General features: G+C 40.5%; 1 pseudogene; it reads left to right on the top strand.

The window, feature by feature from the left end:
• Positions 1–5,433: 5,433 nt before the first annotated feature.
• On the top strand, positions 5,434–38,677 carry LOC121321023 (annotated as a pseudogene).
• Positions 38,678–57,978: the final 19,301 nt, after the last annotated feature.

Below are 57,978 nucleotides of genomic sequence, written 5' to 3'. Positions count from 1 at the left end.
TAGGCGCTCCCCATCCTGAGGTTTTGGCGCCAAAGAGCGATGGGCACATTCAGTTTCCAATGCCTTTCTTTTTCCAAAACGTCTAGACCAAGCAATTCACATAAAAGAGGTTTAAAATATTCTGAACAATTATTCCCTTCAAGTCCTTCGGTCACACCAATAATCCTGATGTTGTTGCGTCTGGGATGGTTCTCCAAATCCTGCATTTTCTTGTTTTTTGTTGCCTCAGAACCTAATTCCTTCACTTAGTTTTCAAGACAAAACACATTATCTTCCAATTAACCCGGTAACCCTTTTCTCAATCCCTGTTATATTTTCTTAAGTTTCTGTTGTGACTGTATCAAGCTTTGTAACATTTGTTTAATGTCACTAAATTCATGCATCATCACTGACAGAATGCTAGCACCCACGTCGCCATCTTGGCTTATTGTCAGCGAATCTAACTTTACTAATTTCTTTGCAGAGGTTGGAATTTTTGACTGGTTGAATTTCAATCTGTTAGTAGTATCCATTATACAACTGTTAAATGTACTTTAGTACACTGTATAGCAGTTTGTTAGGATTAAATGTATAAAAATTAAAAGTCTAGGAGGGAGCTTTTCTGACTTACGTCCTCCCCTTAGCAAGCATCACGTGACTCCTCCATGAAATTCCATTTTTGATAATTGTTCATATTATTTATATTAAATATTTCATTTTGATAATTGTTCTTGTTAAAATAAAACAAAATGATTTATTTAGCACATTATTGTGCTAAAAGTTAGTTAAAATGCTTTAAGAATTATTTTTAATTACATAACTTGTAGACACAAGTTTAATAGTTATTGTATGTAAGTTTCCCAATAAACCTGAAGGGTTTATTGTGTTTTAAATGAATATTATAAACTAATAAATATGTTTTTAATATTATCCTTTAATTGTGTTATGATGTGTTTTATATGCTTGTAATCGTAATTTTGTATAGAGAGAGAAAGTAAAATGTGTATGCTTCTCTAATGAAAGTAACGTTAGGTTATTACCATAACCCTGGTTCCCTGAAAGAGAATGACAACCATTACCAAATGGGAAGAGTCCTCTCTGACCACCAGTCACCAAGCATATATAAAAAAGCTGCCCTATCAGGGCCCTGCTAAAGAGGGACGTCCTCACTGTAGCATATCGCCATTTTCTTTCGAAATCAGAGGTCAGCTGGGGACACAACCTTGAAGGGTAATGGTTGTCATTCTCTTTCAGGGAACCAGGGTTATGGTAATAACCTAACTTTCCCTTTCAATGGAATGACAACCATTACAGAATGGGAAGCTGTACCAAAGTTGTCCTGGCTCCAGATACCGACAGTACAGCCTCACAGCAATAGCCTCAGAGCCCATATGACGCCTAAGGGCATGCCGCCTACAACATCCTAGAGCCCAGAGAGGGTTTCGCTTGGTTTGCAACATCAAGATGGTAAAAACTAACAAATGTCTGACTACCTGTCCATGTAGCAGCATTTCATAGCTCATCTAAGCCTGAACCTGTGCTCTCTCCACCCTGGTCCTATTAATGGTAGCAAGTATTAATGGTAGCAGAGTGAACGCATACAAGAGCCCCTGTGTCCAGGGTTGAGCTAGCGCGTAGAGGTCGAATCGTGCAGGTCGAAACCTCTCCCAAATCTGTTTCACTACTTGAGGATGCAGTCTCCATTCTAAGCTGTCTGGAGCTCTTCTGGACAGGTCTGCTGCCTTGTTTTCCACACCGGGGAGGTGAACCGCCCTGATGGAACGTAAGTTTCTGTGCGTCCAGGACTGGAGTCTGTGCGTTGCGTGGTGAAGGCCTGGCAAACGCAGGCTGCCTTGGTGGTTTATGTAGGCTACCACTGTAGTATTGTCCATCCGGACCAGCACGTTTGTGCACTAACTGCTGGCAAAAATGAGATAACGGCAGGTTCACTGCTTGCAGCTCTTCGGCATGAACCTCTTACACCGCCTATGTCCCGCGGGAGGGGCATGGTAGTGCAATTACACATTATATTTCAAAAATAATCTGTAATATTATTACAAAAGCAAAACAGCAAAACAAATTTTTCGAATTCGCCATTTCACCGCTGAGATATTCCCTTCGAAATGTGTCTAGTACCTTACGGTTCAAAAACAACTCCGATCGACTAGCTGTGCGTTTCGCTGCTCTGGCCTTACATGTATCTGTTGATGGTGAAATCTCGGTGATCACATTGTAGGGGAGGTCACAAGCTATCCAATCATACCTTGAATTTGTTTGTAGCCTAATCCATTGAAGAGTAATCGATGTGCGTTTGTAAACCAGACACATATTTGCAAGGGAGAGCGCAGTATTATGCACTTAGGACCAAGGTTTCTTACCGTTTTCTGATCATTTTTCAATTTGTAAAATGTATAAAATCAAACGAAATGACGAGCAGTGTTCAAAAGCATCCCAAAAGAAGTCGATTGTTTTTTAAGTTTTGGAAGAGATGGATAATAGTGAAAGTTATGGGGAAAATTACTTTCTGGGTTGGAGAGTGCTGATTCAGCATTTGTGAAGCAGCATTTGAAGATGGACTGGAGCCTCTTCAGGAATTGTAAGTATAATGGATCCACGCTACATTTATTATTTATTATTATTATTATTATTATTATTACTATTATTATTATTATTATTATTATTATTATTATTATTATTATTATTATTATTATTATTATTATGTGTAATTTTCAATATGCATTTTTACTGTAAATGTTATTAGAAAATGCAACCATTTGACTCTCAAATAACATTTTTTTAAATAATTTTTATTGCATAGTAAAGAGCAACACCATGTCTTATCTGTGCTGTGCTGCTGTATACAGTCCCTGATCTTTACGATGCAATAAAAGTTGCAAGAAGTAATTGTTTGTTTGACTGTTTTTGTTTAATAAAGAACTTTATTTTGCCTTTACTCTGTCTCTGAGCCTCAATCCACTCGCCAGCCTGTCACACCTGGTCACAAAAGCAAAGTTTGTGGGGAATAATAGCCATTTTCTATACTTTTGAGGCATAAGCAATTAAGAAATAACATTTACTACCTGGGAACAAAAAAAAAAAAAAAAAAAAAAAATTGTTACACAGTATTATTATTATTATTATTATTATTATTATTATTATTATTATTATTATTATTATTATTTTATTGTAGACATTTAGCAGATGCCTTTATCCAATAATTAACATATGTTCACCTGTCAGCAGTGCTTGAATGAGTGTAACCACTTTATTTTGAAAAAAAAAAAAAATCTCATTATTTTGCTTCTTCACATTTACATACTTTCAAGTAAGTGAGTAATAAAAATACAGTCAGGTACTGAAAATTCAGAGCTACAAAAAAATCTCAGTAGCAACATTCTCCTGCACAAACACAGTTATGTGAGAGCAATGTGCCTGACAGTTGTGGCATATGAACCAAGAGTATTTGTCATGCATACTCATCATGGATACATTTCGGGCACCCCAAAGCTCTCCAAAAAGGCCACCTTTTGAATGAAACATTGGACAAATAAGTAAAAATGAGGATTACAATATCTAATTCATGTGGCAGTGTATAGTATGTGAGGTGCCAGAAGGTAATCTCCCTTTTAGATCTTGCTCAAGAAACTAGTGTATGACTGGCCATGCAGATTTACAGAATATACATTTTTTAGAGGTTGAAGAGGTTTGGGGACCCTTGGGCCTAGCTTTGTAAAAACTTGTGTAGAATTTGATCCCTTTATTCAATCAGTTTCAACTTTTATCCAGTGTAGTAGACATGTTGGGGAAGCACTGGAAAATAATCTGGCTCTTTTCATGTGCTACAAGGTGAAAAATGACGACAGAATATAAACAAATGAAAAGTGTTTCTTGTTTTTTATGTTTTGTTTTTAATGTTTCTGGATATCTCCTTCTAGTGTGGTACTGAGCAAGACTTATATCAAATTTTAGTCCTAATGGCCAGGGGGTTCCCTTGAATTCAAGCCCTGAACCATGCCTGTGCTATCTATACTTTGGAAGATAATGTGATTTATTTAAGATCATAGCCCTCCAGGCGGAAATTGCCTGTGGGAGGCTGGGGGTTTAACAGGTTAATGTGCACTTGCTGCCAATGTCCCTTCCAATGACCTCTTATTCCTCTCCCATTCCAGACTGCTTCCCAGCCCAGGCTGGAGGCATCTGTAGTGACCACTTCCCTTCTGTGAGAGGATCCGAGATGCAGATTTCCGGGACGGAGCCATCACTCTAGTGTCTTCTGGCATTGTCTGGACACTCGCACCAGCTGGTACCGATCTTGGACCGGGTGCACCTTGAGCGTATTTACCCAGGCTTGAAGAGGGACCATTCTCAGCCTTTTATATATTTTGACCTCTAGGAGAGCATCCTCTCTCAATAGGGAGAGTGGGGCTTCCAATGACTGAATCCTGTCTTCCGACAGTGAGGCAAGCATGCTCACAGAGTTCAGTTTGATCCCCAGGAACACTGTAGACTGAGATGGTACGAAGTTGCTCTTCTGTTGATGTATGGACAGCCATAGCTTTGTCACATGATCTATGACCTGCTTTGTATGCGCATCGGCACATGCTTTGGAACGCACGCAAACTAGCCAATCGTCCAGATAGTTCAGGATCCGAATACCCTGCAGCCTGAGTTGAGCACCATGCACTTTGAAAATGTGCAAGTACCTGCGAGAGGCAAAATGGCAGCACGCAGAATTCATATGCGTTGCCTTGAAAAGTGAAGCGCGAATACTTTCTGTGCGTGGGACGGATCGGGACATGGAAGTAGGTGTCTTGCAGGTCGATCAATGTGAACCAGTCACCCGGTTGGATGGACTGGAGGATACGCTGTGCTGTCAACATGTTGAACTTCCTCTGTTTGAGGAACAAGTTAAGGACCCTGAGGTCCAGAATAGGTCTGAAACCACCGTCCTTGGGCAGCAGGAAGTACCTGGAGTAAAAGCCGCTGAGGGAATTGCTTGGGTTTACCAAGCGCACAGCGTTCTTCTGGTGAAGATTGGCGATCTCCTTTTGAAGGAGTATCACATTTGCTGGTTCGACGGTGGTGAGGAGCACACCCTTGAAGGGTGGTGGGCCTAAGCAGAATTGTAAAGAGTGTCATTGTCGATAGCATCCAGGAGTCCTGGGTGCAGCCTTGCTATGGTTCATTTCCTTGGGTCAGTCCAGTTGTTAGAGGGGTTGGTGGCAGCCGGGGCCCCTCAGGGGTGGTCTCCCTTGGGCTTGGGAAGGGGCGGGTCTTTCTGAGGCCACTCTAGTTGACAGTGCCATGGACGCATATGCCTTTTTTAGCATCCTGTGTTGTTCTGCAAGGCATGGAAGAGCAGGTAGGGTCTTTGTGATGTGGCGGGTTCAGACACGTCCAACCTTGGGGCTGTGAAAGACAACTCACCTGGGCTTGGAGGTCTGTGTGCCAGAGATGGAGATCGAGACTGGGGTGGTTGGGGCTGCCCGCTGGTATGGGACAATCTGCCCTAAGATTTTAACAGGGTCTCCAGTATTGTCTCCTGGAAACGGCGCTCAGCCGAGCCATGGCGTTTCTGTGGTGACCCCGACAGAGAGCGCCTGCGCATCCGTGGGGAAGGAGAGTGGTACCTTCTGGGGAACGTCCCCTTGAGCGGTATCGTCTGGATGGCGACCATCTCGCCTCTATGGACAGATATCTGCGCCTTTGCACCAGTGGCGGAGAGGGTGACGGTGTTCCAGGAGTGTCCCTGGTCACCATGGCAGGCAGGGTACATTGGGAACCTTTGGGTGTGTCCCTGAACCACCGATCTCATTCTCCCTTTCTCTGGGGAGACTCTGCTGGGGAGAGGGCTGCTAGCGTCCTGGTCGCATGGTCTGGCCCTGTGCATCTGGAGCAGGTTGAATGCTCATCCTGCTTGGGGAGCTTTGCTGTGCACTGGTCGCACTGGTGGAAGCCAGTGGAGGATCCAGTGGAGCGCACTGACATGGTGCAGACTGTGCCGAGTGACACGTCTGTGCCGAAAATAATAAACTGGCGCCGATTAATAGGCGTCTGTGTCGGCATCGAGGAAGCCCCAATCGGTGTCTGTGCCCAGAGAGCGCGGATGGAGTCGGGCTGATAATAAGCGCCAAGTATATTAGTTTCGGCATCGAGAACACGCAGTCAGTGCTGAATCAATCATTGCCGAGTCTATCGGTGCAGAGATCGGTGCAAAGTCAATTGGTGCTTAGTCAATCGGTGCCGAGGTCGGTGTTCTGACCGGAGTTCAATTGGTGTCACAAGTGGCACCGAAGATGTTTTCCACCGGTGCCGAGCAATCTGTGTCGGGGTCGGCGTCGAGGCTGTTGTCCAAGCCGGTGGCGAGTTAATTCAGTGTCGGCGCAGAGGAGAGCGCGGTCGATACCGTGCTGATGTAGCTGAGTCAATCGCCTTCGGCGTCGACAATAAGCGCTTAGGAAGTAAGAGTAAATCGGCATAGGGAACGACGCAGCGAGCCCGCTGGGTCACCCTACAGTACAACAACAGCTCAAAACAGGGTTGAAAAACTACACAAGGTAGTGGAACAGAGAGTAATGGTCACCTGCCAATCTCAAATGAGGGGTCGAAACCAGCTCTAGTCAGTAAATTGATGCAAGAATAAGGCAGGAGCACTCTCAATTAACTTTTGAAAGTGTAATATTACCATGTACAAAAATTATTTGAAGGTTTAAAACCAACAAATCAGCCAAATTCGGACAAAGAAAGCACGAGGCAATCTGTGACCTGTCTCAGTAAAGTGAGAGAGAAAATGGCAATATACTACTGTGAGGATGTCCCTCTTCAGCAGGAGGCGGGAGGGACTTCCCCCTCACAGCAGGGCCCTGATAGGACAGCTTTTTTATATATGCTCAGTGATTGGCGGTCAGAGAGGGCTCTTCCCATTCAGTAATAGTTGTCACTCCATTAAAAGGGAACTAAAGCTATATCGAATAGTTTAAATGATAAATGTAAAATCCTTTGATAACGAAATAGGAGGATACATTATGTTTCTAAAACACTCTTTTTGTGTGACTTGCAACTGTCTATCAAATACTGTGAACCAATGGAAGGACCGACAAGGACTTGTTTACAGTACAAGGGAATGCCTATTCATTGTGTTATTTAAACTTAAAGCAAGGATTTTCACTCTCTCTGGATGCTCTGGATTCGCGCTCTTTGGATTCGCTTGCAAGATTCACTCTTTCTTCAAAACATCTCATCGCTTTCAACCCATCAAACTCTGAAGTTCTTCAATGAAGATGCAATGATTTCATCTTCAAATCTGTCCCAGAAAAGATGGGCTCCCTCCAGAATGACGAAAGCTTTTGCCTACAGCCTTCACGGAGATACTGTACTGCGCTGCTGCACAATTAACTTCCATAGAGAGGACAACCGTGTTTTAAATTACTTTGTTTTAAACATTGCACCAACAGAATAAGTATCAAACTTATATTGTGTGTTTACAAGTAACTGAACTGAAGCCATGCTATTGAAATCGTCGCAATAATACAATGCATTACTTTTCCTTGAATGTTTTATTTTGTTTCGTTTTTATACATGTGACTGTCACCGACCGCTTTAGAATAATGTACACACTTTCCGACTGCAGTTCAAAAAAATAATACTTCTATTACAAATAAACACAAAATAAAAGGGCACAAGGGCCAAAACAAAGGTATTTAAGCACAAATAGAAAGACACAGAACAAGACTTACAAAAATAAAGGTTTCCAGGCTGGGCGATGCCTTCACTGGATCAGAAAAATTAAAAAAAAAAAAAAAAAAAAGAACACACACAAAACAGCAAACCAAAAACCAGCAAGCACAAACACCAGCTTGCTTCCTCAGCTCCCTCCTCTCCCTAATGGGAAGCTGAGGCCTCCTTTTATGTCAGGTGGCTGGGTGCTGATTGATCGTTAATTACTCTAATCAACCCCAGCCACCTGAACACAATAAACCCAGGCAGGTAGGGGAATTTAACCCCATCCCTGCCAATTTATAAAGGGCAGAGCTCTGCTCTGCCACAACATGTTTTTAACTTGAAGCCTAACCTTTTTTCTTCTTCCTTTGAGAATATGAATAATGTAATAATAATTTGGATTGTTAGGTTTCTTTTTTTCTTATAACAAATACACATTTATGATTGATTTGAAATACTTAAACATACATAATATTAATTGTTAATCTCTTTTCTTCATGAATCTAAGGATAAATGAGCCAGAATCGCTTGTTCTTATTGAGGTATTGTGTTTATTATGGTTAATAATTACATTATGAGCTACAATTGGTATTTTCCTTAATGGTAATTGGAGAGGACACAGTTGTGACATAAATCCTAGATATACAATGTAAATATGCACTACAAGAAATTGTATTTTGTTTATTTTTGTGTATTTATGATATCACTAGAGACTCTTGAATGTACTCAGTTGTGAAGGTTGCATATATGTTTATTTTAGAACATAAAAGTACATTAGTTTAAATGACAACAATTTTATTTTCCTTAAGAGGGGCATCTTACCCCACCCTACCCTACTTCTCTGATTGTGATGAAATTTGGTTCTTTATTAAGAGTATCAGAATATGGGTGTGTGTGGAGTGTCTGTCTTTACCTACTCTTATGAATACCAGAAATACACGTTCAAACTGTATCTAAAGAACTACTTAAACTGTAAAAAATTAAGAATTAAACATAAAATGAAATGCCTACAGCCAACAGATAATAAACAAGTCTTGATGTTTATTTTTCTAAAAACAAATTAAAATATACAGTGATTATAATTTAACATGTTGAAGTATTGAAAAGATAAAAACTTTATGTGAATAGATAAAAAAAAAAAAAAAAAACTGATCATGTGTATTATATAAACCTGTGTCAGTGTTTAGTCAAGTTTACAAATATAGCCAGTTTTACTTTTAGTGCTGTATATTAGGATATACAGGCTTTCTAGCTAGAAATATATTCTCAAAAAGGAAGGAAATTCATTAATATTATTCATTCCTAAAAACAGAGATCCAGCAGATCATTGGTGTTGTCAGTGCACCACCTTCTTCCTCAGCTATTCATCTATAATATTGTGCAGAAGCTAACACCCCTCTGGAAATTTGGGGAAAAGTAGGCAAAAGAGGGCCTTAAGCCTGTGCAATCCTTTATCAACCTTCCATATACCTACCATACATTAACCACCACAATAAATCTGTGGCTTTGCGACAATGACTACTGTCGTCTGTTAAATGGAAAGACATTAATCTTTTTTCACAACCTCTTTTCTTGTTTTTAGTTTGGTAGACCAAGAATATTCTTTAGTTTGACTTAGTTATTAGACTATTTGCCTTGACACTTGATTGAGTGTTTAAAGTTCTGAATGAATTCTTTTTAAATAAGCATATTTGCTACGGAGTTTGACATCTGATGAAGATATATTTTCGTACCCATTTTTCTTAGTTTGGATAACTGTATGGCAGTGTTTGATGGCATTAGATTGGATATTATGCTCAAGGACATCTGTCATCACATGTACTAATCATAGCAACAGGTGATCTATAAATGGTTGATTTGCATTAACTTTGCCCCTGTCTTTGATAGGACTGACGGCTACTGTTTTAAAATGATTGAAGAAGACGAATCTGAATATCCCCTGGAGCACAGTAAAGTCCATTATTAAGAAATGGAGAGAATATGGCACAACTGTGAATCTATCTAGAACAAATCGTCCTCAAAAACTGAGTATCCGGGTGAGAAAGTCACTAGTCAGGGAGGCCACCAAGAGGCCTATGGCAACTCTAAAGGAGTTACAGTCTTCCACGGCTGAGCTGGGAGACACTGTGCATATGGCAACAATAGCCCAGGTGCTTCACAAAACTGGCCATTGATGAAAAAAGCTCAGATCAAATCTTGGCTAGAGTTTGCCAGTAGGCATGTGGGAGACTCTGAGACCAGGTGGAAGAAGATTCTATGGTCTGATGAGACCAAAATAGAGCTTTTTGACCTCAACGTTAAGTGCTATGTTTCGTGCAAGCCTAACACCGCACATCATCCTGAGAACACCATCCCTACCTTGAAGCATGGTGGTGGCCAGCATCATGCTATGGGAATGCTTCTCTGCTTCAGGGCCTGGAAAGCTTGTGAAGATAGAGGGCAAAGTGGATGCAGCAAAGTACAGAGAAATCCTGGAGGAAAACCTGCAGAAGTCTGCAAGAGACCTGGGACTAGGCTTAAAAACAAAAAGGTCAATGTCCTGGAGTGGCCCAGTCAAAGCTCGGACCTCAATCCAATTGAGAATATGTGGACAGAGTTGAAAATTGCTGTTCACCAAAGGTCCCCATCCAACTTGACTGAGCTTGAGCAATTTTGCAAAAAAAAAAAATGGGCAAAAACTGCAGTGTCCAGATGTGCAAAGCTGGTAGAGACTTATTCAAATAGACTCATGGCTATAATTGCTGCCAAAGGTTCCTCTACCAAATATTGACTCAAGGATTGAATACTATTATTATTACTAATTATTTTCTGTTTTGTATTTGTAAATAATTTAGAACAATTTGTAGATTTTATTTTTCACTTTGACATTATGGACTTTTTTTGTGTTGATCAGTGGTAAAAACTCCTAATTAAATCCATGTTGTTTCCATGTTGTAACACAATAAAATGTGGAAAAGTCCAAGGGGGGGTGAATACTTTTGAGAGCCACTGTAGTAATCTAACTAATCCGGGTACAGTAATTTTCTGTTAACAACTAAGCTATGATAATTGAAAGTAGTGCATTTGATCTGAATTACTTTCTGACAAGGCTTTTTCTCCATTGTCCATGTAACTAATGTAATTCTACGATTTATATGTTGAATTGAAGTTACATAGCTAACTACTCCACACAACTCACCAGCTACTCCACACCACATAACCAACTACTCCACACTCCACACTACATAACCAACTACTCCACACTACATAGCCAACTACTCCATGCAACTCACCAACTAATCCACACTACATAACCAACTACTCCATGCAACTCACCAGCTACTCCACACCACATAACCAAACTCCACACTACATCACCACTACTCCACACAACATAACCAACTACTCCACACTACATAACCAACTACATGCTACTCCACACCACATAACCAACTACTCCACACTACATAACCAACTACTCCACACAACTCTACTCCACACAACATAACCAACTACTCCACACTACATAACCAACTACTCCACACAACTCACCAGCTACTCCACACTACATAACCAACTACTCCACACTACATAACCAACTACTCCACACAACTCACCAGCTATTCCACACCACATAACCAACTACTCCACACTACATAGCTAGCTACTCCACACAACTCACCAACTATTCCACACTACATAACCAACTACTCCACACAACTACTCCACACTACATAACCAACTACTCCATGCAACTCACCAGCTACTCCACACTACATAACCAACTACTCCACACAACTCACCAGCTATTCCACACCACATAACCAACTACTCCACACTACATAGCTAGCTACTCCACACAACTCACCAACTAATCCACACTACATAACCAACTACTCCACTCCACACTACATAACCAACTACTCCATGCAACTCACCAACTACTCCACACTACATAACCAACTACTCCACACTACATAACCAACTACTCCACACAACTACTCCACACTACATAACCAACTACTCCACACTACATAGCTAGCTACTCCACACAACTCACCAACTACTCCACACTACATAACCAACTACTCCATGCAACTCACCAACTACTCCACACTACATAACCAACTACTCCACTCACCAGCTACTCCACACTACATAACCAACTACTCCACACTACATAACCAACTACTCCACACAACTCACCAGCTATTCCACACCACATAACCAACTACTCCACACTACATAGCTAGCTACTCCACACAACTCACCAACTAATCCACACTACATAACCAACTACTCCATGCAACTCACCAACTACTCCACACTACATAACCAACTACTCCATGCAACTCACCAGCTACTCCACACTACATAACCAACTACTCCACACTACATAACCAACTACTCCACACAACTCACCAGCTATTCCACACCACATAACCAACTACTCCACACTACATAGCTAGCTACTCCACACAACTCACCAACTATTCCACACTACATAACCAACTACTCCATGCAACTCACCAACTACTCCACACTACATAACCAACTACTCCATGCAACTCACCAGCTACTCCACACTACATAACCAACTACTCCACACAACTCACCAACTATTCCACACTACATAACCAACTACTCCATGCAACTCACCAACTACTCCACACTACATAGCCAACTACTCCATGCAACTCACCAACTACTCTGCACAACTCACCAACTACTCAACACTATATAACCGACAACTGCAACTCCCTCCTGGCAGACTTGTGTAAAAACACAAAGTTTGTTTATCATAATGTGTCCATTTCTTTTTGAACTTGGAAGTAATTCCTTGAACGATTTCATCATTCTAGATATCAATGTGCCTTGTTTTCGGCATCTGAGCATGTCACTCCATGATTTACCCTTTTATAACAAGCCTCAGAAATTGTATGCTGTACATCAGTATTGACAGTCACTCTCAACTCCTTCAGGCACCTGTTCTGTACTGTATTTGTTTGTCCACACACCAAAACATATCAAAGCATTTGGGGATATTGTAGAATACACAAACAAATATAGTTCGGTATTACAGCATCCACAATTCTGTCAAACCGCACTGCCTGATGGGATCTATTTTAGAACCGGACTCAAGACTACCCCTGGTGTTGAGTCCGGTTCTTGAGTACAGTATTAAATGCTGTGTACTATAGATGCAAACCATGTTTAGCACTTTTTAAGCCTGTTTAAAGGCAACTAATTATATTTAAAGGTATAGTGTTGACAGGGCCAAAGGCACTCCCATTACAGTTCAAACTTCAGAACCTAACATCCTCTGGCTGATTGTTTTTGTATTTCTGATGTAACCTTTGGTCCTCACTAAATTTGGCTGTATCTGCATATTTTATTTTTCCCAAAAAATAAATGGTCTTCATCGTTTTCACCAACGTGTTTGAGCAAAAAAGGAACATGTCTGGATCATTACCAAAACCCCCCTGCAAATAGCAACATCCAATTTTGCTTTGGAACTTCTTCTTGGTCATGACTATGACCCACCTGAAAGAAATCCTCCTTAAAGAACAGGCATGGGGAATAGACAACTTCCTGTTTCTGCAACATCTTCCTTTATTGAGGCTGACAAAAATGTTTATTGACAACAGAACAAATGTAAATCCTAAGGTATTCAGAAGAGCAACCGATAAGTAATGAAAATAAACATGACCACAGAAATTACATTCAAGAAGCTAATAGTACTCATATGATTTGACATGTAAAGGGTATAATGAATCCCTTTGAAACAGATCTAACAATGGAGGGGTACACCAAATTGGGTTTTGCATCCTTGCAGTGTATTCTTTGTATGCTGCTCCTATGCACATCACTGAAGTTAGCATGCCATACCATTATGACATGCAAGGGTTATATATCTGGTGATATGGGGATAGATTAATTTTCTCTACATACACGCACAAAGTCAATCAGAAAAAAACAGATGTATATTTTTTACACTAGAAGAAATTATAACCTCTTCATACGGCAGTGGCTACATTACTGGTATGAAGTCATACACTAGAAAAAGTTAAATATTGCTTCAATAGAAATCAGACAGAAATGGAAATACTTTGTATAGTAGGCCTTGTGAAACATCTATGAAGAATTTTAATTAAAAAAAAGAGGAGGAAAAGAGTGAAAGCTAGAGCAAAAGCAGCTTGAGCTGCTGATTTAACATCCTGTTAAACAGCAGAAATGGTGCCACTCTGTCTGGCTCCCTGGGTATAGGCCTAGTGATGAATGAGTGCCCGGTTAATGGGGAGAAGGCTATGGGAGGACAGGCATGTCCCAGCCTCAGATTTAAGCATTCACTTTCCTTTGTGAATCCAAAAATATTCCTAAAGTTTTGCTGATACCAGTATATACTGACAGTATTGTGGAAGCGATTGAAAAGGGTAGATTTCCAATATGATATATGTTGTCATTGGTATAGTATGGAACTGCAGTTTATAAAGAATGAGAAGGCTGATGTGCACCACTAATAGAGTGGTGCCCCAAGAGTCTGTCCTTAAATATAAAAATGTGCTAAAAGTGTAACTCTTGAATTTCAGCAGGAAAGGCAAAGCAGTATAACGTGGACACCCAAATTATGATGCCATTAGTGGCTTTATTTCATTAATTATTTTAGTAATGACCAGAAGTGCTTTTTTGTGTGATGGATATAACTTTAAAACATATGGGGGTCTATTTAATTGATCTAAATAGTAGATAATTACAATACTTCTTTTGTTTAAATAATTCAGATAGGACCCTGGTGAGACATACACTACAAAGACTGGCATGCACCTTTTAGATGATTTTTAGAACTGGTGTAATCTTAAATCAGTGGAGGTATTTAGATCCACCTGTGTTCAGATCAACTGAATTGACCAAAGGGTTGCTAGGAGTAAGCCTACACATTCTTAAAAAAAAAAAAAAAGAAAGCTCGAACCTATTGTAGACTAAGGACATTTTTGGAGTGAAATAGTGAAGGCCATGCTCAAACCCAATTACACAGTTGTTTAAACAACTTTGTCCATAACAATAAGTCTGAGGTAATCTAGTGGAAAGGCTTAATGAAGTTAGGATATGAACATACATTTTCAGAAAGTAGCAATTACTGGTTAAAACTGCAATACCCAATATTGGGTCAAAGGAGGGTTTAGTCCTGGTAAGTAAGGAGAGGAATCTTTAATTAGGAACTTTTCTTTTTTAATATATTACCGTGAAGCAGCTTTCCCACTCTAATGCCTGGTTTGTACATTTCTTTGTTCTAAGAAGCACTTTTCCTCTTTCAGACTGATAGGTAATGACATTTTAAACTGTTACAAACCACACATTTCACAATGAAATGAGTGGCTGTGACAGGGTGAAGAGCCCTATACAGGATTGTGTTATTATTTATTTATTTTGTAACGGGGTACCCTTCCGTCTCTTTGTATTTATTATATGATTATTGTATTTATATAAATGATGTGTGTGTTCTGGCAGAGGCGAGTTTTGGCAGCTCGTCCTCTGTCAGTAATTTAAAAAGCGTATGCAAATCTAAGGTTCGTGAAGGTGATTGCCCAGCCTGACTTAGAACTATCGACAAATGTTTTAGCATTCTGAATTATTTTGTTTAAACCTTTTATTTGCTTGTTAAGCCAAGTGTTTAATTTGTTTTAAATATTTTCTATTTTTGTTATTTAAAATAAAACAGCGCAAGTGCCATTTACACCCTACCTGCAGTATCTGTTTTAGTTCCTGCTTCTGGCCTGACGTCACCACACACGTCAACTGTCACAGTCCCTTACAGAAAAAGTTAAACTGTTAATAAACCATGAAACAGAGCCTTAAGCCTGGCTTGTTAACCCTCTCTATCTTAAAAAGACACTTTCACCCTGTGACTTCTACAGTTACAACCCATGCATACACAGTGATGGCACTGATATCCATTTACCTGTCACTCACAAAACGATAGGCAGAACCCTGTTTTTGCTCTACACACCACATCAATATTGATTTTTAAGACTATAGTCACTTATTTTGGTGTTTATATTACCAATGGCTGGGGAGTATTAAATCAGAACCAGTGTGACTTGTTTTATGAAGCGATACGCAATGTTGTGGTGATGTTGGTAGTGGTGATGGGGAGGGGGAGGGGGGGTGTCATCTGTCTATTGCAGGAGTGCATGATAGTAAGAGAAGATTACCTCACAAACCTGCAGCTCTCAATTGGGCTTTGTAACCACTACCATCTATCTCAGGAATTGTTACCTTGCAGCCGACACCTCTAGTTTGTCATCTTGTTTCAAAGGCTTTATTCATGAGCATAATCATATCTATATATATTTATATAATTTCACATCCATAAGACTACAAAATAGGGCTGAGCCTGAAACCAATTTTCCATTCAGATTTGTCTGATTTGGGAAAAATGTAATATATTTAACACATAATGTTGGTCCTTTCTCCATATATATATATATATATATATATATATATATATATATATATATATATATATATATATATATATATATAGTGCCTTGCAAAAGTATTCAGACCCCTGACCAATTCTCTCATATTACTGAATTACAAATGGTACATTGAAATTTCATTCTGTTCAATATTTTATTTTAAAACACTTAAACTAAAAATCAATTATTGTAAGGTGACATTGGTTTTATGTTGGGAAATATTTTTAAGAAAAATAAAAAACTGAAATATCTTGCTTGCATAAGTATTCAACCCCCACACATTAATATTTGGTAGAGCCACCTTTCACTGCAATAACAGCTTTAAGTCTTTTGGGGTAAGTATGTACCAGCTTTGCACACAGTGTCGGAGTGATTTTGGCCCATTCTTCTTGTCAGATTTGCTCCAGGTTGTTCAGGTTGGTTGGACGACGCTTGTGGACCGCAATTTTCAAATAGTGCCACAGATTCTCAATGGGATTGAGATCACGACTTTGACTGAGCCACTGTGAGACATTCACCTTTTTGTTCTTGAGCCACTCCAATGTTGCTTTGGCCTTGTGCTTGGGGTCAATGTCCTGCTGAAAGGAAAATTCCTCCCAATCTTCATTTTTTTAGCGGACTGAAGCAGATTCTCTTGCAGTATTTTCCTATATTTTGCTCCATCCATTCTTCCTTAAATTGTAACAAGATGCCCAGTCCCTGCTGTTGAGAAGCATCCCCACAGCATGATGCTGCCACCACCATACTTCACTGTAGGGATGGTTGTGTCTTGAGGCATGGGCAGTGTTAGGTTTGCGCCACACATAGCGCTTTGAGTTTTGGCCAAAAAGCTCTATCTTGGTCTCATCTGACCACAAAACCTTTTCCCACATCGCAGCTGGGTCACTCTCATGCTTTCTAGCAAACTCCAGACATGCTTTCAGATGGTACTTTCTGAGTAACGGCTTCTTTCTTGCCACCCTCCCATACAGACCAGTGTTATGCAAAGCTCTTGATATGGTTGACTGGTGCACCATTACTCCACTCCCAGCCACTGAACTCTGCAGCTTCTTCAAAGTGATTGTTGGCCTCTCTGTGACTTCTCTCACAAGTCTCCTTCTTGTTTGAGTGCTGAGTTTTGAGGGATGGCCTTTTCTTGGCAGTACCTGGGTGGTGTGATGCAGCTTCCACTTCCTGATTATTGATCCAACTGTGCTCACTGGGATATCCAGACACTTGGATATTATTTTGTACCCTTTCCCTAATCTATGCATTTGTATTACTTTATCTCTAACTTCTATAGAATACTCTTTGGTCTTCATTTTCCTTCAGATTCACAGCCTTACCAATGATCCTTCAACAGTGGGGTTTTTATCCGGAAAATGTGACAGCAACTTTAATGGTTCATAGGTGGAGGCCAATGATAAGGTAATTGTGTCCTCGTTAGGGCAATTTCTTTCATCGGTGCAAACTGGGAGCTTCCACAGCACAGGGGTTGAATACTTATGCAAGCAAGATATTTCAGTTTTTTATTTTTCTTAAAAATATTTCCCAATATAAAACCAATATCACCTTACAATAATTGATTCTGAGTTTCAGTGTTTAAAAATAAAATATCAAACAGAACAAAATTTCAATGTACAATTTGTAATGCAGTAATATGAGAGAATCAGTCAGGGGTCTTTCAGAATATTTCCTAGCATGAAGCAACAGATGGGATTATTCCCAGGTAATCACTCCTGTCTAAGTGTTCCTAAACATATTTGTCTTTTTTTCACAGATAATGTTAATAGAAATATTCACCATATGGCCCTGCTGATCTCAGTGACTGTATGCAGTATAATACTGGGTCTGATCATCATATTCTGTTACTTCTGGTCAGTACAGTAGTCTCCGGCTAAGAGAACAACCCTCTAGAGGCAAGCTAAATGTTTTCTTAGCCGAAGTGTTCTTTAAGACAGAGTTGACCACGAGCCATAATATAAATCTATTTGTATTACTTGTCATGATGTACGTGCATCAACATATGAAATGAACAGAGTAAGAGAAAAGAAATAGGCAAGTGTATATTAATATGCTATAATAATTAAGTAACAGACAAACTAATGCTAATAAACTAACTGCAAACTAAATTAACACAGCACCCCTACACATGTTAAAAGATGCAGCAGCAGCTCTAGATTAATTGTGAATACCTGTACAGGAGCAATATTCAAGACATGTACAAAATTATTTAACAGAATGGTGAAGCAACTCACGAAAATTGAAAACACCAAATTGCTTGGTGACTTGTGTCTGATTCAAGTTTTTTTCAGGAGCTCGAACAATTTCCACATTTTTGTAGCAAGAGTTTTGTTGTTGTTTACATGCCATTTTGTAATGATGAGGTACACTTGTGGAAATCAGAATCCAAAATGACGGTGGTTCAGGAAAGATTGAATAAACCAATCAGTGTTCCTCACGATGACAAGTCACATTTGAAAAGATTGAATAAACCACTTAAATTTAAGTTTGAGTTATCAGGTTACAAAACAGTACTGTATCAGTTGTGAATGAATTGCTAGCTGTACCAAAAAGGTGTTCCTTTAGCAAGGTTCCTGTTCCTTTAGACAGAGCATTTTCAATGGGGAAAATCAATTTTACCACAAATGTGTTCTCTTAGGCGAAGTGTTCTCAGGAGGTGTTCCTATACACAACTACAGACTACTGTATAAAGCTCCAACAGTCCTTAAAGTTACAAACACACATGTTTAAACATGGAAAATATTTTGTATGTTTGCCACAAAAAAAGCACATTCCAGCCCTAACTAAAAGGCCCACTGTTAGAGTATTACTTATACAGTGGCTCTCAAAAATATCCCCCCCCCGAAATCATGTGAAACACCTTAATTGCACAGAAGTCGACTCCATTTAACTAATTATGTGACCTCTAAAGACAATTGGTTGCACCAGATGTGTCATAGCAAAGGGGGTGAATACTTGTGCAATCAATTATTTTCTGTTTTATATTTGTAATTAATTTAGAACAATTTGTAGATTTTATTTTTCACTTTGACATTACAGACTTTTTTGTGTTGATCAGTGGCAAAAACTCTTAATTAAATCCATTTTGATTCCATGTTGTAACATAATAAAATGTGGAAAAGTCTAAGGGGGGTGAATACTTTTGAGAGCCACTGTATAAGCCTACTGTGTCTTGGCTCAGCTCTCAACTATATTTAATCCTTGTAAAGACCACTTTCTATACAACAGGCCCCCCACTGTTAATCACTTAAATTATTTACACCTGTGTGTCTTAAAAGTAAGAAATGTTTGTTTTTTTAACCCTCTGTTAACTGATAGACTGATAAACCTATATGCTGCATCTCTGACAGCTCTAGAGAGCAGACAGTAAAGACAGAATCATTTTAGACATCTTTTTTTTTTATTTTTTACTTCATCCATTGAATTATAATCTTATTGGTTATTTACCAGTATGTTTGTGCCAGTTAACGTGGAAGTTGATGGGTAGAGACAATCAATTTAGTTTTAAAACATGCTATACTGGACCAACAATTTGAAATTTGATAGCATCAACCTCTATTACCTATATTCACCACTTCAGTACAAATTTTAATTTTCATATTGTTGTTGACATATACTGGCAATACAAACCTGTGCCACCCTCTTTGTGTTATATTACTTGATCATGCAACAGCTGTTATTTTGAGGAGGCACTGTATGTTTCTAGAGATGACACTATGGCTAGATTCACAAAGCTATTCTACTGCAAATCATCATTAGCTTGACTTTGTCAGTTCAAGAAAAATGCACCCAAACCAGAAATAGACCGATCAGACATTTAATATATGTGTAATAGTTTAAAAATCATCAAAAAAAATCCTTTCAGTTACAAAATGTGCCTGGATTGATTTTGAGCAGGTAATTAGACATTTTTCAATAGGCTCTGCTTGGACTTTTCTTTAACCCATTCAGAACTGGGGTCACCATGTCAATATACTTTTTCAATGGATGTAATGTTGTTTCTTATTCAGGTATAAGAGGCAGGAGTCTAGGCCTCATTACATCATTGGACTTGTGCAAGAGGAGACGTATATCCCTCCAGGGGAATCTCTGAAAGACCTCATTGAACTGTCTCAGAGCTCAGGCAGTGGATCCGGTCTCCCTCTACTGGTAAAACCTAGTCACTTTCATTCATTGTTTACTTTTAGCATTGTTACCTCTATACTGTATGTGCCCTCTCTGTTAGGCTTAGTGTTATCGTCTTGTTTAACAAATGTTTTTGTCATTTAAAAAAAACTAAAAACAAACCAGAAACAGTGTTTATTAAGAATGCAAACAGTTACAATTGATGTGCATGCTGCAAATATCAGTAAAAATAAATAGATTTGCATATTTCTTGCATGAAAGTAAAACATAATGTAGACTTCAGAAAATATTATTTCTAGATTTTTCAAATGTTGAGATTTGCAAGCTATTAATAATTCTAAGTATACTGTTGACAAGAGTATAACCTATCATATGGTAATCAGTTAGCACATGCAATTCAATACACACAGACCGTACAGTAACATTTTACTAACACACAGTATCAAAGTGTTAATACACTAGGAGAAAACACTCTTGTGCAGTGGTAGCATATATATTTGGATGGAAGATCAGAAATATATAGCAACTGGGTAGTTGATGGCTGCATTGTTTTTGGTTTCGGAAACTATAAGGATGTTAATAAGGATGTAAGGGTAGCTGTCTGCCATGCGGATGTGTAATCACTGCTGAGAGATCGAGACAGAGGTTGTAGTTGATATACCCCACCAGCAAACAGGTTTTAATTGACATCAACACAGACAGGACACTACCAGCAATGATAGCACACAGAGCACATACAACACACGAAAAGCTAAATAAAACTCAAAAGTCTGCACACCGCACACAGGGTTAGGGTTAAAGAAAATTAAAGAAAACACTGGAGAAATGTAACTTGTTTTTTCTCGTGCTACAAACAAAGATTCTCGAAAGTGTGAATGTTGTGTCAAAACTGCTACAGTCTAAAGACACAGATCTTTACAAATTTGCAGGAGGAAAATGAAATGCCATTTTGACGAGTTTTGTGAAGATGAAAGACTTGCCGACTTGCCAAAAGTTTTTTCAGAGTCAGTGTGTACTATAGGTGCCTAGATATAATAACTGCACAGCTTTCCAATCGATTCAAAGTTTACAGGATGTTGCAGATAGATTCAGAGTAATCCATCCAAGTACGCTTGTTTGTATCTGGAAGTGAAGATGATCTGCATGACAGAGCTGGAAAACTTGCCAATCATTTCAGTAGACATTTCTCCTGCCTTTCCTGGACAGCTGCTTTCATTCAGATCATGTTTACTCTGAAATCTCAAAGCAATCGTCAGTGAAAGATTTGGCAAAAATACTAATTGTTGACAACAGTCTGTTAGCATCTAGTTTTCCAGAAGTTTGTACTTCTGCTGTTTCTCACCATTCCAGTAACAGGCAAATGCTGAACTTTCATTTTCAAAACTCAGACTAATTAATAATTTCCTAAGGAGCACAATGGGACAACAGCCTTTTTGGATTGGAAATGTTATCCATTGAAAATTAACAAACCACAAAACCTACAACAGATAGTTGCCGACTTTGCAGAATGAAAGTCGCGCAAAATGCGATTCAAATAGGCGAATATAAGACTTTCATATGTTATACTGTATGTTGTCATAATATGTTATTTCACAGATGCTAGTATTTAGATGATTAAATGTTATGAAGTTTTGAACAATTGAACTGGCATACTTAATGTGTATAAATAAGTGTTATTGATTCAATTTTGAGGGAGGGGGGCCCAAAATAAAAACCTGCACTGGGGCCAATGTTTCTGTTCCTCCGCCACTGGTCTTGTTTGCGTTAAAGTGCTGCTCCTCTTTCATTTTATTTGTTCAGACTCCAGACAGGTAACTTTTGCAGTTTGTTCTTGGCTTTTGGTTTGAATTCAGCGGTCTCCACTGTGTTGTCCAACAGATGACAGCCAACTAATCCTACACCCTGTGTTTTTAAACAAGGGTGCTACGTAAGCACTAAACCCTTAAATGCACAGGCAGCCCTTAGGTCTGCCACAGCATGTATGTGCATCCAGGCGGTTCTGTTTGCACGGTAAACTCCTCTAAAACAGCGTAGGGTTTAAAATTTGTCAATCACATGTTTCACTGCACTCCATATTACAGCAAAGCAGGACTTAAATGCTTTCCTTTTCTCTTTCCAGCCATGCTTGCTTGCTGTTGCAGTCAGTGCTGTTTTTTTAAACTGTAAACCAGACACTGCGTACAGGGATTAAATAGTCAAGGTACAGTACACGGGTAATGAGGTGCAAACAGCTGATTGATCGATCTGTCAAGCTTTTACTACAGTAAAGTGCTGCCTTTTGTATTGAAATCTATGTGAATGGCAAGGTAACAAGGTGAAAACAGCTGATTGGTGGATTAGTAAGAGCGATTCCAACAGTAATATCACATAACAAGAGCCAAACAGCTGAGTTTGTCCGAAATATGAAATATACAGCCTGCTTAACGCTGTTTAAACGATGCCTTTGTTATTGAAATCATTGGGAAATGGCAAATGCTATTCGTCCTATAAACGGCTGCCCGAAAAAACACTGTACGGCGTAAGTGGTGGATACTGTATATATGTACTCTTTCGTTTTATTAACGCTAAAATGGATGGAGTGATCACAGATCTACTTCGAATCCCAGCTCACAGACAATCTAGGCACGTTATAACGGTTGTTATAAGTGGGGTGCCAGGTAGACAATTTTAAAACTACAAAAAAATCTAAATAAATTAGGTGCAACTCATTACTAGGACTTTGCAACATTAACAGGCAAAACCATACATAAGGCAATTCCAGACCAGGTAAATGGAGAAAAAAAATACAGAACCTCTGTGCTTTTATTATTTTACTCAAGCAGCAGCAAAATGAAAGATAATTTTCATAATAGAAAACAGTGTAGATGTTTCAATCTTAATCAGGCAGGCGTTCTGTTTCTCAAATGATCAGAAACAGCAAAAAACTAAACAAAAACAAAAACATATATATTTCAAAAGACAAAAAAAACCCCAAAACACACACATTTTATAAAGGGGCGCTCAACACCCACAGCCTCCAATAATCAAGCAGTTATTAATAACCTTTAAGTTAAATCTAAAAGCTGATTTAAGAAAGGGTGTTTTAAAGTAATAAATAAATAAAATTAAAAAAAATAATAAAATGAGAAGTTTCTCACTATGTGAAGACTCCCTTTCATCAACATAAATTAACTTAAGATTGCCTTAATTAATATTTTAGCCAAACCAGTTTCTTCAGCCTGTGCAACATAACACGTCACCATCTTGTTTCCAGGTCTCCTGTTATCCATTCCTTCCCAGCACACAGGTCAGATGTGGAAAAATCATGTTCCTTTGCTCCCCTCTCTCACCATCCCTAAGAGCCAGCCTTTCAAAGATGTTTGATTTTTTTTTTTTTTTTTTTTTACTTTAACCCTTTCAGGACAAAGCATTTTGCAGTGGGGTGCTCCCCCAGACATCTTGGAAATGGTGTCCTTTTTTTTAGAACACTGAGGGAACGTTATAAAGTATTTCGAAACCATACAAACTTTTTCTTAAACACAATATTTATGTATTTATTTGGTTATTTTTTAATGTAAAGTGTTGCTTTATTATGTATTCTGCTTAGAGATACATGTACAACAATGTGTTATTCTATGACCCAAGGGACCTTACAATACTTCCTGAAAGTTTTGTTGAAAAATATTGGTGTTTGGGTAAGTTACAAGACATGGTTTAACCTGAGTGATTGCAATGGCATAATACACGTTTATTCCCAGGGTCTTATATTAGCAAAATTGACACTATTCTTGATTATTTTCTCAAAAGAAATAATTTTTAAGAGCGACCCAAATCTTTAAAAAAAAAAAAGAAAAAAGCTGAAAGTTTAAGATATTTTTTAAATCTATTTATTTTCAGAATGGGATAAGGAAAGCTGTAGTTCACGGAGACAGAGCAGAGATCGATCAGAATGTCAAGTTTTTAATTTATTTGAATACTTTTGCTTTTTTTCACTACTTTAATTAATCATTGGTGTCTGATTCAGACTCATTCAATATGTTATGTACACTTCGGTTTCTTAAAAGGTCAACATTTATATAAATGTCATCAGTCATGTTTATTTTGCGATAAATTCCAATATGTCTGCCATTTTTTTCAAAATTCTTGTGGCGTATGGTTATCTAACAGTGACTTGCCCCTTTTAGAAAAGTACTGACCCATGGTGATGTGCTGCAATATCACCACCCCCATGTGACCTGTTTTGACCAATCAGGATAGAGTATTTAAAATACCCATTTTATAATAATATATATTCTTGTACTATGGAGATCATCTCACTTGACAAAATAAAGACTATAAAGCAAAGGGCCCATGAATCGGAACACCTGTTAAGTCAGTGAGTTCTGCCTTGGTTGTTAAAATATATTTTTCTGGTATCACAAGAATCCTTGTGCTCCCTTAGGATAAGAGTAAAAAGCGAGAAGCTCTCCTGTTCTAAGTTACAACTGCTGATAAGAAATTCAGCTATGTGCACATTTCAAGAGGCCCCATCATGATTATTAAATTAGGTCAGTGTTTTATAATTTCACAGAGTCTCTCATTTCAGCTAACACAGATTTCAGCAATAATATTTCTGCTTATAGCTGTGTCAGCACAATGGTCTTTTGAACACAGTATCCAGTTTATGTCCAACCTCTCAGAGGTTTCTTAAAAGTGATCACAAGGTCCGGGATCCATCGCTGATCATTGCAATTGTGTGTCACAGTTTTGAGTACTTGATATCTGCATGAGATCTGACCTCTGGTAGCAGGTCTCCCATCTTTGCAGTCTAGTTTTCCCAGAAGAGTCCACATTACTTGCGAGCTCCATATATTCAATTCTCCTTACATTGTCTAAAATGATAACCCAGGAGCATCAGGCACTTGTTAATTAATTGAAGTAAATGCACATTATTTACAATATACATGTACACAATGATGTTTTCTTTTCTTAAGTAGATTGCTCTGAAATAATCCTATATCTGTATTATAAACTTTCCTCCATTCAACTTGGTTGCTTTGATACTTTCCAAGATTTTAACTTCCCAATAAGATTGAAACGGGACCCCATGTGGCCACTAGAGGCAGTGTTTATATTTTAAACAGACCACACTTCTGTTTTTGTAGGTGGCACACTGTTATAACCTTTATGTTTAACACAACATTTTTCAGGAAAAGACCTAATTGCAGTAAAATGACAAGACCTCTTGCCAAAGACACTGAAAAGATTGTTTTCAGCTTATATGAACAAAGCTGCATGTGTCTACAAAACAGAAACTGACTCCTTGAGTTATTTTTCACTGTTATTTTATTTTTTATTTTTTTATGTAACCTCATATCAAATTCAGCATTCTTAAATTAAATGTGTACATTCTATTTATACAAGTATGGGAACCTCTATAAAACATGCAGTCCAAGGTTTTATTGTGTCTCTGCAGTAAAATAAACTTGTGTTGAGACACTGACAAAGTAGTACGTAACCCATTATAAAACATTATAAATTAATCTAAGTTGTAGGCATGCCTGCCCAGTGTCAATTTAAGTACCCTGGCTTTGGATTAGTTGACAGGCAAGACATGGGTTGCAAAAATAAAATAATGTGTCTATTTCATGTGGTACAATGTTGTATTAAACTAAAATGTACATTTAACCATTCACCCCCTATTAGGTTCAAAGGACAATCACGAAGCAGATTCAGATGGTGAAGCAGATTGGTAAAGGTCGCTATGGAGAGGTGTGGATGGGGAAGTGGAGGGGGGAGAAGGTGGCTGTCAAAGTGTTCTTCACCACCGAGGAGGCCAGCTGGTTCCGAGAGACTGAGATCTATCAGACTGTACTCATGAGGCATGAAAACATTTTAGGTGAGACCAAAAAAAGGAAAGTGACTACGTATTTCTATTACATTCATGATGGTATTCAGCCTGACCTGAATTAACTGGTAACAAAAAGGAAGATGTTGTTCACCTGAATCCAGAATCTTTTTGTGTTAAAGCTTAATTAATATTAATATTTTACTTTACTGGTATGACACACTGCTGTAGGATATATATGGTATACATAGTGTTTCTGGTTTATTCCAAATCTTACCGAAAAATTACAATTTTTTTTTTTTTTAACTGGATGTCAGTTTTTACTGATTTTTATTCTTTTTTATTTTCTCTAGTCAATATTTTCCCGGTACTATTTTCTAGGAACGGTGTTACAATAAATTTTTTTAAACAATAAACTGATTTTGACTATTCATTGTAATAAGAGGGCCTGCTAAGCCATTATACCTGCCGATTCGGTAATGGACCGTAATTTGTTTATTTGGTGTGTCCAATTCGTCTTGAATGTTATATACTTACGAGTCCTTGTGCTTGCTTCTACTGGAGCACGAGGGAAGATAGTCGTCGGGGTTCATCCGACCTACGACTGATAAATATGGGACGGTGTCCTACCAGCAATTAACCGTTACTGCGGGTGATACTATATATATATTATAGTATATATACTGTCGTGTTATATATAAATATATATATATGATATTATATTATATTATATAATTGCAGTTGAGTAGGCAGTTTAATGTTAAAACCCATTTTCTGTACATGAATAACTGTTCAGTGGATTTGCACGAACGTTTGGATGTGTGGTACCTTTGGTTAGATCTCTTGATGTTCTATTTTGTTCTGCTCGGATATGCAGAGTCCGAGATCCAGATAGTGAAAATATATAAAAAAACAAAAACCTGTCAGCCTCCAGCTCCCAGATGGTTTGGGAACCTAAAATTGTCAAACAAAAAATTGAATTTTTATTTAACAATTGTAGGGTACATTGGCCCAGGATAGTGCCTTTTTCTGGTTTGGTGCCCAGAGCATTAGTGCCCTTTTTCTGGTTTGGTGAAAAAATATTAATCTTTTAAATGAAAGTGCACAAGGGCAAAATAACAGATACTCAAACACAAATAAAGCAAAAACAAAACTCACAAAAATAAAGTTTCCAGGCTGGGCAATGCCTTCACTGGATTTAGAAAATTAACCTGCTTCCTCAGCTCCCTCTCTCCAAATGAGAAGCAGAGGCCTCCTTTTATATCAGGTGGCTGGGCGCTGATTGATCGTTAATCAACCTAATCAACTAATCAACCCCAGCCACCTGAACATAATAAACCCAGGCAGGTAGGGGAAGTTAACCCCATCCCTGCCAATTTCTAAAGAGCAGAGCTTTGCTCTGCCACACTGCCGTTTTTACGTATTAAAAAATCCTAAATATGCAATACATTAATAAATGCAGAAAAATGTGCATAGCAATTTGGCTACACTGTTTGTCTGCCTCCCCTAAAACTTCCACTAGCAACTACAATGCACCCTTGCTATAACGCGGGTCTCGGGGGACACACAACATGAGCGTTGTAACCGAAGAGCGTTATAAACAAGGAAGGGGGTGAGGTGCACCGTGTGGACACATAACAACATACATCTGACTAAAATACAAAATAAAATAACTCCCTCTCTATAATGCACATACAGTGAAGCCAAAATGTAACTTTTAGTGAATTAATCATGCATGTAATCAATGCTATATTTTTTACACAAACAAAGTAACATTCCCACTCCTGGATCATAGCCTGGCTAAACAACAGTCGGGAGTTCAGTTCGAAGCGACAGACAACCAAGTGCAAGAAGGAGAGCGAGTCGGGAGAGGGGAAGGTTCAGCTGCCGGAGCAGGGCTGAAGCGAACTGAAGCGTCTTCGCTCCCAGAGAAAGCCGCATATCCTCTTGTAGCAAAAAAAGTAAATACATTAGGAAAGAAGCATGTAATAAGCTTAATATTTATTAAGTTATAAATAGAATGCTGAATAAGATGTGTCTGTGTTATAAAGTGCCAACACAGCTTTTTTCAGTTCAGAATCAGATACTGTATCAAACGGGAGAGACAGAAACAGAAGTTAGACTGAGAAGTTGTTTATAGTCTGAACAACACCGGCACTGTATTTACTGGAGACATATTGCATGAATCACTAGTATAGGGAATTGGGGGGGACCTGCTGTAGGAGTGTTATATCTGAGGTACGTTATACCCGAGAGCCATATTGTGGGAGAGCACTGTACATCTCCAGGAATACAATGTTTCCTTTCAATTCGAATGACAATCATTACAGAATGGGAAGAGCCTCTCTGACCGTCAATCTCTGAGCAAATATACAAAAGCTGCCCTATCAGGGCCCTGCTGTGAGGGGGAAGTCCCACCCACCTCCTGTTGAAGAGGGACGTCCTCACAATAGCACATCACCATTTTTTCTCTCATCTCTCTGACAGGTCGTACATTACTTTTGCTTTTTACATACCGAATTTGGCTAAATTGTTGGATTTATCTGCAAATTAAAGAATAATTCATGTAAAAATCGCTCTTCAAGTGTGTCTAAAAGAGTGCCCTTGCTTTATTCTCACATCAGTTTTCTGACTAGAGCTGGTTTCGACCCCTCTGAAAAGATTAGCAAGCGGCCATTGCTCTTTTCACTACACGAGGCCTTATGTAGTTGATCCACCGTGTGAAGAGCTGTTGTGGTGCTGTAAGGAGACTCCGCAGGATTGCAGCATTGTCCTCTACGCCGATTTAATCAGTCACAGCGACCAAAAAAAAAAAAAAAACAGCTCGGGCCTAGCTTCCCTCTCAATCTTCGGGCTTTCCTAGCATGGCTGCGCTTGCCCTCGGCAACCTCGCCAATTGAATCGGCTGCATACTGTTTTTCCTGCCGATCGCGAGGTTTAATAAACAGTGCCTACCATGTCCCGATTGACTCTGCCCCAGTATAAACATCTTTGGCACCGCCTACAGCTCGGCCCCGACCATGTCTATCATCGGGACCGACCTTGAAACAGGTCCACTCGGCACCGACAGTGCTTTTCTCGGTGCTGTTTCCGGCACCGATTTATTCGGCACCAGAGAATAGCTTTGAGGCCATCTACAGCCCAGCACCAACCGCGCTAGATGTTGGCATCAACCTCAGTGCCGATCCACTCAGCACCGACCTCGTGCATCTCGACGCCGACCTCGGCACCGACAGCCCTCATCTTGACGCCGATCCTGGCACCGACTGATTCCGCACCAGTGAATCGTTTTAAAAAAATGTCTGCAGACTGCTCAGTGAGCACAGCAGTTTAAAAAAAAAACAAAAAAAACAACTGCAAACGTGTCAGTGCAGTCGATTGCTGCTTCAGTTGGTTTCCACCAGTGTGACCAGTGTTCAGCTAAGTTGTCCAGGCAGGATGAACATTCATCCTACGCCAGGTGCCTAGGGTCAGAACATGCGGCCAAGGCACTGGCAGGTGAGCTGGACTGCTCTCTATGTCGGAAGTTCTCGAGGAGAACTAAGCGACGGAGAGCAGCCCTATCCTCAGCAGAGTCTCTCTCCTCCAAACAGGGAAGAATGAGATCAGTGGTCCAAGAGCCTCTGCAGAGGTCATCCAGGACCCCCCTGCTACAGTGACCAGGGAGCTCTCACGCGCATCTGGGATCACCCTCCCCTACTCCACAACCCGTACAGAGGCGCAGACATCGCGAGATGGAGGCGAGATGGTCACAGCCTAGGCGGTACCACTCGAGGGGACGTTCACCAGGGAACAGGCAGTCGCCGCACAGTCACCGCTTCCCTTCTCCAAGGGACAGGTGGTCACCGGACAGGCACCGTTCCCCTTCTCCACGCAGGTGCAGATTTTCACCGTCATAGTCGCCTTGAAGGCGCCCAAGCTCTGCCGAGCGGCGCTTGCTGGAGCAGGCAGAGACTGTAAGGGCCCAGCAGACCATGCTGGAGACCCTATTGAAATCGCAGGGCAGACTACTCCCTACCACCGGGCAGCCCCAGCCCCCAAAGATTCCCCATCCCCTCTGCCTAGACCCCCTAGCCCATGCGAGCTGTCCTTGTCCACGTCCAGATCAGACATCTCGGACCCAGCCACCTCCATCGGGCAGGCCACGGTGGAGGCTCCTTAATGTCATTGCCACACATGTCGCAGAGGGTTCTGGATCCTAATGCAGCATGCAGCTGCAGCCATGGATGTTCCCTGGCTGGCAGAACAAGATGGAAAGGGGAACCGCTTCCGCCAACAGAAAGGGTTCCCACATCGTGCCCTCCCCCTATGCCAGGACTTCCTGGAACTGGTGTGCTCCTCCTGGAGCAACCCAACGCCTGCACCCTCAGCCTCCAGAAAAGCAGAGTCTCTGCTTCTTACTGCAGGAGCCCAAGAAGCAGGCCTAGGCGTATTCCCCACTATCAGGGACATGGTCACGGTTTTGGTGCAAGGTTCCACCTTCACCAAGGGGGGTAAGGACCCAACCTGTCCGTCCAAGCCTTGCAGAACGACAGATGCGATGCTCAAAAAAGCTTATGCATCGGTAGTGCTTTCGGCCCGAGCAGCAAATGCCATGGCCATACTGATGGTCTACCAGAATCAGTTGGCAGAGAGAGTGCAGGAGTGGGCTACACAAGCTGAACATCGCCTTCCACCCCAGAATAGACAAGCACAGAGGCAGAGGCAGGGCCAGTGGCAGGGGACCACCGCAGGCCAGGGATAACCGGTTTTCCAGCTGGAGACCAAGGCCAGGGCCTAAGAAAGACCCACCCCCTCCCAAGCCCAAGGGAGACTGCCCCTGAGGGGCCCCGGCTGCCACCAAACCCCCCCACAACCGGACTTACCAACGGCAACGACCCATGGTTAGCCTGCACCTAGGACTCCTGGGTCCTATTGACAAGGAGACATGGAGACGCTTTACAATTCCACATAGGTCCACCACCCTTCAAGGGTGTGTTCCCCACCACTGTTGAACCAGCTAGGGCGATACTTCTTCAACAGGAGATCGCCAATCTTCAAAGGAAGAACGCTGTGCACTTGGTAATCCCAAGCGATGCCCTCAGAGGCTTTTACTCCAGGTACTTCCTGGTTCCCAAAAGGGACAGCGATTTCAGACCAATGATGGACCTCAGGGTCCTCAACTTGTTCCTAAAACAGAGGAATTTCAACATGTTGACAACACAGCGTATCATCCAGTCCGTCCAACCTGGTGACTGGTTCACATCGATCGACCTGCAAGATGCCTACTTTCACGTCCCGATCCGTCCCGCACACAGAAAATATCTGCGCTTCGCCTTTTAAAGCAACGTGTATAAATTATGCATGCTGCCTTTTGGCCTCTCACTGGCGCAGCACACTTTTTCAAAGTGCATGGATGGAGCACTATCTCCACTCAGGCTGTGGGGTATTCAGATCCTAAACTATCTGGACGATTGGCTAGTTTGCGCATTCAAAACCACGCGCAGAGGTTCACACAAAACATGTCATAAATCATGTGATGAAGTTAAGGCTCTCAATACCTCAACAGAAGAGCAACTTTGTACCTTCTCAGTCCACAGTGTTCCTGGGGATCAAACTGAACTCTGAGCATGCTTGCCTCACTGTCGGAAGACAAGATTCGGTCGTTGGAGGCCACACTCTCCCTATTCAGAGAGGATGCTCTCCTACAGGTCAGAACATATCAAAGGTTAGTGGGGCTGCCTCGAGAATCTGTCCACTAAGGCTGCTGAGAATGTGCCTGCTTCAAGTCTGGGTAAATACACTCAAGGTTCACCCAGTCCTAGATTGGTACCAGCTGGTGCGAGTGTCCAGACAATACCGGAAGACACTGGAGTGGTGGCTCCGTCCCGGCAATCCTCGCCTCCGATCCCCTCACAGAAGGGAAGTGGTCACTACAGATGCCTCCAGCCTGGGCTAGGGAGCGGTCTAGAATGGGAGAGGAATAAGAAGTCAGTGGAAGAGACATTGGCAGCAAGTGCACATAAAGGCTCAAGACCTGCAAGCAGTAACCCTGGCGTTATCTCATTTTCAACATCAGTTCGTGCACAAACATGTGTTGGTCTGGACGGACAATACTACAGTGGTAGCCTACATAAACCACCAAGGCGGCCTGCACTCGTCAGGCTTTCAGCATGCAGCACACAGACTCCTCTCCTGGACGCACAGAAACTTGTGTTCCATCAGGGCAGTTCACCTCCCCGGTGTGGACAATAAGGCAGCAGACATACTGTCCAGAAGAGCCCCAGACAGCTCGGAATGGAGACTGCATTCTCAAGTGGTGAAACAGATTTGGGAGAGGTTCCTTACTGCACGGGTCGACCTCTTTGCCACAGCCGAGTCCACTCATTGCCCCCTATGGTTCTCCATAGAGAGAGACGGGGGCCCCCTGGGAGTAGACATGCTAGCCCACCCCTGGCCACAGGGGCTCTTGTATGCATTCCCTATGTTACTGTTACTACCCCTGACATTAGAAAAGATCAGGGTGGAGAGAGCACAGGTTCTGTTGGTTGCACACAGATAGCCAAGGAGCACCTGGTTTGCTCTTCTCTCCACCATGTTGTCGGGTCAACCGTGGCAGCTCCCACTGCGCAAGGACCTCTTGAGCCAAGTGGAGAGGCTATTATGACACCAGAACCCAGCCCAGCACCAATTCTGGGTCTGGCCTTTGAACGAAGCCATCTATTCAGACGAGGTTTGCCAGATGCAGTGGTAGAAACACTACAGTCTGCTAAGGCGCCGAGCACTAGAGCCCATTACTGGAAAGTTTTCCAAGATTGGTGCATTGCCGAAGGTCACGATCCTGTGACATGTCCTATTGGGACAATATTAACCTTCTTACAACACCTGTTTGACGCAGGAAAATCAGCATCCACTTTGAAGGTATACCTGGCAGCAATATCAGTGTGCCACGACAAAATTGACTCTGTGTCCAAGGGGGCACACAACCTGGCAGTGCAATTTCTTAAAGCAGCTTGGAGGCTTCCTCCTCCCATGAAAAGTATGGTCCCCAAGTGGGATTTAGAACTGGTACTGTGGGTTTACTCGCGGGTAACATTAAGAACAAATCCAGCCTTTTTGCCAAAGGTGGTATCTTCATTCCATATTAACCAACCAGTGGTTTTGGAAACTTTCAGACCTCCCCCGCACGAGTCAGAGGAGGACCGTAGACAGCACATGCGTTGCCCAGTTCGGGCTCTGCATTGTTACCTGGATAGGACAGTGTCCTGGAGTCCAACAAGCTGTTTGTCTGCCATGGGTCCCGCTTTAGAGTTCAGGCCCTATTGAAGCAACGTCTAGCGCATTGGATGGCAGATGCTATACGCTTGGCATATGAACAGACAGACTCCCCCTTACTGGGGGACATTAGGGCCCATTCTACCAGGGACCAGGCAACTTTGTGGGCTTTCCTTCATGGCGCCTCCTTAGATGAGCTATGCAATGCTGCTAGTCAGACATTTGCGCGTTTCTACTGCCTTGATGTTGCAAACCGAGCGAGACCCTTTTTGTTGCAGGCGGCATGCCCTTAGGCGTCATGTGGGCTCTAAGGCTATCGCCGTGGGGCTGTACTGTCGGTAATCTGGAGCCACAACAGCTTTGGTACAGCTTCTCATTCGGTAATGGTTGTCATTCCATTGAAAGGGAACATTAGGCTATTACCATAACCCTGGTTCCCTGAAAACGAACGACAACCATTACCCTTCAAGGCGTGTCCCCAGCTGATGATATGCTATATGCTACTATGAGGACGTCCCTCTTCAGCAGGAGGTGGGAGGGTCTTCCTTCTTACAGCAGGGCCCTGATAGGGCAGCTTTTTTATATATGCTCAGTGAATGACGATCAGAGAGGGCTCTTCCCATTCGGTAATGGTTGTCATTCTTTTTCAGGGAAGAGGGTTAAGGTAATAACCTAATCTTGTAGCAATTCACTTGCTCCATAAAGTGGGTGTAAGTTTCACCCACCTGTCCCTTTAATTAGGGTCAGTAGCCTGGCCAGGTTAAAACTTAATTTCCCATATTTCCTTGCTATCATTCTATGTTCATCCTCTCCCTCCATTGGCTCATTCAGATATCAACTCCTCCAATCTCAGAGCTCCTTGGAAGCCAAAACCGTTATTAAAGCTGGCTGGCTACACCAGGGGAGAACTCTCTTTTCTCTTGAGGAATCAATTTTACAAATAACAGCATATTACTTAATTACAGTGTAACTTTAACTTTATTTTAGATAATTCCTGGTGCATCCATTTACTCTTTTGTTAATCTTGTACTTTGTCTAAACCTTTCTTTTTTGTTTACAGTGTTACTTGTTTAAAGTTAGTTGCTGTTCAAGGTCTGTTTATGGTTTGTTTTTGTAGTGTGTTCAGTCTCCATTTCGTTCCTGATCCTCCTGATATTTTCCAAACAGCTGTTCACCATTCAACCCGGTACTACTCAACAGATTCACCATTTTCTACCATCGCTATTTTTTCATCAATCTTCATCCATCATCATCAGTACAGGACTCTATTTGGGACTTCATTATTTGTTGGTGAGATTATTCCTTTTCTGTTTGCTGTTTTTTTCTACTTTACTTTGATACTTTGGTTCCTGTAATTTTGGTTTTGTTCTTTTGTTACTTTGGATTACATGTGCATTGCTTCACTGGACTTGTTAGGCCTAAATTTCATTTGTCTTTGTAATTGTTTTCTCCATATATTTATTCATTCACCTTTGTCTTTTTGGCCTGTCAGTGTGTTGGTTTTGTGTTGGTGTGGTGTGTGTGTGGGTGGGTTTATTGGAGGCCCACCGGACACCACATTCATTTCACTTTAGCGTTTGTTTGGATGTTTGTTTAGTTCATGTTACTTTCTTACTCACCTGTACCTTCCACTAAATGTTCTCTACAATAAGTTGTTGTCCTTATATTTCATTTATTACATTAAAGTTTACAACAATAAATTGTTTGTTTGTGAAATTGACACCTCTGACATCCCTGCTTTTGCTGTCTGGCTCTCTTGCTGACTTAGTTATAGATATTGGACCAGTAGTATCTCCTTAGGGAGGACAGTACAACTGCTTTTCAGTTGTGCAGTGTGATCGTTACAAAACCTAACCTAAGGTTAGGGTGTATCTGGGTATGGGTCGATCTTATAGAAGGAATAAGCTTTCTATACACACACACACACACACACACACACACACACACACACACACATATATATATATATATATATATATATATATATATATATATATATATATATATATATATATATATATATATATATATATATATATATAGAGTATTGAAAGGATAAGTGTCCACCCCCTTGTAATAGCAATCCTACATTAGCTCAGATGTAACCAATCGCCTTAAAAATCACACACCAAGTTAAGTGGCCTCCACCTTTGTTAGTGTAGTGATTCACATGATTTCACGATAAATTCGGCAGTTCCTGTAGGTTCTCTTTGCTGGATAGTGCATTTCAAAGCAAAGACTCAACCATGAGCACCAATGCTCTTTCAAAAGAACTCCGGGACAAAGTTGTTGAAAGGCACAGATCGGGATGGGTATAAAAAAAATATCAAAAGCCTTGAATATCCCTTTGAACACGGTCAAGACAATTAAGAAGTAGAAGGTGTATGGCACCACTAAGACCCTGCCTAGATCAGGCCATCCCTCCAAACTGGATGACCGAGCAAGAAGGAGACTGATTAGAGAGGCAACCAAGAGGCCAATGGCAACTTTGTAAGCGCTACAGACTTTTATGGCCAAGACTGGTCAAAGTGTGCATGTGACAACAATATCCCAAGCACTCCACAAATCTGGACTGTATGGTAGGGTGACGAGAAGGAAGCCATTATTCAAGAAAGCCCACCTTGAATCCCGTTTGAAGTATGCAAAAAAACACTCAGGAGATTATGCAGCCACGTGGCAAACAGTTTTGTGATCTGACAAAACTAAAATGGAACTTTTTGGCCTAAATGCAAAGCGTTATGTTTGGCGCAAACCCAACATAGTGCATCACCTAAAGAACACCATCCCTACTGTGAATCATGGTTGTGGCACCATCTTGTTATGGGGATGTTTCTCATCGGCAGGGACTGGGGAACTTGTCAGGATAGAAGGGAAAATGAATGGAGCAAAGTACAAAGAAGTTCTTGAGGAAAACCTACTGACCTTTGCAAGAAAGCTGAAACTGGGATGGAAGTTTACCTTTCAGCATGACAACGACCCAAAGCACACAGCCAAAGCTACACTGGAGTGGCTAAGGAACAAAAATGTAAATGTCCCTGAGTGGCCCAGTCAGAGCCCCGACCTAAATCCAATCGAAAGTTTTTGGCATGACTTGAAGATTGCAGTCCATCAATGCTCCCCAAGGAACATGACAGAGCTTGAACAGTTTTGTAAAGAATAATGGTCAAATATTCCCAAATCTAGGTGTGCAAAGTTGGTAGAGACCTATCCCAACAGATTCACAGCTGCAACTGGTGCCAAAGATGCTTCCACCAGGTATTAACTCGGGGGGGGGGGGGGGGGGTATAGACTTTCAGTTTTATATTTTTAATATATAACTTTTTTCTCAATAAAAACTTGAGTACATAACTGGAAAATAAATCCTCATTTATATGCATGAAACTGAGGCACTGACACAACAAAATGTGAAAAAAGTTCAAAGGGGTGTAGACTTTCTATAGGCACTGTATATATATATATATATATATATATATATATATATATATATATATATATATATATATATATATATATTGCTATTTTTTTTAAAGTAAAACATTATGGCTTTGAGCTTTAGGTATTATATATTGTGCGTATTTTAGGTGGATGACAAACATGCTTGGGTGATAAATGCTGTACTGTATGTCTTCCCGTCTATTAACAGTGATAACTCATTTTCTTTCCATCCCTAGTGATACAAATGAAGTAGACATCCCTCCAAACACATGAGTGGGCACTAAACGTTACATGCCTCCAGAGGTGCTGGATGAGACCCTTAATAGGAATCACTTCCAGTCCTATATCATGGCTGACTTGTACAGCTTCGGGCTGATTCTCTGGGAGATATCAAGAAGATGCGCGTCAGGGGGTGAGGATCACTTCTTTAAACTGGACTAATTGAACTCTGATTTTTTCCTTTCATTTACTTAACTCCCTTTTGGATATGAACCTTTTAAATTAATGACACCCTTAAGCCCCATATGTTAAAAATGAATTTAAAGTCATTTTAGGAATTGATTTGTGCTTGTGTTTATATATACAAATGTTAGTTTATTAGTTTATATGTTTCTTACATTTGTAGTTGAAATACTGTTTTCTTCAAGGTATAGTGGAAGAATATCGGTTACCTTATCATAACTTAATACCCACTGATCCCTGTTATGAAGATATGAGAGATGTTGTTTGTATGTTAAGACCATCGTTCCCTAATAGGTGGAGCAGTGATGAGGTAAATCATTTTAACAAAATGCAATACTGGTGAAGGTATCTGGGTTCAATAGGTGTGTGCAGGGGTCTCAATGAATGCACCACCAATTCAGTATACCAGTCTGTAAGAGTCTCAGGGTATACAAGACCAGTACTCAATGATTACCACCACAAATTCCTCATGGGAAGTTGATTTTTAAAATCAGCAGAATAAAATGTAGATAATTCTTAGAAACTGATGGGGTTTGTTACAATTCAGTAATATCGGACACATGGTAAGCTCTAGTGTTTTTGTTGGTAATGGGTTCTAACTTGCAGGGTCAATCACAAAGTCTTAGTCTTGCCATTTTTCTGGTTGACTTTTCTACAGTAATAAAAGTAATTTTTGCAGTATTGGATGATGTAGTAGTCGTGCTTATGGTAGGGGATTGTGGCAAAGTGGTTTGCAGTGTGCAGGTGCAGATGTGATGCAATGCTTAAACAGATGACAGAGAACAAAGTTCACGGTCCAAACAATTCTTTATTTGTTTTTATAATCCAGCTAATTTGGTGATAATAATAATCCGCTTTGTTGCAAGTGGTGAAATGCAATCTGTTAGTGAACAGTACTGCAGTGCTGTCCTGGCAAGAGCTGGCCTTTAGCGACAGCTCCCGGAATGTTTAGCTGTCTAATAATAACAAACGTGTACATTTAGAACAGCAAACAAAAAGATTCAAAACACTCAGTTACTCTACAGTCCTTCAGTGGTTCTCTCAACCATAACAAAGGCACAATTTGCTTTGCCACATCCCCTGTTTATACCTTCAGCCACACTCCTTGGTTAGAATGCCATCACTTTTCCTCCAATCCACGATTACCATATCGCCTCCCTTGGTGTACTGTGGCTCCACCCCATTTCTAGATGGCCGACTTCCACCTTTTTCTGGAATGACTTGCAAACCATCCACAGTACATATTCCAGATAATTCTGTTCCTAATGTTTCATTTCTTAAACTGACAACTTTGCTATTTCCTTCACAGTGCTTGAGACAAATGGATAAACTAATGACAGAGTGCTGGGCCCACAACCCTTCTTCTCACCTTACAGTCCTGAGAGTTAGGAAGACCCTTGCAAAGATGTCAGAGTCACAAGACATAAAGCTTTGATTTGACAAAGGCATTTGAAAAGAAAGGCATATGTCCAAAGAGCCTCTTTTGCTCCGACCCAATAATTATGGGCAAGAGACCAGGCTATAGAATCATTCCAAACTAACCTGAGTGCTGATGCCATTGCCACCAAGCAATGAACTAAGTCCACTGAGGAGTGCTGCTTAAAGAAACTAATGGAAGACTAATTCATCCAAAATTGTTTGCTTGAGTTAGATGATACAGTTTCAAGCAAATGCTGCTTTCCCTTAAAGACTTTTATTTTTTTTTTAAAAATGCTATTGGTAAGAGACTGGCTTACATTCATAAGACTTAAAAATAATTAAGTACAGTCACTGAATGAAGAGGCAATGGTGCCTTGTGAGAGAAAGTGAGACCATTTTGCTTTTGGCAAAAATACTTAAGTTAAAGCAGGCTGTGAACAAAAACTTTTTTTAGACAATCTGAAGATCCACTGTACAATGCAAAAGTATCTAACAGTTAGTCCAGGGTTTTATGCTTTTTGAAAGCCACTGTGCACCCTTTTCCCTGCTGTAATACTAAATGTAAGAATGTATTATCTCAGAGAAAAGCTATAACATAAATCTAAGACTAATGTAACTGGGGTATGTCAAGTAATTTAATTGAAAAAACCATTGAAAAATAGTCTTCCAATATATATATATATATATATATATATATATATATATATATATATATATATATATATTATATATATACACACACACACACACACACACACACACACTACCAGTCAAAAGTTTTAGAACACCCCCATTTTTCCATTTTTTATTGAAATTTAAGTAGTTCAAGTCCAATGAATAACCTGAAATGGTACAAAGGTAAGCAGTAAACTGCTAGAGGTTAAAAAAAAAAAAAAAGTTTAGGTTACCAAAAACTGAAAAATAATGTACTTTTCAGACTTATACAACAAGGCCCTTTTCAGGGAAAAAGTAGTGGGTTAACAACTTACAACTGTTCTGCAGCAATGGAAGTAAACTGAGCTTTGAAAGTTGATGCTAACAATTCCTACAGGTGTCACAACTTTTGTTGATTACTTATAAACCCTCTGTCTGTATAAAAGCAGTAGTAGTAGCAGAAAGTGGTATATTGCTATCATAATAGCAAGAAAAAGACAATTAACAAAGGAAGACAGACAGACAGACAGACAGACAGACAGACCAGTATAACCCTTAAAAGTGTAGGACTTTCCTTTAGAGAAATTGCAAAGAAAGCCAAGGTGTCAGTGAGTACAGTTTCCTACACCATCAAAAGGCACTTGGAAACTGGAGGAAACTGACAGGAAGAGGTCTGGCAAACCCAAAGCCACAACAGAATCACAAGACAAGTTTCTGAGAGTCAACAGCTTGCGTGATAGGTGGCTCATAGGACAACAGCTTCAAGCACAGCTTAACACTGGTCGATGTAAGCAAGTCTGAGTTCAACTGTGAAGAGAAGACTTCGAGCTGCAGGTTTGACAGGTCGAGTGGCAGTAAGAAAGCCATTGCTAAGATGGCAAAATAAGAAAAAGAGGCTTGCCTGGGCCATGAAGCACCGCCAGTGGACTACTGAAGACTGGAAGGTCTTATGGACCGATGAATCAGAATTTGAAATCTTCGGTTCATCACGCAGGGTTTTTGTACACTGTCGAGTAGGCGAAAGGATGGTTCCTCGGTGTGTGGCACCAACTGTCAAACATGGGGGGAGGAAGCGTGATGGTCTAGGGTTCTTTTGCTGGATCCAGAGTCGGCGACTTGCACAGAGTGAGTGGCACCTTGAACCAAAACGGCTACCACAGCATTTTGCAGCACCATGCAATACCCTCTCGTATACGCCTAGTTGGTCAGGGGTTCAGCCTAGAGCAAGATAATGACCCAAAACATACCTCCAGGTTATGTCAGAACTACCTTAGAAGAAAAGAACAAGACGGTAGGCTTCAAATCATGGAATGGCCAGCACAGTCTCCAGACTTAAACCCCATCGAGCTGGTTTGGGATGAACTGGACAGAAGGGTGAAAGCAAAGCAACGTACAAGTGCAACACATTTGTGGGAACTTCTGCAACAGTGTTGGGAAGAACTTTGCGAACAATATTTGATTTCCATTGTAGAAAGAATGCCACAAGTGTGTTCGGCTGTTATATCTGCAAAAGGTGGCTACTTTGAGTCAAAAATTTAGATTATATTTTGTTAAACAAAACGATTCCATGATTTCTTTTTTATCTCCAATTGTTTATTTGTTCTATGCTTTAATTTCAGAGTACATCGAGACATTAAACTGCGTAAATTTCAATAAAAATGCCATCACATACATCATCTATATATATATATATATATATATATATATAATATATATATAGTATATATAGTATATATATACTATATATGATTATATTAATAATCAGTGACTAAACCATCCAGTTTAATTATTTCTGTTCACTGATTTGGTAGGTCACTCAACTCTGGTCTTGGTTTAGAGGGTAAGTTATAGCTCCCTATCCAAATCCCTAGCTAAATGTTGTGTTCTAACTTACTAGACCGTACTTCTACGTGCTCTTGTCTCACATACTTTGTTCTGTAACCAACATGATGCATATCATAAAGGTTTAGTAAGTCTCCAGTTATTTATTTTATATTTTCATCAATTCTGTAACTTGGCAAATAATACCCTGCTAAATAAAATTTACATTTGTAAACAAGAGTATATTTTGTTATGAATACCATCCCCATTGTATAATTAAAAAAATGATCATAGATGCACTGAAACAGAAATGTCAAATATTCCCCTGAATCCTTCATACCATAATGTAGATGGTGTATCAAGCTAATTAACTTTGTGGTGTAATTTTATTATTTTGAGTAAAAAAAAATGAATTATTCTAACCTCCACAAAAGAGTGTGGTAGAGATTGGAATAAAATTATGTCTTAAAAACAAGCCCGTACTGAACCATTCCCCACTGTAGTCGGTACCTTTATCTCATCTTCATGGGTGAGTGGCCAGTTATCATTTTGACTGAAACTCCTGTGTGTTGTACATGCTCTCAGTTGCATTATGAGCTATTCTGGACCACTTTCAGAAGCAAATATGAATTTGACTTTGTAAAAAAAGAAATTCAGAAATGACTTCACTTACAACTTGTCATTGATAAATCACACGAGGCTAGTTAACAAAGATAGTTTTAAAAATGTTACCCATCAAACCTTTTAAATGTATGCCTGTGACAGGTGCGAATGGTGTGATGAATAAAATGATTGTCAAACAGTTATTTCTCCCAAGAAATCTGTGTTTTTAATGATATAACAAAAAGAGAACCACCCCTCTACCAGCAATGTTATCAGGGGGAACACGGCTGGTTTGCAAACCAAAACAAAAAGTACATTCATAATAATTCCCCAATTGATAGTCCTGTGCATGAATTGTGCTCTTAGATCCGCAGGGGGGTGTGTGCTGATGTCGTGAGGTAAAGGTAGTGCTCTGGTAAAGTGGGCAGACTCCGTGGTTGCAGTCCCCGGCTCCTCACTCCTCTTCTATAAAGACACAAAACACACAAGAAAACACATAGCAAAACAAAACCTGCTCCAGCCGTTAATTACGTTTCTCAGTGCAAGGCAGCGTACTGACATAGCTGCTTCCTCTTTGTACCAACAACCTCCTCCCTGCACCACCAAGGTACCCCCCTCAATAGAGCTCTCGTAATTAAAGTTTACCCACATCCTGAGTCCACCAATGCCTGGGTGCTCACATCACCAACCCGTACATTAACAATACAAGGCCCCTCCCAATCATTACCCCTGGACTTACGTGGTGCTGTCAGGACATAATGGGAGGCCATGCCACATTCCATTGCGACTGGGCAATTCCTGGTGAAGTGGCCGTCCTACTGGCACTGGTAACAGGTGGGGCAAAAAGGTGCCCATGGAGCTGGCATGTCCTGCTGCCAGTTCGACAACGGGGAGGAGTGATCTGCTCTTACCCCGCTGGGGGTCGCCCTCGATCTCCATTGTGTTGGAGGGAGGCCGCCTATGGGGTGACGTTGCAGTGCTGGTCCGTGGGTAGTGGGGGTGGTCCTGCCAATTGTGGTTCGTTGGAGGCAGGAGCAGGTGTGGTAACTACTGGAGGGGTAGGCAGTGCATCCTCGAACCCCTCAGCCAATCGGACTGCCGCATCCAGCATGGTGGGACGGTGGCGGCTGACCCAGTTCTGTGTGTCTGGCCCCAGCGCCTTTATGAATTGCTCAATAGCTATTAGCTCGGTGACCTTCTCAGCATTATTGGCATCGGTGAAAAGCCTACGGGTCACTTGGTCCATCTGCTGTTGCACCACTGTGCGAGGTCGCAGTCCTGGGGGTCGCTGGTATTCCTGGAACCAGCGGCGGTGCTAAATAAGCCTCGGGATCATCCTCCAGCGACATCTTCACCACCCTTATCTACGGTACTGGTGCCTCTGGTTCAGTCGCCGGTTCCCTCCCCCGATTGGCTTCCAGGAACTTGGCATGCATCTGCTCCATCATCGTCACCATCCCCTCCTGGTGTCTTCGCTCCTGTTCCTCCAACATTGCTCCCAACACAGCTACGTGCATCCTGAATCCCACTTCTGGTCACCAACTGTGACAGGTGTTAGTGGTGTGATGAACAGAATGATTGTCCAAACAGTTATTTCTCCCAAAACGTCTGTGTTTTTAATGATATAACAAAAAAGAGAACCACCCCTCTACCAGCAATGGTATCGGGGGGAACAAGGCTGGTTTGTGCAAACCAAAACAAAAAGTATATTCCCAATAATTCCCCAATCGATAGTCCTGTGCATGAATTGTGGGGGGTGGGGGGTGCTGGTGTCATGATTTGAAGGTAATGCTCTGGTAAAGCGGGCTGGCTCCGTGGCTGCAGTCCCCGGCTCCTCACTCCTCCTCTATAAAGACACAAAACACGCATGAAAACACATAGCAAAACAAACAAAACCCGCTCTGGCCGGTAATAACGTTTCTCAGCGCAAGGCAACGTACTGACGTAGCTGCTTTCTCTTTGTACCCACAACGTCCTCCCTGCAATCAACCCGTTGCCATGGTTTCTCCAATACAGAGCCATCCCGCAGCTGACTGCATTAGAGTCGTTCCAGGTACTTGCAGCTATGCGCTAATATGGTTCACCCCCTAATATGGTCACCTTCTGGTTTCCAGCTACCGTCCCGGTAGTCCATTGAGGAGGCAGCGTACCACTATCCTTACCCAGCGCCCTTTCGAATCGGGAAGGAGATTTACAACATTGATCCTTTCTCTCTTTATCACAATGCCCAATTCACATAATATTAATTTTATAAAACTTCAGCAGCAGAAATCACTGAATTAATCATTTATAACATGATCCCATCCTAGTGCAAATGGAAATTCTTAGAAGTTTAGGAACAGTGTTGGCAATAAAAGGCAACATGCGTTTATTTCACTGGCCACATTCAATTTAATATTATGCTTTGTTGTTTTCCAATCAGATCATTGTAATTTGTAATCCATGGTAACACTGTATCAATTTTTAAGAGTTGCCCAGTATGTACAGCTAATATTGGAAACCCATAAACCACAAAATATATGACTAAATTAAATTTGTTCAGTTAGAAGGACATTACAGGTAGCTATCTAATAATCAGCACATTTCTATATTCAGCCCACATTTACATCCCAGAAATGATGTTTTGAAGTCAGATACCCGTATTTTTTGTGAACAGTATATTCAGGGTTTGAAATTAATGGTGGCACATAGCCATCAAATATTTCTTTGGGTCTCCAAAATTACACCACCAGTAGCCCGGTAGGCCACCAAAAATGTTGCCAGTAAAGCAATTTAAAAATGCACCGATTGCAATCTCTATTAGCTAAATTACTACCAAGGAAGTATCCTGACTGATTTAAATTCTGCTGCTACCACTGGCGGTTTCAAAAGCTACTCAAAGTCAGACTTAAATCTACCAGTCATTAGTGGCTATTTCAAGTGCGACTCAAACAAAATGGAACCGAACTGTGGCTTGTGAATGTTTGTGATATGGCTGCATTTTTATAATACTACATTTTATGAATCTGACAATCTTAAAACAGGATCAGCACAACTGCTCTTGATCCCCAATTTTAAAACATTTTTGGCAGCAAGTATTATGCTGTCTAGATAAGAATGTTCATCAATCAATCAATCAATCAACCTTTATTTAATATAGCACCTTTCACAAAAGCAATGCTTCAAAGAAATATGAGTTCTGGTGATAAATCTTCCTCCCAACCTGTGAGGGCGCTAAAGAACGGGACATCTGGAAGGGCTGGCCTGACAGTTCGTTTCCGGGTCAGGGAAGTGGGTCAGCCTGGAAAGAAGCGAGACTCTGTTGTAAGACCGTATTGATTTGCAGGTAAACGAGAGGCAGCTGCAAGTAATAAGGCAGCTGCAACCGTTTACCTAGATATCATGCGGGATTACATATAGGGGCCAGGGTAACGCTGGTCTTTTCCTTCGTTTGGGTTAACGTTGGAGAGAGAAGGATCGAGAGAGGAGCTCTCGTTGTTGCAGAGAATTACGTGTTGTGTTTTGTTGTGTTTGTTTTGTAATTGTCTGCGTTTTGCACCACCAGACAGTTAACTCACCTATCCGGAGCTGTCGACCAGGGTCAGCACAATCCGGATCACCACTGCACGGAACCGTCACGAAATACAGTGTCTTCACCCACCACAAGCACGTCTGCACTCACCCAGGACTGGTGACCGTGTGTTCGTTTTGTTCGGGACTGTGTCTGTGTTATTGCTATCCCCGTGCTTTACACATTGTTGTGTATAGCCGGGGATTTATTATTTAACGGTCACCAGACCTGGATTATAAATAAAAGCACCTTTTCACTGGAAACTGTTGTCTGCCTGTCACTCCTGCATCGCATCACCGCTTTACCTGTTCCCCTCCACTAGCCACTTTGCCACAATGACTCAAAACAGAAAATACAAGCAGAAAATAAAATAATCACAGTAAATGAAAATACAGCAACCCAGTCTGCCAAATAGGGAACTCTACCACCTCAAATCAGTGTTTCAGATTTGGGAAATGAGTCAGAATTGGGGGATACAGATGCAGGTACATCAGTCTTTGTGCTGTCCAACATGGGCCCAAAGTGCAAGGGAAATGCTATGTATAGTGTTCAACGTTGTGTTTACATTTCATGTTGTGATTACAGTACCTATAGAAAGTCTACACCCCCTAGAACTTTTTTCACATTTTGTTGTGTCAGTGCCTCAGAGTTTCATGAATTGAATGAGGATTTTTTCCAGTTATCTACACACCATACTCCACATTGTTAATGGGAAAAAAGTTTTTATTGAGAAAAAAATGATATATTAAAAATCAAAACTGAAAGATCATAATTGGATAAGTCTCCATCCCCCTGAGTTAATACTTGGTGGAAGCACATTTGGCAGCAATTACAGCTGTGAGTCTGTTGGGATAGGTCTCTACCAACTTTGCACACCTAGATTTGACAATATTTGACCATTCTTCTTTACAAAACTGTTCAAGCTCTGTCAAGTTCCTTGGGGAGCGTTGACGGACAGCAATCTTCAAGTCATGCCACAAATTGTTGATTGGATCGAGGTTGGGGCTCTGACTGGGCCACTCAAGGACATTTACCTTTTTGTTCCTTAGCAACTCCAGTGTAGTTTTGGCTGTATGCTTTGGGTCGTTGTCATGCTGAAATATGAACTTCCGTCTCGTTTCAGCCTTCTTGCAGAGGGCAGCATGTTTTCTTCAAGGACTTCTCTGTGCTTTGTTCCATTCATTTTCCCTTCTATCCTGACAAGTGCCCCAGTCCCTGCTGATGAGAAACATCCCCATAACATGATGCTGGCACCACCATGCTTCACAGTAGGGATGGTGTTCTTTGGGTGATGCCCTGTGTCGTGTTTGCACCAAACAACGCTTTGCATTTAGACCAAAAATTTTTGTTTCATCAGACCACAAAACTTTTTGCCACATGGCTACAGTGTTTTTCTGCATACTTCAAATGGGATTCAAGGTGGGCTTTCTTTCCTTCTGGCCACCCTACCATACAGGCCAGATTTGTGGAGTGCTTGGGAAAATTTATCCTGAAATAATGTGAATCACTACAATTTAACACAGGTGGAGGCGACTGGTTACACCTTAGGGTGACCAGATAGCAAGAGTGAAAAATCGGGACACATTGGTGTGGGGAGGAAAGAAACATTGTTAAATGAACTACTGCACAGAGGAAGCGATGGAAACTACGTATCTTTCTTCTGTAGATAGGCTTTTTATTCCTTCTTCCTGGGTGCATTACACTTAGGCAAAAACAAAAACATAGATAAATATAATTTTAAAAAAAATACAAAAAATACTCAAAAGCAGTTACTTTCATGTTTACTGTTCAGATGACAAAGGTGTTTTAATCAGCCTGCCCTGGTTTTTCTGTGACCTGCTTTACCGTACGTAACAGGTGGGACACTCAGTGCTGCATTGATGTGAATTAGATTTGCTAAAATCTAGTTTTATACCAAAAATGGATAACAAAGCAAAACAAGCAAAGTATATTTTGGCTGAGGATTCTGTCATTTCCCAAAGAAACTGCATGCAGATGGAGATAATTGTATTGCACATCTTGTGACTTAAAGAAAATGTGATCGATCGCTATTTAGCTTCAGAATCACACATTAAACAAAAGGCTACTACAGAGGCTGCTGAACAGAACGTAAAACAAACAGCGTTCAGAAAACAAACTGGAAAGTCGGCGCAGACAATAAAGTATTCCTGTGTTGGTTGTGCCCAATTAAATCAGCACTACAGCTACAATCAACACAGCTACCTCGGTTCAAACAGCGTGCTGTTTACTTTTTAAATGCAGTTAGAATTAGAACCGAATAGGCACATTTTCTTGTTTTGACTTGGTACTGATAAAATAAATTCCTGGATGGGACAAATAACATGACAACCAACGTGCTGCTTATATGGACATTATTAAAGAATGACAGAAACCTTTGTGTAACCGAGTTTTGGGACTGTTTCGAATTGGTAAAGCTTTGCCTTACACTTCCAACCAATTCAGTGGATGCAGACGTGCAGTCTCAATGTATTGGCAAATCCACACCAGACAGAGAATGTCAGCAGCAACTGTTGGGGATGTTGCATGCTTGCCTTTAACAAATAACAGCACTCTGTTTCAGTAAGGAAGCAATTACCACAATTTTTAGGCTTTTATAGTGCTATGAAATATTATCTAGGTGTATTTGATGTTTAAACAAGTCCGCAAAAAGTCTGTGAAATCCTAATTATAACCCTAATCCTAACTGGATGACTTGGTCATGCGCATAACATCCTTTTTGCCAATGACATAACTGCAGAACTCCTTGCAGCACATGCTGAAATTCATTTTTACTTTTGAGCTTTGACTACTCGCACAAGCTTCAATTCACAGTCACATTAAATAATAATAATACTACTACTACTACTACTAATAATAATAATAATAATAATAATAATAATAATAATAATAATAATAATAATAATAATAATGTGTCCCACCGGCGTGATGCTTCACATAAACTCGCCACCGTGTGATGTTGCTCTCTTTTTTTACACAATTTACAAAATGGGATTGAATCCATTTTATTTTTTCCCCACTGCATTCAGTATGTGCACTGTGTGTTTTGCTTTTTAGTGACAGGCTCGTCAACACCAACCCCCATGACACTTTGCCAGTAAAACAAATGACGCATTCCGCATCATGTGATTGCAGGTTAACATGATTGGACAGCCGCATAGATGCTTAGATGCAATGCAAACAACACTCCCTAAACCAGTAGCGTATGCTGTTGCACCACGAGACAGTACAGCAGCTACATATACGAAACGCCTGGGTTTTCAACGTTTACTCTAGAAATCGGGACAAAGGTCGTCCCGACAGTACCTCGATCGGGACGCGGGACATAGCCCCTAATATCGGGACGATCACGATTTTATCGGGACATCTGGTCACCCTATTACACCAGAGGAAATTAAGATTTCTATTACAAGGGGGGTGGACACTTAGCCAACTAAACTATTTCAGTTTTTATTTTTATTAAATTTTCTGCAAATTTCTAGAATATTTTTTTCATTTGGAAGTTGTGGGGTAGGATGTGTAGATAAATGGAAAAATAAACTGTTTTAATGCAATTTTGAAAGGGGGTGTAGACTTTCTATAGGCATATATATATATATATATATATATATATATATATATATATATATATATATATATATATATATATATATATATATTCTATATATGTGGAATGGAATAAACAAGAACCAAAACAGTGAATTTTTTTTCATTGTACCTTGCCTGTCTTTTCCACATTCATTTTATTTGAAGTGTTTATTTGTGTTAAATTTTACAGTTTTCAATTGCTTTTTCAGCAAATAAAATAGAAAGCATAATTAAACCTCAATATTACTTGAAAATGTGTATTTTGTCATTTTGTTTATTGTGAAAAATAGAGATTGCATGGCAGGGATTAAAAATAAATAAACAATGTGATTTCTGCTTTTATGTACTGTTTATGCCTAAAAAATGACAAGAAAAAAACATTTGACTTAAACTACTGTAAGGCTCTTTTTTTAATTTACTGCTTAACGTTGCCCTGTCCTTGTAGCAGCATGGGTTGTTTCTACTTAAAATTAAGACTTTAATCTCAAGATTTTAATCATAGGTGCGAACTACAATCAACCCAACTAAAAACTGCTTCTAATCCCCAAAACTTCGGCTCAAGGTGTCGTCACAGTATGCCGTCTGGTGCACCTACAGTGGGGGGGGGGGGCGACTCTGTTCTTTGGTGAAATCAGAAGATTTCTACTACCTCTAGGATGTAGCCTGACCTGTATATTAATATCTGTAACCTGTATTTCATTGCTCAGAGTTGCTACGAATCCTTCCACCTTCCCGAGACTTGTAGGCTCACCTGCAGTATTTGTTGTTCAAACATTCAACCTGCAGAGACCTGTAGTATTATAGTATTGTATGTGATTGCATTCTGTACTGTCTTTGGATTAGATTTGTTCCTGAATTAAATTCGTTTGATTGAAAATTACCTGAGGAAGACTGACTTGTTATTTTTAAGAAGAAAACGAACCTTACAATTGGTGAGCCACGCCTGGTGGAGCTGAAACCCCAACCAGAGGACCTTCAAAGGAAAGACCCTTACAAGGACATGGACCCTGAAAAACCTGGATTAAGTGTAAACTGCTATGTTTGCGTAGGACAAGACTGCGGATCCTGTACTACATAGACCAGTTTTTGGATTGTGATTATTGTTAAAAGCAGAGTGTGCACACCCTGAATTAAACAAATCATTTGCTGAATTGAAAAGTTGAGTGATAATTAATAACGTTTTCTTTTGTGGTAAATAGCTTGAAGGCAAGCTGTCATGCATACCAAGATAAGATAGAAAAAATTCTAAAGATATGAAAAGAGGAAAAAAGAAAGCAGAAGGGAAGTGTAAGGATTTTAGTGAAATAATTAAAAGGAATGTACACGAATTTGCTTTGAATGCAGCAACCCAGTTGCAATTAAGAATGGAGAGAAAGTTAAAATAGTTACAAAAACAAGTGAAGACTTTTAAAAAAAAGTTAGAAAAGTACAAGGAGTGTATTATTGTTTAACACAGAGATGTTTAAATGTAAAAGCAGGCAAGGCAAGAGGTGCATCTGGTGATAAGAGTGTGATTCAGCAGTTAAAGAAAAGCTTACGATGTGCAGAGGACACATTACAGCAGTAGGGGTGCTTCCCATGTACAGGGAGGATGATGAAGACAGTAATACCGACTCAGATAGGGATGGTGATGACGATCACAAACCTAATGAGGAATGGAATTTGCATGATAACCTGAGTGCACAATCTAGTTGTTACCGTATGGCTCCAATAGTAGAAACTGTTACTCTCATTCTGTGCGAAAGCGTGGATGCTGATAGAATTTCCGCTTCTACCAGATTTGTACCGCTCTTCCTGAGTGAGAGAGAGGCCCTGGTTAAGCAAGTAGGAATGTTTAGCCCAAATCAACACGACTCGTTAATATTTTTGGGTACTCTGGAAATGGTCTTGGACCAACTTAGGCTAACCAATGCAGACGCCTGTATGTTGTTGTGCGCTTGTTTAGGGCCATCGCTTGGTACCAACCCTAACCCTATTAAGAATAAAAATGCAACTCAAGCTCAGAGGGCTTAACCCTTTAAGGACCGGGATGGTGTTAACACGATCATACTGAAGTGGACTTCTAGGACCGTGATAGTCTAAACATGATAAAAAAAAAGCCATTCGTTTTGTTGACTATAGGGCCATTGTACTTTGCAGTGCAGGCTTGAAACACATATTAATGGATAGGGGAGGGACTGACTTCACTTCCTGATAATTGTTTTTTTATTCCATTTGACTTCACTGAGAGGGGCATTTAGGCCCAAATTTATAAAGGGGAAAAACCGACCACAAAAAGCCACGTAATGTGTGTGTTCAGTACAACCGCACTCATCGTCAAAATAACAACCTATTTTATAATACTAATTAGGTAAAGCAGACGATTCGCAAATGTATGGCCGGTGAAGAGATTTTCTGTGGCCCTTGAGGAACTTTTCCCAAGAATGCAAGTTTTATGATTATAAGAGAAATTGTGATTTTTCATTTCCATTGTTTTCACTGATTTTGCTGTCCTCTTCACTTCTTAATCCTCGTCCCCACATTCCAATTAACTAATGTTACTATGTCATCTGGCAACAGAAGAGCGAGAGTGAGGCTGGCGTGAATTAAACCATCCAATTAAATTACAGATAACACAAAATAAGACAGATAACACTTCTTTAGCAAATTTTCACATCAGTGAACTAGTAGCCATACACTTTAGAACTCTTGCAGGGTGCCACGTGCAAAGGAATTTCCAAAAACAATGGACATATGAGTACTTTTTTGCTGAGTTTGATGGCAAAGCCATATGTCTTATTTGCAATGCCTCTGTTGCCGCTATGAAAGAGTATAATGTTCATTGTCATTATTGTGCAATGCACAAAGCTAAGTACTCCGAATTAGCAGGCACTGAGGAAAATAGAAAAAATGATTGGGGCAATTCAGTCACAACGAAGCATTTTCCAAACATGAGAAAAAAATGCAACAGTGTTGTGGAAGGCTAGTTACCTGATTTCCAAAGAGATCGCGTGTGCTGCAAAGCCATTCTCAGGCGGTGACTTTGTTAAGAAATGCATGCTAGGCAGCTGACACTTTGTGCCCTGAAAAGGAGAGTTTTGCAAATATAAGTTTGTCAAGGAATACGGTTGTGGAAAGCATAACTGACATGGCAAAAGACATAAAATCACAACTTTGTGAAAAATCAGACGAGTTCTGTGCCTTCTCAGTTGCAGTGGATATAGTCAATACAGCACAGCTTGCTATTTTTGTCAGAGGGGTTACGCAGGACTTTCACATTTTTGAGGAACTTTTATGTTTAGCAAGCATGGGTGACACGACCATTAGAAATGACATTTTCCACAAACTGAATGAAGAGTTGGGTTGCCATGGGAAAAACTCACTGGTGTCACCACCGACGGAGCGCCACCTATGACAGGTTGAATAAATGAGTTAACTAGGAGATTGAGGGAGAGATGCAATGAGCTCAACACAGACGAGCACATATTCTTAAATTGCATCATCCACAAAGAATCATTGTGCGGGAAGGTAGCTGAATTAGGCGACGTAATGAGCACAGTTTTTTAGTCCATTTTATTGGAAGCCGAGCTTTGCAACACCGTCAGTTTCGGGCTCTGTTAGCTGAGCTGTCATCACAGTACGATGACAAACAGTACTTCTCACAAGTACGTTGGTTGAGTCGTGGCACAGTTTTGAAGCAGTTCTTTAATTTGCATGACGTAATACAGAATTTCATGCGTGAGAAAGGGAAAGGACTGAAAGAGCTTGACGATCCTCATTAGCTGATGGACCTTGCCTTTCTTGTCGATCTCACTGAGCAGATGAACATTTTAGTTAGGAAACCTCAAGGACGAAAGAGGTTGTCACAAGAATGGAGGAGGAAATAACTGTTGGAGGAAATTTCACTCACTTTCCCTCTTGCCGATATGCACAAAGATGCATTTCGGAAAGAAAGCTACATGCGCTACAGTGCAAAACTGACAGACTTGCTGAAAGAGTTTAAACGCCGCTTTCTAGACTTCCACTCACACCGGCAGATATTCCAGTTATTTGCCAATCCATTCACTGCAGATGTCACGACAGCCCCGGATGATCTTCAGATGGAGAATGTTGATTTGCAGAGCAAGGGGAATCTCAGGGATAAGTACTCTGCAATGCCAGAGCTTTTTACCAAAATACTGAGCCTTGATGGAAGCACTTATATTTGCAAACAGCTTTTTTCAACAATGAATGTGAACAAATCCAAACACAGATCAAAGCTCACAGATGAGCATCTGTCTGCAATACTGCTTGTTTCCACTGCTGTGGGCATCTCACCTGATATCTCAAAACTAGTGAGGGAGAAGAACTGCCATGTGTCAGGACAGAAGTTTTGAAAGCTAGTTATTTCTTACACACTATGTGTGAAAAATAAGACTTCATGAAGATGTGTTACAGTATACTTCCTAGTTATTAGTTAGTTTATGATTTTATGGCAGTATTCAATACATACATACATACAATAGGTTAATACAGCTGTGACATTTTGTCCTTCTTTTAGCATTAGATGGCCCTCCAGACTAAAGTGCTGACAGAATTGGCCACCAAGGCTAAATGACTTTGACACCCCTGTTGTACAGCAGTATGTTCAGCAACAATGCAGCTGCATACAAGCTTTGAAATTTTGAAAGCAAACTTGAACTTTACAGGTAGCCAGTGCTGGGCAAGATGGGGTTGTGTGATCACGTTTTTTCTATCTGTCAAGGATCCTGGCAGTGACATTCTGAACTAGCTGCTGTTGGTTTATGGTGTGTGCCAGGAGACCACCATAGACAGAGTTGCAGTAGTCGAGTCGAGATGAACTAAAAGCATGACAGAGTATCTCCGCATCTGGGAGGGAAAGATAGGGATGGACTTTGGAGATGTTTCGAAGGTGGTAGAAAGAAGATTTGACCACAGAGTAAATGTGGGCATCAAAGGAGAGGTTGCAGTCCAGAAGTACACCAAGGCTTCGTACTGTGGGGGAAGGCAGCAGCAGACAGTTTCCGAGGTTCAGGGCAGCTATGTTGAGATTCTTAAATTGAGTTTTAGATCCTACTAGAAGGATTTCAGATTTTCTAGTGTTCAGCTGAAGAAAATTGGCAGACATCCAGGCCTCGATGTCTTCATTGCAAGCCAAGAGCCGAACCATGTCAGAGGGACATCCAGGGTCGAGTTTTAAGTAGACCTGAGTGAAACATGAGGCTATGTTGGCACATGAGGTGATCCAAGGGAAGCATGTAGATGTTGAAGGGAAGAGGCCCACAGACCCTTGAGGGACACCACTACATCCAGTACAGAAAACACACTGCATGCATCCAGATAGGTAAGAGGACATCCAGGAGACAGGTTCCAGAGATCCCAGCATACTTCGAAGCCAGACTGCAGCCAGAGATTCATGCAGATTATTATCCATGAGATGTTTCATCAGCTGACTGGCTACATCCCTTTGGAGAGTTTTGGAGTGAAAAGGGAGATCGGATAAGACAGCTGGGTTGAGGTAGTGTTTTTTGAGTACTAGCATAACTCAGGCAAGTTTGAGGGCAGTGGGAACCGAGCCTGAATCCAGGATCAGAAGTACAGAGATGGACAAGATTAGTCAGCCAGAGGTCCAAGGGGCATGTGGCAGTAGTTCATTTCTACAATAGGCCGGAGACAAGGAGGAGAGAGCAGGCAGTCGCAACCGGGGGTGAGTCACGGTGGTAGTAAACTGGGTTTGTGGAAGGAGAGCGTAGAATAGATGTCAATTTTGTTCAAAAAGAAAGAGGAGAAATCATTACAGGTAAGAGAGGAGGTTGAACATGTGATGAATCTATTGGTGGCTGGATGTATGGTTTGGTCAATGGTTTTAAAGAGAACATTGGATTTACCGTGTCCCATAGTTATGATTTCAAAGAGGTACTTCACCCTTCCAGCAGCGAGCACACGCCTGTAGCAACCGAGATGGTCGGTCCAGATCTCTCCTGAACCGTTTTTTCAGACGACCTCCACTTGCACTCCAGATTGTGGCAGGCAGACTTAAGCAATCGAAGTTCTAGGGTTTACCATGGGCACTTGTGATCTTTCTGGTTGTAAGTGGGGCAATGGTGTCGAGTAAGGGTATCGTTGTAGAGGGTCAACACATCGCCAAGCAAAGAACGAGAGTACCAGTTAGAGGGGATGAAGAGACATATTCTGAGAGTTTCAGAGGATTCAGCAGATTTTTGGGATGAAAGGAGATAACAGTATCAGTAGTGTAGGAAGGAGCAGGAAGATTAATATTAGCAATAATTAAGAAATGGTCAGCGAGAGAGATATCTTGGAGAGGTCAAGAACGCTGGTGATGAGCAGATCCAGGGTGTGTCCTCGGGTGAGTGGGGATTGAGAGAGCCCAAGACTGTCCAGGAGTGTGTTGAAGTTGGTCACTAGGTGGGAAGAAGGCAAGTAAAAAATGAATGTTGAAGTCCCCTAGGAGAAGAATTTTGACAGTATAAGTACAGATGAGGGAGAGGAATTCCGAAAACTCAGCAATAAACATAAAGGACGATTACGGCGTCACGTCCCCCTAAAGTACCCTAAGCCCCGCCCCCTCCGATAGCTAGTTCAATCAAGTCTCCTCCAATTCATGACTGAAACTTCACTCACCGTACTAGGGCGATGACTCCAGGTACCGTAACGCTGCCCTCTTCCTGAATGGCCGGCTCCCGACTTTCCCTGGGATGAACTGCCCAACCATTCAGTAGGAAGCCCGCAGCTCCTGTTGTACAGTGCCCTCACCGGTCGAGAGGGAGATTGTTGATTTGGATTCATTCGCTCTCCGTCACAAAGACCCATTCCAAACTCGCTAGAGGAGGGTGTTCAAGAGTGGAGAACGAGTGAGGAGTTAGGAGGTAAAATTATTAAAATAAAGATAACCATTGCGATGTGTTGGCTTTCCACCAGTACGACACTACTTGTTACTGTTATTGTTTATTTGTTTGGCCAACGTGCCCTTTTGTTTTGTTTTGTTTAAATATTTGTTTTATTGTTTAATAAAATGCTGAGCCTGTAGCGTTTCAGTTTGCCCCGCCATTTCCTTGTTGTGTTTTTGTATTGCTGGTCTGACGTCACCCCTGCAGCCATCCTTTTCACACACACATGCATTATATTTGTCATTGGCCATTTTTATTCTATATTATTCTAAACTAACACCTAACACAATTAAACAACAACTGTTCCATATTGAGCCACTGCTGGTAGGTTGAATCTAAAGAAAGTGGTGGGGGGGTTGAGGCCTGCTTTTATAGTAATTGTAGCTAACAAAATTCTTACATAAAATCATTTCATCATGCACATCTATTCATTTTATAGGTTTCAAGTGTGCAGTTTTGAAAGAAACAAATATACGATATCTGTTATTACACTAGGTTCAGACAGTAACATGCTTTGACCATAAGACACTGATGAGGTGAAATGACCCATGGAGTGCAAGTGCAAAAAAATAACCTGAGAATAAGACATAGAAACTTAGCCCAAATACATGTGTGCTATTGTAGCACCCCTTAATCATAGTTATTTAAAACAAAATTGAGATTCACCCACCAAAAGCGGGCCGAGTTGTAACACCCTGCTAGCTAATAAAGGAGGGGTGCACAACACCACCAATAAATACTCATTTCAATTGAAAACAAGGTTTTTTGATTCAGGAGAGAGGCAGTTGTAGGCAATGAGAGATGAAGAGAAACAGGGCAGGTATCACATTCAGCAAATTTATTACACACACAAGGATAAAACAGATATGAGGGCACATTCATACAAATGGTTATCACCAGGCTATTACTGGATCTTGCCTGAATCTTAAATTGCAGTCAATTTATAGTTATATCAAATCCCAAAAGAGCGGTCCTAAATGAATCAAAACAAAAACATACAATAATTAAATAAAACCATAAATATACAAACAATTTCAAGCAGCAGTGAAAACTCAGAGTCACACACCTCTAAAAGTTCAATTCTGAACATCTATCATACAAAACTAGACCTCACTTTACTATAAAAAATGAAATAGGCTTTATGTTGCTAGAATGCAAACAGACTCACTACATTTTGGTTAAAACATAAACATGTTTATGAATTTGGATCAGCTTTAACTGTATCATGCTTTTGTTATGCCTTACAGCTGTTTTTTTTTTTACTGGCCATATATATTTTTTTCGGCTGAGATTGAGGTATTTGAATCATATGACTATTTTGCTGTGAAGTGCAATGAATAGGTGGATGACAGATGAGGGCCATGGTCAGACTGTCAATGCTTCCCACTTGCATAGACAAAACAGCCAAATTAGAACTTCTATCCAATTAAAACAGATTAATAGTTCTTTCTATATGATTTCAACAGCCTGTGAATGATACGAATGGACACTGAAAACCAAATATTGGGATTTCAAGAATCCTTAATAAATAAAATGCACTAAATTAATATTAGGGTAAGCAGAAAGAATCAAGCCACAAACCAACACTATAGTTTGTAAAAGAAAAATAGAAGAAGTTAATATTTAAACTTTAAATAAAATGGATTTGAAAATCAAGCCATATAAAAATGCTGTCTTTATCTCCTCTCATGTAAATGTGTTGTGTGATTAACACAGAAGCCAAATTTGTTGTAAATTCTATGAACAGATGGGCTTCTACTATATGCTTATTTTGAATTTGATCAGTTCTTCATTATCTGTATTAACATTGAATTATTGAAATGGATAGATCTGACATGAAAGTATACGTACCTTCATATTAATATTGTTGTGGCTGCCAGGTTTCTAAATGCAGTGTAACAGGCAGTGGTTGCTGAATTTATTTTTAAATGCTAAGAAAATATTAATATTGACACTACTCTTTCAGAAATGGGAATTTTCACAGGGAACCACGTATTACAATGAGCAAATTTCTTGATGACCATGAAAAAAACCAAAAAAAAAACCCGTAGCACTGCATTGTGACATGAACAACCTCAATCTGACCCTAACATTCGCTAAAAGCTAAACTGCACGGCAGAACTGTTCTTCTGCTGGTTCGTGTCATTTAAAGGCCACAAATCTACACAATTATTATTCCAAAGTTTTAATGTACTT

Source organism: Polyodon spathula, chromosome 1, assembly GCF_017654505.1.
Source record: "Polyodon spathula isolate WHYD16114869_AA chromosome 1, ASM1765450v1, whole genome shotgun sequence".
Classification (NCBI taxonomy): Eukaryota; Metazoa; Chordata; class Actinopteri; order Acipenseriformes; family Polyodontidae; genus Polyodon; species Polyodon spathula.
Note: the sequence above shows the minus strand (reverse complement) of the source record. Positions and strands in the feature narration are given on the sequence as shown.